The sequence below is a fragment of the Cygnus atratus genome, chromosome 20 (assembly GCF_013377495.2).
Source record: "Cygnus atratus isolate AKBS03 ecotype Queensland, Australia chromosome 20, CAtr_DNAZoo_HiC_assembly, whole genome shotgun sequence".
Classification (NCBI taxonomy): domain Eukaryota; kingdom Metazoa; phylum Chordata; class Aves; order Anseriformes; family Anatidae; genus Cygnus; species Cygnus atratus.
In genome coordinates, this window is record NC_066381.1 from 9,483,009 (window position 1) to 9,554,395 (window position 71,387).

Sequence of the window (71,387 nt, forward strand, 5' to 3'; positions counted from 1 at the left end):
TGAGCAAAAAAAAAAAGCAAAAAAATCAACACAAAGCAGTATAATAAAATAGAAAGTTTTCTTTGAACTGTACATTAAAGACAATGGTACAGAAATACAGGTGTTATCAGCATTATGTAAGACCGCTATTTATTAATAAGGCACGGTCTTAGAAAATCATGTGTATAAACACATACAGTCATAACTGCTGCGTAATGCGCTTATAAAATCTGTAGTGGGTTACAGTGCAGGTAACATAAAAAGTGTGATGAAACACATTTTACTTTCTTATGTCAGTTTTTCGTACCCCCTCAAGTTTGTCTCCACGCTTGCAGCGTTTCGCATGTGAATTCACAACACCTTCGCTGAAGACAAAAGAGACACCTGAGAGGCACCAGAGGTGCCAAGAACCCGCCCAGCCACTGTGCCCCCCTCACCCCCACCCCAAACCAAAAACTGAAGGGACGCCAAAGGCCAAACCCCCACATGGCACCGACTGTCAGCAGGGCTCCATCCCTGCGGTCTTAGCCCCTGGAACTCGGGGCGTTCCGCAGCCTGACCGCAGCGCGACGCCCGTCCCACCCTGACAGAAACACCGGGCCGGGACGCGCCGAGCCCCCCTCAGACCCCGCCTGCTCGCGGCGCCGGCCCCGCACCGAGCGGCCGAGGCGGAGTCGCCCCGCAGAAACCCTCCCGCGGGCCCCGGAGCCGCTAGCAGCAACTCTTAGGCAAAAAATAAATGAAAATGCAAAAATAAACCAGGACAGACCGCCCGGAGCCCGGCGGCGCCCCCCGCGCTGCCGCCCGGCTGCGCTGTCCGTCAGGCCGCAGCCGGCCGGGGAGCGCCGGGACCCCGCCGGGCGCCCCCCGCGGCCTCCCCACACCCGCTCCGCGGGGCCCCGGCCGCCGCCCGCCCGGCCCCGGCCACCACCCCCCGGCTGCCACCCGCCCCCTCAGAGCTGCCCCCTCCCGCCCGGCCCCGCGCCCCTCACCTGCCGCCGCCTCACTGACACTATTTGGGACCCCCACGGGGAATGACACCCAGCGCACCTCAGGCGCCCAGCCAATCACGCGCCGCCGAGGGCGGGCCGCTCCCTGCCGCCATCCAATCCCCGCCTTGGTTTCCAGAACGGGGCGGGGCGCGGAGAGAGCTGGAGAGCGGCTGCGCCCTGCCCCGCCCCGCCCCGCCCCCAAGCTTGGTTGAGGCAGCAAAACACGGCCCGCGCTGCCCCCTCCGCCCCCCCCCGCAGCTTTGTTTACATCGAGATCTCGCGAGAGCCGCCGCGCCAGTCCCGCGCACGTGGGCGGGGGCGGGGCCGGCGGGAATGGGCGGGAAGGCGGCGGCCGGGGTGGGCGCGGGCAGCGCTGAGGGGGCGCGTGGCGGAGGGCGCCATTTTGAGGCGCCATGTCTGCCCCTGAGGCGCAATGATCGCCTAATAAATTGTTTGTTTCCCGATAATTTACGTGTAACCTGCCGTGTTTCTGTGCGAAATAGCTAATGTCAGGGCACTGGAGCAGGCTCCCTGGGGAAGGGGGCACAGCTCCGAGCATGACAGAGCCCAAAAAGTGTTTGGACAATGCTCAGACACCCTGTCTGAGTATTTGGGAGGTGCTGTGCACGGCCAGCAGTCGGACTCTGTGCTCCCCCAGGGCCTATTCTAGGATTCCTTCCCTGCTCCTCTCAGCATGAGGGAAGTTTTAAATTGTGGCTTCTCATCTCAGCAAGTTAGTATCATCAAATTGTTAAGGTTGGAAAATACCTCAATGTACCTGGTCCAACCATCACCCGACCACCAATGTCACCCGCTAAACCATGTCCCTAAGTGCCTCATCCAACCTTTAAACAAGTTGTCCCATCATAGGGTGAAAAAGTGTCAGGCTTTTCTTGAACCACCACAGGCGTTCAGCTGTTTTTTGATGACGGGGAACTGTTTCCTTGCACATGCTGGAGCTCTGTTTCACAAACAGCTTGTGTGACTCGGACCTGATTTATGAAACAGGGACTGCATTAACACCTCAGCTACACATTGCCACACTGCCCGTCTCAGCTCCAGTAATTAATTTCAGGGCAGTCAAATGATAACATAGGTGGGGAAAATAAACTACAGCCAATCCACATCAGCAAGGGAGTTTCTCTACTGCTGAGGAGCTTTGCGTGTTTAACCCTTACTATTACTCAACAGCTCTCCCAGGAAGAAGAAAAAAAAAGGAAAAGAAAAGCCTGTTTTTTGTCTAGTTTGTTAAAAGTGAAAAAAGCAGGTGTCTGTCTCTCCATCTGGAGAAGCCCAAGACCAGAACCGTCAAGCGGAAACAGAAGGAGGCACCACAGTTGAATGCAACCAAGTTTAGTGAAAAAATAAATTTTGCATCTATGTAATCAGTCTTTTCTCTCTTTTTTTTTTTTACATCATAAGCAGCAGCATTAGTCAAGCATGGGAACTGACTCCCAGGGAAGTGGTCACAGCCTGAGCCTGCCAGAGTTCAAGAAGCATTTGGACAACACTCTCAGACTCAGGTCTGAGGTTTTGTGTTGTCCTTTGGGGACTCAGGAGTTGGATGTGATGATCCTTGTGGGTCCCTTCCAACTCGGATATTATGATTCTATAATACAGCTACATAACTGTTATACTTGCATTTTTTGTGACTTTTTTAGTTGAATGTCACGAGGTAAAATTGAAAATAGACAATTACCATCATAGTTTGTTGCAAGGAGTGTTGCTAGATAAGTGTGTGTATATAGCTACAGCTAGCTTTTATGTTCTTCCCCCCCCGCCCAATGTAGCACACAATTTTCAACACTGGTTATAATAAAACTTTGTTAACCATAGGTTACAACCATATACACAAATAAATTCTTGAATCCAATTTGGACAGAGCTCATTACTTTTATCTTGTAAGATTGGGCTGCATTCACTGGCTGGATGAAAGAGAATTATACATTTTCAGAAAGTGTGCAATTCCTCTAGGATTTCTGTAACCATGGTAACATATATAGATAGCAGGCCTAATTCCAGCCCATGTTTTATTGTGCCAGCAGTGAAGAATTAGATTCTAAAAATACCACCCTAGCCCTTGGAATGAAGTATTGGCATTTTACTTCCCCGTTAAAAAAAATGCAGGTTATATATTGCTACACTTTAACAAACACATTAAGTATAAAATGCCAAGAATTGTTCCCTGGTACAGCTATGCAGGATGTCCCGTTTCATTAAACAGCCACAGTGAAGGAGAGAGTATTAGACTTTAATGAATACAAAATGAGTGTACTTAAGCTTGAAATTATAAAAAAAAAAAAAGGCACCCCATCAAATTTCCACGTTTTATTTAAGTGAACATACACATGATCCACGTACTCAATGAAATTGTCATAAAATAACTTAAGAACTTATGTTGAAAGATATTAGCAGCACCATCAGTATTGGAATAGCAGAAAATTCGTGCTTCCATAGGACATACGTTTATGCCTGGATAGAAATGCCACCGTTTGTAACAGGGATGGGGAATGGCTTTATAGGATGCTTTTGGGAGTGGGAATTTTTAAAACACAGGTTTTTTTGCTAAATACTTTGCCTATTAATGTTACAAAAATGCAACTAGATAAGATACTGCATAGTATTTTAATTAACAAAGATGTTGACATTGAGCCCCGTAAAGCAAGACTCAACATCTCTGCTTCCACATACATTTCTGAGTAGAGAAATCTAAAATTTAAAAACAAAATATAGACCTAGTGTATTCTCTAAAAGACACACTTTAGGTGGAACATATAGTACTACGAAAATACATATCTTCCATTCTGTTTAATAATTTACTTTAGTGAAAAAGTTGTGAAATTCTCATCACAAGAAGCGTATACAAATTCAAGACCTTAGTAAATTAACAAAAAAGACTTTCTTTTAAACAAGGTTTAGCCCCGCTGTAACAATTATACAAGGAAGAAAAGAGACTACATTTATATGAAGGGAAAACAAATTTACACACATTTTACAGTGACTTATACCCTACACATCTACAAAATTCACAGTTATAATACAAGCAAGTACAAGGCTGGGATAAAGCTGTTTGATACCAAAAAAAGTTTCTACTTTAAAAAAGGATAAACGGGAAGAGTTTCAAACTTCTGCACCAACTTTAAAATTCTAATCAGGACAAAATACACTTCCTTACACAAATGCCCTTCAGCAAACACAGGCTGCTTTCCTGGGTGGATGGAAGAGTGAATTGCCGAGCTTCTTCTGGCCCCGCAGGCTGCGCCGCATGGTCAGCTTGTTTGAGTTTTTGCGCTGTGGCGTTGTGGACATGCCTTCTGGTTGGACAGTAATGTTTCTACTCAGGCCACGTCTCGGCTTCTTCATAGCTGGGCCAGAGTTGGATTCTTCTAATGTCCTTTTAAAGTTTGCTGTGGGTGTCCTCTCTGCATCTTGGGCTTTTGTTTGGCCACTAGGAGACACCTTGAAGCCTTTTTGGTCCGTGCCTGAATTTGTGGAGTTGGAAGGGGAGAGACCTACTGACAAACCATTACTGTAGGATTCATGTATCCTCAAAGCCAATGCTTTGCCGCATTTCTCTTCCTGCGGGCCTGAATCCTTCAGGGTTGCTCCTGATGAAGGTGAATTGCTTTTGGCAATCTCATTTGGCAGCTCTATGTATTTCTCCGAGATCATGTTGCTATGCACAAGGGAAGGAACAGGCTCAGAAGCATTCAGTCGTGGCCACGGATCATCTTCTGAAAGCTGAAAGGAAAGAAAAAAATACTTAGGCATAAATAAAATCACTTTACTCCTATTATCCTTTGAGGGCGGAGACTGCATGACAAAACATTTCTAAACCTTATCAGAGACAGAAAAACTCCACTCTAGAACAGGATCATTTCCGCCCCCCCCCCCCCACACACACACATTGAGAGGCAGGGATGGAGAGGCAGAAACAGATGCATACTGTGCATCTGAGCTTGGTACTTTGTGCGCACCAACTTTCTAAATGCTTTTATTTCCATTGTTCAATTTGCAAGCATCTCATAATGGCAGACAATCTTTTCATTCAGAGGGCTGTTCAGACACCTCCATCCCGTGCATCTTCCTTTTTGCTGCTATAAAGCAAGTTATGTAAGGAATAAACATGTTATCTTTGTTAATTTAGGAAGCCATGTAGAACACAGTGCCTGCAGTCTGTCCTGGGAATTTTCATCGGTAGCATGTTCCAAAATGCAGACACGAGTTCCCTCATTCTGTGATGTGCGCACCCATACTGCCTCTGAAGATTTTATACCTCAGATGGCCAAGCACTATTAAGGCAAACAGCAGAACTCTGACCTGTCACATTTAGAACTCTCAGTTAGGGAACAACTAGATTATCAGCAACAAGGACAAACTCTTCATACCCTAGGTGTTCTGATCATATACAGAAGGTGGAGCAAAAGTTCATTGGACAAACATTCTAAAAATAGAATTACTATTTGCTGTTTCCAATTCCTCACAGCTAAGTAACGCGTTTTATTGCCTAGCTGTATGCTCTACAACTTGGAAAGGAACTAATTCAATTCACCACACTACACCCAGCCACTCTCTATGAAGCACAGTTATTGGGTACTCTGAAGAGAGGCTGCTTAGTGTGATGTCCTGAGAACCAGGGACTTGCTAATCCTACCTTCAGCTATTCATCCCTTCTGCAGCCTTTGATAAGTGCTTTTGCCTCAATCTCAGTTTTACCAACAGGAAAACGGGGACAATGCTTACTTTCCCTATCCACAGGGGGATTATGAAAATTAGTATTTATGCAGTGCCCTGAAGATATGAATTATAACCTTATTAAAGATTTAATTGTGAAGAAATCCCTAGCTACTCAGCAAGTCCTTCAGAAGTAAATTTCAAGGCCACATTACATACCATAAATGTAAGGCAAATGGCAATGACAGTCTTAAGAAATCTGAAAACTCAAACGTGCACACAAATTAGACCAAGTAAATACACCATCTGAGCAAGATCTAAATGCTTTAAGCTACAACAGAGCAACTTCAGTTCACCTTCAAAAAGAAATCCATGAGTGCTCAGCACTTTTGAAAAATAGTAAGGTTTGATAAAATGCACTCCAAAAGAAAAGATTATCAGAATTGTTTCTAGCATCTAGATTTCGTTTTCCACTTCCTCTAACTCCTCGGTTGTTCCACATGTGTAGATTAATAAAGCCATTTAGTTTTTTTTTCTTCTTCTCCATTTAGCAACACAAGAGAGAAGACCTTTACGGATGGTTATTCAACTCATTTCATAAGAAAGCTAAGATGACGCATTCAGAACAGCCCTGGCAACGTTATTTAATCTGCTCAATTTCATTTCTGACATTGTGTCTCTAGCCAATACTTAGGTTTTATGTTTCACATTGTGCAAGGCACTTAACACTGTGGCTCTTATTGCCAAGATCTTTTGCTTAAGATGAATAGCTTAGATCGGGTAAGGCTTTGGGAAGCCAAATGAAGTCAGAGGATGGACTGCAGGAAGTCTGCTGAAGAGTGATGTAACAAAACAAGAAAAATAAAACATGAATCACCAGCTTAATTTCTCAATCTAGTCAATCAAATTCTGTCACTGGCCTCAGGAACAATAGAATTAATTTGGTATTAGTAATTGATGCCAGAAGGATATGTAATTAAGAAATACATCAATTTAATTGAGAAACTTTGATTTACTCTATCTCCAAAAATTAATTGTTTTTGGAAGGTAGCAGTTGTTACGAATCAAGGATATCCAATGCTTTTTTCCCCCCATTCTCTGACAAAAGATACAACTTCATTTCATTGCTACCTCTTGTTTTTCCTGACCTATCCACTCTTGCCCATAATCACGCCACAATGACTTCTAGGAGTTCAGACTGATCTGACAAATCACCTCTTGTTTCTTTGCAGAGATTTTGGAAAACTTAAGTAATTAAAAAAAAATCCTACTGATCTAATTTAGATCAGCTATTTACCTGCGGCTTTATGTATCAATGTATTTAAATACTATTTTGCTAATGGATATTCTCATCAATTCTTTTAATTGATTTTCTGCAATCAATAACACGATTGATTGCACAAAAAGAAGAGCTTTTCCCTCCTATGAGGTTGACAGTCCAGCCATTACAGAAACCAGAGTTTTTGAAAATACATCTTTCCTTCCATTGTGGTTTCTTATCTAACTGGTGAGGTTCTTCATACTACAAAAAACCTGATATTACTCAATGATAGACTTAACTGAATATACTTACAGATAACTGCACAAGGCTCTTTTTTTTTTTTTTGCACAAAAGCATACATGGGGATACCACTGCCGAGACATTTTACTTGTTCTGATCTTCCTGGAGGCATTTGTCCCCCAGCCCCCCAAAATGTTTCATTATTCAGACAGTACAGGGGCCTTTTTCTGTCTTTTTTCTCCTCAACTTCCTCCTTATATTTTTCCTCCCATACTTACAGGTACTCTGAGAGGACAGTTGTATATTGCCTTTCAAGCAGAAACTCATATTACATTAATACTTTGAATAAAAAATAGGGAGAAAATAGGATTTATTTTTTTTTTTTAATTGGCAACACCATACAAAGGCCAAGAGGAGAAAAACAAAGTAGAACGAATTTATACATGATACCAACGCGCACCTGTAGCCAGTTTTCTTTTGGGTTTTGTACATTAAGTAAAAAAAGTAAATTAAAGCCTTGTCTACAAGGAAAACACCAAAAATATTAGTTGTCTAGAGTTTTAATCTCTCCACTACTTATGACCACCTGCTGCAATTCATATAGGTTCAAACATCACAGCTCCCTGAATTTACTTATACAGGGAGGGGGAATCTTCAGAAGGTATCTTCACTACGTCTTTATTAAGAAATGCTACTTCCTGGTTATTTTGCAATCAACGTAGCTCAAGGCTTACTCAATAAGTACTGATAATAGCTAGAGCACAAAACAAGTAGTACAATTTAGAAGTTCAGGAGTATTTACAATTCAAAAAAATTTTCACACAATTTTGAGCTCTTTTGCTACACTGGATGGAACAGAAGGAGAGAGAAAGGTTGAGCCTGCCATTTTACTAGCAGCTTGTCTCTGCAAAGGGAACATTAAGGACTGCCCTTCTTATTTTTGTCCTTTTTTTTTTTTTTTAAACTTTGCCCAAAGGACAGTTATCCAAAGATGCGTCAAAACATCAAAGGACAGTTACTTAAATCAGGAGCAGCTGGTAATTACTGAAGCAAATATCCACTCATAACTCCACTCTAGTTTTCAGAGGGAAAAAAAGCTTCCAAACAGCTCTGCTTTATATTAATGGGTAAAGCTTCTAATCCCAATAAAGATCTTGTATTACATCTTTTCCTCTAACAAAGAATGTTAAACCAACTAGATGACCATAGTACAATCTCCCAATCCGAGCAGAAATCATTCTCTACTATGTGTATCTGAATCTGTTAATCCATCTTTACCTTAGAAAACAATCCACATAGTTATGAACACCTCCAGAGGCAGTCTGCAATTTACCAGCTGTTGAGGTTGGTTGGGGATTTTGAACCTCTGATCCCTTTTTCAATAGTCTACTTCTGATTTTGTTCGAGAACTCAGATTTTTACAAAATACTGTATTTATAATTGTGTGAATTACATGCATAAACTTACAGTAATTATTTACATTGAAGAAGACATACAAATCAAGAACTACTACTAAGTTATTAGGATTTTAAGAATTACAAAAACACTGTATCCTGAAATTCAGCAATTCTGAGACACTCCTACTTTAATACTCTCTTTGGTGCTCCAAAATCTTTTAAGAAATGTTATTAAAAGTTTTTTCTCTAAAGCATTGCACGCTGACTTACAAGAAGTACTGAGGATATGGCCAGGTAATTGCTGTCAAGTTACTGTCCTACAACTGAAATATTTTATTTAGCCATACACACTACCTAGTCCACTGAAGTTAAAAAAAAAAAAAAGTAACACTAAATGGTGGTTTAAGTTGAGAGGCCAGTAAGTTCAATGTGGAACATTTAGAACACTGAAAAGAAGCGTTACCTTGACAGGTGGGGTACAGCAGCGGGAGGGTGTCATGACATTCATGTCAGGGCTGCTATAGCAGGGACTCTCTGCCAAGTTGAGATACAATTCTTCATTTTCCAAGTTGCTTTTGCTATCCTGCAATGGTGAGATGCAGATTACGATGGCACTGGTGTTATCTGCACGAAGCATGCGCTGCCTCCACCGACCCAGGGCTCTGTTCACCAGCATTTTGGCACAAGACTGTCGGTGCTCTCCCTTTATGTTAGAAGAAAGACAGAGAAAGCGATTAAGTCCACTTTACTTTATAAATTGAAGACAGTTTATGTGGCAGAAGCTGAGATAATCTACTCCTATGTCATGTGCTAAAGTAGCTTGATCCAGAAACATGAGGAAATACTAATTGAAGCTTTAAAGTCAGTTTATGGTAGAATCCATATACACACACTAAGTGCTTTAAACTTTACAACCGATGCAAATGAATTCTATAAATAGGCTGGCCATAACACATCCTGCAGTCTTTCCAGAACTCTTTCAAGGGGCTTACAGACTATTTACTAACTGATGCTCAAATGCTCCACTGATTAAATTCTCTCAACTGTTTTGTATAATAAACCCGGTAAGAATGTAATTCAAACTTTTTTCAAAAAAATCACAAAAAACAATTGACAATTGTCTGCATTGTAACATGCATTTTAATGTGAAAAAAAAATTTGATTTCAGACAGTATTGTGTATAATTTCCTTACAGGAAGGATTTTCTATCTTCTTAATCACAGATCCCTTCCTGGTAGTCAAATTTCCCCAAAATGGGGATTAAAGAACATTATTAACATGAATTGTATTTGACAGTACATGCAAGCACAATATCAGCTGTGCTGTAACAACCTCTATGTTATGGCAAAGCTATTGAATATGCCTGAACAACAATGCTGTTCGGTACATTACACACATACCAGACTCAGCAATTTTTAAGAGGAAAGCAGCATTAAATTTCCCCAATGACTGATACCAACTGTGCTCACCATGAAGTATTTTTTCTCCTCATGATCCTGGCACATGGAGATAGCATCTTGAGGCGGGATCATGTTCCACAATCCATCACTGCCAAGGATAATGTATTTGTGCTTCTGGGGGTCAATTGTGTGCACACTAGTGTCAGGTTCAGGCGACACAACGAATTCACCACTGTAGAAGTCATAGCTCCACAGATCACCTAGCAAAGGAGAAAATGTTTCAGAATTGTTATATTACAAGCGATATTATTCTTGGAAACTACTGAAAATGGTTCCCATGAAAACAATTACCACCAGTCTCAAGTCACCGATAGTAACGCAATGTAATTACAATGCAATTACTGTTCTGCTGCTGTCACTTTCTGATCGCATTTATTAATATGTAGCTATTTAAATAAAAATGCATTCAAACCAACCTATATTTACAAGAGGCCTTTACTCTCAAAACTAAGATTTTCAGAAAAAGAAGGAAATAACAGGTTAATACGTAAAAATCAGTGGAACCTCAATATCCAAACTAAAACTTATTTGAACAACAAGAGTTATCCTGAAACAGAAGCAAAGCCTTATTTTAAGGCTCTGTCGAACCCAAACCAAGCTTGCAAAAGTCTGCCTTTCCAGTTATGGGCACAGTTTAAAGCTTTACAGCTGGACAAACTCTTCACTGCTTGTACAGAGAATCACGATACAGTTTGTAAAATTAGGTTGGGAGAAGATCATGCAGCATGAGACTTTAGCCTGAATGACAATGATGTGCTGCTCCGCACACCCTAGAAAGAAATGCTCGGAGAAAGAAAAATAAAAAAACAACCAGAAAACTTGCTCTTTTTATTCTCTCAACCTGAAATTCTCCACAGCTATCCAACCAATACAGAAACACACATCTTACTGTACGTGTATTTGTCCATGCGGGTGCCATGAAGAAGGAACAAAGACAGCAAAGGAGGAGATTGAAACCTTTCCCTTATTAACTTTTTTCCTCTCCTTTCTCCTCCTTCCATAACATTATCACTCTCAAAGCCATGCAGCGCTCAGAGTGCCTTTCCAGCTGAACACCATGTGCCAAATCGTGGACTTGGAAAGAAGCCACAGGAGCACAAGTAGCACCTGGGCTCCAGCAGGAAAGCAGAAAATGAGAGCTAAAGCCTCTCCCCTGGAAGGCCTCATGCAGTGAACCTTTCTATTTTTAAATCTTCCTTGCTGTGTGAATGAGTTTGGGGTCACCTCACCGGTGAAGATGGCCTGAACTGAATGTAAAACTTAAGTCACATTTCAATCAAAACATCAGCTGGTTCAAGTGCTTCCTCCAAACCATCCTCAAGGAAAAATTTTTTCTGCTGGAGTGGTTTATTTTCCATATTAACTTATTTCAAATCTTATTTATCAGATATACACAAAAAATACGTCTTTCTAATGTTGGACTTCTAAATCAAGAATAGTATTCTGTTGCACTAACACTTTGTCTTCCTTTTTACACAATTAATGCTGCAATGGGGTTTTTTCTATGTTTTCTGGTTTTGGTAACATACTATATAGTACTAAAATTTCCACTAAATAGTTCATAAACAGCTTCCTGTAACGATAAGCAACAAGAAATAACATTATTTGCAAGCACTGGCTATATTTTTCTGTACAGAACACATGGCTTTAGAAGTAGAAATTAATAAAAACGTCAAAGAACTTCAATTTAAAAAGTAAGGCTCAGGTTTTTTTTTCCTTTGCTTTTTGCTTTCTTCAGATAACATGTTCATAGCTGCCTTCTACATCCTTCACCACCCTTTTAAAGATAATAAATAAGCTTTTTGTCTTCCTATTTCTTTCCATTAGCTTTGCCTTAAGCTATCAACCAGCTGAAAAGACTTCTTCAGAATCAGGAATACTTCAACTCAATTATGCCACTTCACAGCAGCAAGCACGGATGGTCCATCCTCATTAAAGCGCCAATTCACCTCCATTGCATCAGCCGTAGACAAACACATGCTTCTAATAAATACTAATTAAAAGCTGAGCCTGCTCATATAGAGGTACATTCTCCCTCCACAGACTTGCAACAAAGCCAGCCAGCTGGCAACAAGATCAAAATAAATACTGTAACAGAAAAGCTGAGCTCCAGTGCAGCAATTATTGTATATTAATTGCCAAAAAATTCTTCATACACTGAGAGTTCTTCACATTGTGCCTGTCACTGACACAACAGGTAAAACAAACAAGAGCTTGGAATCTTATGACAATCAGATCTCAGAATCAGTTCCCAACATGGGAATTTTCTTTTGCTTTTATTTGCTAGTATGCCCATTTATGAAAAATCAATGTTTTCAGCTGAATCATTCTTTGATTAAAAATACTTTGCTGTAATACAAAAATAATCTGATGCTATTTAGTTTTGGTTCATCCACATACATGTCATCATAACCATCTGCTGCTCTCCCTGAGAAACAGCCAAGTTAAAGTCACAGTGATTTCAGAGAGCCTTCCTCCAAGAGGCAGAAGGCTCCTCACAGTGATAACCCGGAATGTCAGACTCGTTATAACGGACTCCACCAACAAGAAACTTGCTGAAGGGCATAGTTTTTAGGAAGACAAAAGGAACCCGCACCTCACAAATCAAAGGCCAATCTCCTAACCAGGGGCTCAACCTTCCTAGTTGCCTCTGAAAGCCTTCCAACCTCAACAGCATCTCTCCTCTGCGAAGAGCTGCCCCTTTGAAGGTCACGGTGTAACTCCAAACGAGGTGGAGGCCTGACACAGGAATCAATAGCTAGCACATCGTGAATGCATTAGAGCAGCTGCCACACTACCTGATTATACAGTAGTAACCATCTTTGGCCAAATCCACGTGCAAATCTGTAACTGAGCCAGGTTATCTGCAGTGCTGTCATTGCTCTCAAATGGAGACGGGTGTGGGTCTAGCAGATACCACAGGAGGAAAGAAATTTTTCATGAAAGGAAAGAGAATAGGAGCTAGACTAGTTCGAGCTTCTAAATATATTAAACATGCATTTTTGAAAAAAAACATGACATGCATTCTTTCAAACAATTTCCTGTGGCATCACCTCTGTCAAAGTGGCTTTCTATGTTTGCTGTACATGCACAGTGAGAACCACATCTCGGTGAGTTTTAAATTCAGCTGTACTCATCACTTACCGAGGTCCAAAACCATCTAGGAAATGACACAATAACTGATGTATACAAGCTGTACGATTACAGACTAATCAAGCAGGCAAATGATCCTAGGCAGAAGAGTGCTGCATAGAGTACTTCACACTAAGGATTTGTAAGAATTACTCTCTAACTCCAAGCTAGCAAAGGCCAAGCCATGTTACTAGGGCAAGGCACTTTTTTCCTCTTCTTTCTTTTTTATAAATACAGGGCCGAGCACCACAGACTAAGTAAATGCTTTTTAGAGCTGCTGTATAGATGGAATACTAATGTCAGCTGTGTCTCTTCCTCTGGCCAGCTGGAGAACACAGCATCCACAGCGGCTGAGAGGTATGTGGCAAACCTACAATGAAGTCACTTTACGTGGGACCCTCTCTTTTACAATTCTGGGAGGAAATGAGGGAGAGGAAGGTAAACCACAAGGCAGAACATATTTTTCACTAGACATTTCAAAACACTAAAATCTTTAATTCTGTCCCAAAGCAAGCAGACAGACAAGTGACTCTTTACCAGACTGGAAAGCCAAGATAGCAAGATGATGTGACATGCCAAAGGCTAGTATTACAGAACTGGAATTCCAGGTTCTCAGACTTCACTTTGAGCTACGCTATTTTTGTTCTTAACTGAAACTCACACATTTACAAAACTTAACAGCCTTTTTATCCAAAAAACTTACAGCCAGGAATATTTCTTTTGCTGGAAGGTTTGCATGTTCCTTTTCCAAACAAAAAAAAGGGGGGGGGATTAAAATAGTTCCTTCTAATCTTCCAGAAAAATCACACCTGTTTCTTGGTCATGACTAGAACCAGATTAATACATGAAGACCTACACAAAAATTGCATTGCATCTTGCAAACAAAAAATATATACTTGAAGTCGTATGATAAAGGTGCAGAAAACTAATACAGCTATCTATAAAAATATGAAAATATGTAGTCTACCTTATCTGCTTACTATTAGCTTTTGAAATACAGTGAAAAAAACACTTGCAACTCAGCTGATGCCAGGAAAGTAACTGGTTATAAACAAAACAACCCATCATATAAGTAGACTGGATTGGATTAAGTCCAAAGCCTTCTTATAGCAAAAATATGTCCTAAAGTCATAAATCAAATTGTTCATTTATGTTTCAGGAGAATGCTGTTTTGAATACAAATATATCTTTTAATAGGGGAAATAAAGGTTTACTTTAAGTCACAGTCAAAAAGTGACCCAATTTGATTAATTCCAAATCTTTTAAAATTGAAACGTGTCTAAAAGGTCTGTTAGTACAAAGAGAAGACTTACAGAACTTTTTTCCACTCCTGATGAGGCAATGCTGCTAGGAAGCTAGGCAAGTCTCAACATGAATACAGACAGTAACCACTTAGGGCCGTTCAGGCTGAGCTGGGGAGGAGAACATTTTCACCAAAACTCATGACAACCTGATCCTATAGCCACAAGAGGGCATCTTCACAGCAGTGTAATGACAAATGCAGTATAATGTCCCTGCTACAGAACCTAACAATGATTAAAAAGTTCAGTCTGAGGAACAGGGACAAAATTGAAGATAGTAGCAAGCAGAAAAGCTACCCAGAAGTACTCAGGGCTTTAAAATCTACACCCTTCCTTTAGGAGCTTCATTTAAATATTCTTTAAGTCAAACCTGCTGCAAGAATTCTACCCGCAACACTATGTCAAAAATGAAAGCACAGACGAGAGGCCCATATTTCAAATGCAATTGTTTCAATTGCTGTTAAAACAAATGGTGATTTAAAAACTGCCCATAAGACAGTCTCACCAAGACTGCTCATCCCTGCACGCATGTTAGCGAAACAGGCAAGAGTAGAAAGGCGTTTGAGTCCAGGGCTGTGCCAGAGCATATAGGATGCAAAAGCAAAGATGAGAAACTAAAATGACATGCAGAAAGCTACTCACGATTTCTGGCATTCAATTAAATCCTTCAACACTAAGGTGGCGTTGCAAGCTCTAAAAGACACCCAATCCTAGACGGCATTTGTTAGCTAAAGACAAAGGATAAAACCTAAGAACACTTTGGTGAGCAAACCTGGATGAAGTACCACCTCCAGGATAAATATTCGTTACTGCTTTTCTACTGTAAAAGAAAAGAGAGCTAAAGAGGCAAACAGAGAGAGCTACAGCCAGCCAAAAGCAGGAAAAAAGCCCCAAACTTTCTCTTTTGAGCTAAACAGATCCACATGTGCCTTCACGTGATCTGTATAGCCAACAGAGATCTGCACAGTTAAGTACACACTCTGCATTTTGTACAGGCATACATATATATCTTGTCTTGGGGCTGGAGAAAACTGTAGAAGCTGCAGTAAGACATCTCCAGAACAAGTCTAGAAACCCAAATACACTGCATACATATATATAAAGCAGTATGAGTAAAGTCTGTAAAATGCCGTGCAGCGTTTAAATATAACTTACTGGCTTACATGATCCATTACAATTAATCTTCATGGTGTGGCCTACACGCAAGCAGGAAAGACAACCCAAGAAGCACATACTGTCTAGCAACTCTGCCCATTCAGATTTAAAATGCGTGTGCTTGTGTACACACACACACCAAAAATTAAACCCTTATACAACAATCTACTTAGATCGTTTGAGGTCAACCACTCCCTCCTCCCTAGGGTTTCATGGTATGCACGCTCAGAGAGCTTTACAAAACAATTCTGGCATCCAGTAGGGTGCTCTGGAAGACAGCTTCCATATCACTGTCAGAGCTAACGTTCTTATAGCAGCTGTACATTCAGAGTTCACTGTTCTGGTACATAGCTGCTTTTAGGGGTCAGCAGGAAATTAGTGTTTGTATGAAGAAAATCAGTCCTGTATTGTGGAAGCCACTCCACCAAAAATATGGGAATGGGTCTGTTAGATATCTACATAAGAACCAGGGAAAAGAAATTTCATGTGGCCACATGAATGCGTGGTTCAGCTAATGGGTTCTTGGCTCCGGTTTCATCACTCAAAGGAAAAAAAAAGTTACACAACAGCTACAATGCCATTCTACTTTTGTATACTTGTTCTACTGCCGTATACTTCTGTATACCCTCTTTGAAAGTATTGCTGATGCTAGGCCAGACTTCACTTCAAAACTGGTTTCCAAAGATCGAAATTCTTCATTTCATTTTTCCACAAAGGGTTCTGTAGATGGGAACGTAAGACATATCGCCTTGTACAGTCACAGCCTTGTATTTATCATCCTGCATTTTGTCCCAGAATCCAAAGGTCTACATTAATATATTTAGACAGCCAGCATGTGCTAAAAATGTAACCTTTCTGCTAGCACGAATCTGGCTACTATGCTACACATTCAAAGTTATTTCCTCTCTCAGTTCGTTCCCTACCAGATGCACCTGTAAGCACGCTCACTGGAGTCCATCCACAACGCCTTCCTGGGTGCCACATGGAAAAATCCAACTTGTAAATCTACAGCAGAGAGACAGTAACTAACGCACGATGCAACGGCACGCGCTGTTCAAATCACACAAGCAAGTTACATGTAGGCTTGCTGCCCCCGAGCAATTGGTATCTGGTATTGGTATCATACTGCCCCGAGCTGTATGGTATCCAGCCACTTGCACTCATATCCTTGCCTTACACAAGGGGATTCAAGTATTTTGAGTTGCCTCACCCCTGTTATAGGGACAGGCAAATAAAATGGTCAGTTACCATGGAACTCTGGATGCCAGAAAACTTACACAAAGAATTGCACTCGAAGGAAACAAAACACTCTTCTGCTCAGAATGGGTAGCAAGTCCAGAGGTGAACAATTCTCTGAGACTGTGAGGGATTAAGTATCTATTACAAGGGAAACTGCTATAAATACATTTTTATTTCACAGAAAAGGTTAGCAGAAATAGCTGTGCTCGGAATGCAGAACACTGCTACAGTTTAAGATATTTCATTAGAAGACACAAAACTTGTATACAGTAAAAGCAGCATACAGGTACTTCACAAAGACAGTATAAAACCTAAACACTTCTGATTTGTTATGGGACTATAAATAAATAAAACATCACTTAATCGCAGTTACTGGTGCCACGAGAAGCAGCAGTAATAAGAAGTACATACCACAAATGCTTATTTTAGGGCAGAAAGACACTAAACAAATCAAAATAGTAAAGGGAATGTCAACAGAATTAAGCTGGCTAAAAAGACTTCTAACACACCAGTATCCTTTCTGCTGTCCAAATACTTGACCAACTTGTTTTTCCCCAGTGTTTTATTCCTGCTATTCCTAAAACTTCTGCTGTATTCCTGACAATGAGCACTAAACAACTGGAGGGATGAGACTACATCAACATACTGTAAAGTATTCTATGAGAAAAAAATAGAACACAGATGTTTAATCAGATACCTGCCCACTTTAAAGACAGTAAATTCACAAGTATCCGTTTATCTCAGAAGTGTGGGGCAGTGTCAAGAGACTCCTGCTGTCCTACTAAAAATTCTCGTCCAAATAGTAAGTATGGGGCCTGTATTTTGCTGTATGGGATTTCTATCGAGAACAGCCACCAAATTTGGACTTAGCAAAAAAGAATCACTGTGCAAGATCTTAGCGGGCTTGACTAGAGTATTGGTAACCACTGTATGCCAGCACTGATGGTTACTGCTCCGCTTGGAGAGGCTCCAGAGTAGCAGTGCTGTGCCAAGCAGGGTAGCAATCTGGGAGCCAGCCAAGAGGTCGAGCAGGCTTCCATAGCTTGAATGCAAATGGTTTTAGTTGTGGTAGGTCTTTTGTAAGCAGTGGAAGGGGCATGCTGGCCTCAGAAAGAAGTTAAATCCTGTTTCCAAACTGTGAGCGTCTGTGCACCATCTGGGTCCCACAGAGCAAAGCAGCTGCGTTCCTTTTTGCAGGAGGTTTGTCATACCTCCTCAGAAGGGGATGTGAAAAGGCTTACAGAGACTCGTTGAGCAGGCAAACGCCAAAACACCGCCACATTGTAAACCCCTTTCTCCTACATGATTGCAAGTTGCCAATGTCCCCTTTTAAGCGTTCAAATCTAACTACTGACACCAAGAATTGTGAAGTGTTCCCATTTCTTGGGCCTAAAACTCCACAGTAATCCTCTTCATCCACATAACTGGAAAGAATGCAATAGGGGGCTAACAGATGCATCATTCCTTGAATTCCCATCTGCACACAGAACCCAGCCAAATCCTTTTGTTCAACTTGCTGCAAGCAATCAGATCAAAAGTCATGGAGCTATTTAGACAAAAAAAATCAAAATTGTAGGAATGAAAGACTTATCAAAACGTAACCTGTGACGAACACAGATACTTTGCAGAAAAGGGGAAAAGAAGGATATGTTGCTTGGTGATGACAATCTTTGCTAGTCATCTGTTAACTCCAAAGAACTTACTCAAACTCTCAAGTCAGTTTTACTAACTATAAAATAAGCAGCTAAATATGACACACAATGAGGTTTTTAAGATATGCAGAAAAAAAGTTAGTAAACTTAAATTTTTAATTTTATGGAAAGATAACTTCAGCCACCTGTGGCCTCCTCCTTGACACATAGCTATCTTTTACAATGTTAATTATCGCTGCAAAATGCTTGACACTAGACAAATCCATGCAAAACATGTATCACTGCCTCTGAAATAAGACGCAGTAATGTTATGCACTTATCACAAGAAGACAGTCCCAGGAACAGACTGTCCCCGTGACACACTGCCAACTGATCTAGGAACACTGACAACACTATCACATAACTGCCGTGCTTGCCAAGAAGAAATTAAGTCACAGGACAGTTTTCACAGGTAAAAACGTGGTACATTTCCATAAAACCTAACCTATACTGGCTGTATCTGGATAGAGAACTCCTCACTGGGGCAGAGGGAAGTTGGAAGGAAAGAAAATGAACAGAAGATTGGAATTCTGCAGTGAAACTTAAGGAAAACAACTGACTAGAAAACACTAACATATGGGCAAGAGGGGGCAAACTTCAAGTTATGAAGTACTTCCCAAAAAAGCATTCATAACAAGTTTTCTCGGTATTGTAATATGCCTTTCTGTCCTCTGAATAAAGTGTTCCTCAAAAAAAAGTTTCCCATTACCACTACTTTTGCAAAGGCAAATTACAGATAACACGAACACAGGCTGACTTCTATCCTTTTGTTAATTCTACATTGTCTTGAAAGAAAACAGATTCACCATGAAAAGGAAGACCAAAGTAATACATATCCTATGCAGCAAAACTTAATCTTACCACCAAGTCAAGAATGACTGTCCTCCCCTCTCAGCAAGACAGCGTGCTCCACATCTCGGAGGCACAAACTGCTTTGTACATTTCCATGTGCACCAAAGTACCATCCTTCTAAGAGTGACACTGAAAATCCTGCATGTTGTACAACTAGGCCTTTATTCACCAGTGACACCTTCTACAGCTCTATTTGAAAAATGAAATCCATAATATATTAAAAAGCTTTTATAAGGCCTTTACTTTTAGAAGGCCTTATAAACCAGGCAAGCAACTGAATTCCTTTTAACCAAGTGTTTTGGCAAAACAGGGCGTCGTTCAGTTCTGGTGGCCTGCATGTAGTGGTGTCTCACTTCCCCAACACAGGCATCACTTACCAAGTGCTCTGGCAACTGCTAGGAACGGAATCTGGTCAATGACAGTGCTGCGGCGCACGGGGCCATTGTGAGTCAGCCGAGGTCTCTTCCAAACGACGCGATTCACGCCAGACTTGTTGATCACACTAAAAGCATCAGAAAGCAGCAGGGGTTATAAAAAGGAATGGAAACGAAAGCATGAAAAATAGTTTCAATGACATTAGAACAGTTAAGTCTGTAAATATGGAGTCAATAACGACGGCACCCTCAGTGAGGTCTGCCACACAATTAAGTATTTCAAAACACCTGGTATCACTTGTACAGTCTCATTCCATATTAAGCCAAAGGGAAAAGTGAGAGATGAAGGGAGAGGAAAAGAAAAAAGTAGAGGAATGAAGACTTGGAAGAAATTCTGGCTAGTTGCAACAACCAGATGTAAAAATATCTTTTTAATCTGTCAGCAAAAAAGCAAAACACAATTTGCTTTTCTCAGATGAAGACCATCAACATCAACTCACTTGGGTGGAAATATCATGTAGTTCTTCCCTCAGTGTTCACCATCTGCCCAAGTTTGGCAGTAAAGTACAGCACAGTACAGTTGGGAAAAAAGAAATGAGCAGCCTTCTGTAGGAATTTCCTTACTGGTGCACCAACATGAGGGAGAAATAAACAAGGGATTATTCATAGTTATCTGCCAAAAGCAGGACACAGGAAGAAACAGCTCTGCCTTTAAATGGTAACACCTGCTCTAAGGCACTGAGCACAATGGTTTTAGTTCTCACAGATGACTTTAGAAGGGTCAAAAGAGAAGCTACTGTGCAAGTGAACCAACTATTACGGGGCAGAAAGAAAGGGAGAGCACGAGGTACCAAGAAAGAAGAGGTAATGGAGCAAGGAACAAGCAAAGCTTCGTCCCAATCAAGTCAAGAACTAGACACTTAAAAGCTAGCTTTTATCCAAGAAACAGCCAATGGTAATTAGAAGCTGAGGCGCTCTGGAACAGCCTCAAGATTCCTCATACTGAAGCTATTCAAGATGCGCTTCCTGAGACTTCAAAGGCCTTAACAACAAGAGCATGTTTAGCTCCATCCTTTCGCATGCACAGTGCAGCAAACACCACATCCTAAAATCCATCTCACCCATTTGTACCACTAATGCCCACACAAAGCTAAGTCTTTATCTAAAAGACTTCATTCCACACTCAGAGACTGTTACTAGGAATATACTACTTCCAGTGAACAGTCCAATCATGCTCTCACATTAACTTTTCCCAATTCGCTCTCATGACAGAGAGGACATTAATAAGCGTAACTGAAGTTTCACCTCACTCCTACCATTTGCCTCACAACAGCCTGTACAGCTTTATCACCCACCCTGGAAAACATGGAAGGAGCATTTGTAGAGAGCAATTTTAAAAACATACTTTTTTTTTTTTTTAACCATTTCCACTGATGCAAAGTTCTAGGGAATGTTTCTTCAAAGCTTCGGAGACTTTCAATCACTGAGATACGTGATTTGGAAACCCATACATTAACAAATTTAGGCTAATTTAATGTAGCTTGCAGTTTTGCTTTCTGAAAAGCTACCATCCCAAACACAGCTAACTGACCAGCTTCCACCTGCTAGTGATACAAATATCTGAAAGCTAATGAGCTGACAGGGTTCTTGTATGAATGATGTCAACAGGAAAACCTTCAGTGATCTCTGCCTCTGAACTGCTAAGAGAAGGAAACTGTGCCCATCCATCTGGTGCAGTACTGTAGAACGAAAGAACAGAGAGCTCCTGTGAAGCTATGCCAAATCCGAGCCCTGAGGTTTGTCTCAAAACATTAGTGCCATCTGACGAGGCTGCCTGCTTTCACCCTCAGTCACAGGGAACATGCATCAACCACAACTTGGAGATGTTCTAACATCTGCCAGCTCCTGACAGTGAAAAAAGTACTAACATTAAGATATATGTTAAAACGTCACATTTTAAGCATATATTTAAACACAGCAAACTCAGTATCTTGTTTCAAATTAATATCTTTTATGTTCCTTAAACAGAAGCTTTGAAGAGCCTACTGAACAGCTGTCTGTATCACCTCAGGAACAATGAAGACATTTTTCTCCCCCAAAAAATTCCATAGAATTTAATGAAAATAGATCAAACCTCAGCTTTCAAAGTTTTCAATGACCACTTAGAACTGTAACCATCTCAGCCACAGCAGAATCCACCAGGAAATTAAAGTTTTGTTTATACCATAAACCACTAGCAAAAAGCACAACAGTGTAACACTGGAACACTAACTTACTCCCTAACAAGCTAGGAATAAAAAAAAAAAAAAAACAACAATAAAAACAGAGCATAGAGAGTGAAGGAATATAAACAGGCTGTGAGACTAACCAACCTGCTCGCCACCCCTTAAAACAAGCAAGCTTAAGCCCAGTTGAGAGAGAAAGACATGGATAGTGCTCAGATCAAACCTGAAGTGAAAAGCACAGACAGTTACCTGCCCCCGAGGCCTTCAATTCTCTCCCTTTCTTTGGGAAGTTCAGGCTTGTGGTCCTGTGTCACCTCCACAGCTCTCACAAAGTCATCTTTGGGGTCGTCCTGGACTCCCAGCACCACTCCTGAATCACCAACATGAGCAACGTACATCTTCGACCCGCGGATAATTACCACGCTGGCAGTAGTTCCTGATGTGCTTGGGAGACCTGTCATGGTCTTCGGCCACTCTGCTGCAGTGAGGAAAAAAAAAATACCTTTGTTTTCAATTCTCCAGAACCAGTAACATTTTGAAGATCAAGGCTGCATCACAGAGGTTTGCATAATGTTACAACAGGGTGTGCACACAACTATGGCACGGCCAGGCAAACCGGTGCCCGGAGGTCCCCCCGACTTTCACAACATCACTCCCCCAGCTACAGCTTAAATTGAAACAAAGCCAATACGAAAGCACGGAGATCGGATTCCAAAAACTGTCTCCTCAGGTTTAATTTTTCCAAGCATTGCTAGAAGAACAAGAGTATGTGGGAAGCATTACTTGAGTGCTGACCAGATCAATCGAGCTTTTTGTTAGGATCTACTGTTCACTTCCCTGCCTGAAGAGGTAGAAACATAAATCAGGTCATTTTGCCTGGACATCAAGTTGTCTGGACACTCCTGATTCTCTCGAAAGGAAAGAAAAATGTTATTTTACTTTTATATTTCAAGTTGAACCTCAACTGTTTTATTCGTGTTTCCTTTTAAAAGATTGAATAATGAAGATTACTTCAGTATGCTATCCAACATCAAAGTTTTCACAGAGAAGATATTCCTTGAATTCAGAACAATAAAATACCTTTATTAGTATGAACTGTGTATGGTTAGGTTAAACTCCTCCTTTCTCAAATTGTTTGCCCTTAGAACTAATTTCTTATTACACTCCTCTCACAATTTACGTACAATCAAAATTTCTTTCATGCCTTTTCGTGTCTATTTCCGTGTCTACACACACCAGTTGTTCTTCCAAAACGCCACTAAATGACTGGGACAACATCCTAATTAAGAGAGATTAGGCATACCAGTCCTCCTCCCTACTTCAGTACCCTCAGATAGCAGACTTCAAGTTCTCAGTTATCAGTTGACTTCAACTGTCAACAGCAACCTCATGTTTCTTCTTCACTGCACCCACTCATGTCTTCAGACAAACTAAGAAGGGGGACTCTTCTCCTTGTCACATTTTATCTTCTGTGCTTTGCAATCCGTGCTTACACAGTACAATACAAGAATTCCACTGCGATGCATTCTGTTTGCAGGAAATACTCAGGCCAGATAGCCAAAGCACTGTTTTGGTTTTTCCCTACAGCATAACAACACACAAGAAAAAAAAATCAATTAGGCCTTCCTCCCCGTGAAAATATTTTAAGCTGCAGACATGTAAAACAGAAGCAAAAGATTAGGAACTTATTACATTCCAGTGCCACTGAACAATGTTCAGATGCCCAGGGCAAGAAAGAGAAAACAGGGATGATGTGCTGAAGGGGACGGACGTGTATAATATAGACGGCCTGCTGATAAAAGCTGCATTTCCTCATTGTTAGCTACCAAGATATCCAGCACCATTTAAACATTTAAGTCCTGACAGAAGCTTCTAGCTGTGTGTTCTAAATACTAAAATACACTTTCTCCCTAAGAGTAGAATTATTTCAAGAGCACAAACATTCAATCAGCTTATTGGAAGTACTTTGTCTGGCAATTTTAACTGTGGATATTAAATTTAACACATTCCAAATGGAAAGCAAACAAGGGAGGAAGCCAAGTGGTAATGACGACTTCAACTATGCACTTAACAGAAAACAAGCTGCAACTAATGAGTTTCTGTCAGTGTAACAACCCCTCAATAGCAATAAAATATATTAGAGAGTCAAATCAGTCTTTATGGGAAATGAAGAGCACAAAGTGAAATCGCCCACTTACGAAAAAAAGAATGATAGAGCAGCCTCAGTTTTTAGGCTCCGATAGAACTAGAAATTACATCTGCCCATCATCAAGGCATTTCAGTTTATGTCTTGCTCTTGGTTAGAAATGAGTATTACACATAGCACAGCACACTTTTCTTTAGAGATTGTCTCATCATAAATTAACAGAAGTGTCAAAACTCCTGAGTTCTCTTCCAAGCTCAAATACTACAATCAAAGTCACTTACCCAACTCCTCCACACATCAGGACTACGTTTTTAATCAATCTTATAAATTAAGCAATAGGACATCTTTCTGCAACAATTTTCCCTCTACTTGAAAAACACCACCCTTCACGCAGTTAATTCCAACTGGTGTTATAGCTGGCACGTCAGCCAGCAAATTGAAATCATCACCTGCTACCTAGGACAGTAAGTACAAATTGTTTTGCCTTATGAAATTTGACTTGGTTACATCCTTTCCTTCAATTTGATGATTTGTCAAAAAAAACTTTAGTGCAAACTATATAAAAGCCCTTAAAAAAAACAGGTTGCTATCAAGAAAGTTTCCTCCTTGCTAAATTTTTCCTGCCTACTACCACAACCCAGCGAAATTCAAATGCTATTTTCAATGCCTATTCTTGCTACTTTGTTCTTTTTTTCTAGTATTTAGATGCAAGACAAAATAGTTTTAACTTAAACAAACAGAAAGCCCTACATTTCTTTTGTGAGATACCCCAGTAGTCCAAGTGATCCACTTACAATCAAAAGGCATCTTCTCTAAATAATTAACAGAATATACAGTAACGCACTGTTATGAGCATTAAACTCCTCCACTGGTAGAAGCCTCAGCTTCAGCTGCCTTTTTTATTCAAATATACACACACCATTTATTTTTCCCTACCTGGCCACACCAGCCCTAACAAAAACACAGGTTTTTCTTAGCACACACCCTTTCAAGGCAACCAGATGAAAAGCCATCCACTTTCGAGTTTAGAACTTTACTCTGGTAAGTTCAGAGCAGACTGTTACCAACTTTAATACCACACCAAGTTAACAAATTAAAAGAAATCCTGACACTACAAAGCTCTCAAAACAAAATTCACGCTTCAATATTACACCTGAAATGTCCATGAATTTCATACCACTTCCACACCTTTAGGAAGGGACAAATTTATCTAGCTAGCATGCCGGGATTTCTAAGTTAGGAAAAGTTTCTTTGTGGGGCCCACATCCCCAGTTCTGTATTTAATGTCATATAATTATTAACCTACATACTAGAAACATGACTGCATCCCAGAATGGACACAACTTCTCTACAGCCAGGGGGGTTTAGAACTGAAAAACACTTTGCTTATGAAACAGTGCGATGCACAAAGCCAACCAGCTGATGCTAATGGCAAGTAGGAGGTAAACCCACATCTGCGTCTAGCAGGGCACTAACAACATCACCCGACTGTTAGAGACTCACAATACATGCCCACAAAATACCACATTTTCCAGTTTAACAGATGCACTTCCCACTCTTCCAAGAAAAAAATAGAAAAAAGAAAAGAATGCATGTTAAGTGCTTAAGCTATATGAAGCTATCAAATTTATAATCTAGTTTGTTCCTTAGAACATTAGATGGTTTCAAGAGACAAATCCATGCAGTGTTTTAAAACACTTCAAACTACAATACCTCATTTCAATTTGGTTTGATTCTAAAAATCTTGATAACTTCCAAAAAGTAAATGCTATATGAACTTTTAATGCAGCTGTAGACTAAAAAAATGTACATTATCCTGAAAATCTGCATTGCCTCAAGTAGTCTAGCTCCTTTTCAGATAAGGACACATCCATAAACTCAAACATTACTAAGAACAACCCTGACATTATGACTTCATACGGAAAATTACAAAAATTCTAATTGTTACAGAAAAAATGAAAATATTTTATTTTTATACTTCAAATTAAATTTAATGGAAGAATTAAAAGCAATGCAGGAGCATGTAACTTCCTAAGTTTTAACTAGTAGTACTAGTAACTTGTATTTCTTTTTTCAACTAAAAAATTGCTTAAATAGTATCAAGATAAATTTAACACTTACAAACAAGCTTTTGACTAGGCAAATGATGAGTTACAAAAGGAACAACACAATGCAATCCCCAACGAAGTCCTGTCAAAATCCAGGACCTGCAGAGCCCGCTTCTTGCAGAAACCTTTCCCACCACTGCCAGTTGTAGATACAGGCTTCAAATACAATTTTTACTTTGGGAGTTCTAACACACAGAGAATCGTGAATTTTATTAATGTAATTAACCTCACAAATCACCAGCAATGACAAAAGGGTGTTTTTCTGTTTTATTTTTTCTGCTGTAGTCATCACCAATACATTTCATGTTAATCACAGGAGACAGCTGCTGGGGTGACCCCCTGCTTCCAAGAGCAGCTGAGTACAAGCTTCCCTTCCAATGGCCATCAACTGAGAGCAATGAAGACTCCCCATGCTTCACACCAAAAATCCAAACCAGCCTCCTGCTCCCATTCCACAGTACTAAAATACCCCGTCTCACCAATACAGAGTTAAAGATCCAGTCTGCATAAGATGATGTGGAAAAATTATTACAAGCAAAATTTGCACTGGGATTTCGTAACCCAGCATGAGAAGTTATAAACCAGATTAGTAATTGTTTTATCCCATTACACTCTAGCTATTAGACACATGCAGAAGAAATCAGCAAGACCAAACATGTTACGTAGAAGAAAAGTTTCCCATATACCCTACCTGAAACTGCCATCAAATACAGCCAGAGCTAGGCTGTTTTTAACAACAGCTTAAATTAGTTCCACAACCAAAGTATTATTTACTAAACACATTGTATTAAAGTAGTATTTCCTGCATTCTGTCACTTCACCTCTCTCCATTTTGTAGCTGCACGTAGTTACAGTGACAAAGAACAGACGAAGGATACTACAACCAGACAACTGAACTCCTTCCTTATCTTTCTCCCCACACCACCTCTCCCTGTGTTCACACATCCTTCTCCTTATCGTGCAAGTCTGCAGCCCAGGAGGCCGTGTGCCCATTCACCACTCGTTCCTCAGCATCAAGGTTATGGTCAAGTTCTGGCGCTTCTAAAATTCACACCCTTTCCTTTCTGCCCAATATCAGCGTGCCCTGACCTTGCCATTCCTCCTCTCACATCTTGTCAAGCATCTGACACTTGCGCAACTTCTCTATTTCGATATTCAAGGAAAAAAAAACGAAACCGTTTTGACAATATAATACTCTCGCACCTCCCTCCTCCCCAGCTCCGAATCACTCCACCGAAACCCCGCTGTGCTGTAAATGCAATTCTTGCTTTTTATGTTTGCCTCCCAGGCCCAACTGTCAGTATTCTTTGTCTACATTTTTGTTCCGATTTTATTGCACTCCCCTCCTGCCTGCCTGTTTTTATATGCTTGCTATTTATATATTTTCTCTTTCTAGTGCTTTCAAATGCTTGAAAGAATACATATTACATCACACACACATATCTACTTATGTTGTACATTAGCATACACATAAAAACGACCAGACCCTAAACTATAACCTTTACCCTTTCAGGAAACTCGATTCTGCAGTATCACCAGATCTCAGGGAGAAGGAAGAGGACAAGAATAATTACTGACACCCGTCTCGACACTCTTCTTCGCCTTACCTGTTTAGGACCCCAACTGTCGTGCTGCACTTAAGTAACTGAAACTACGTATAACCTTCAGGATACTGAGTGTGTTTTCTGTTTTGGCAGGTACCCTGCATATTCCCTGATGCTCAAACAGTAAAGTGAGCGAACTATAGCCCTGTATGAAACAGCCACATTTCTCAGCATTCCATCAGAACTCAAGAGAAACAGCTGGGATCAAGAGACAGGGAATCAAACATTTTTGGCTGCTAAAACAACTTCTCATGATACTCTCTCTGGTCGAGGGAAACTTAAGGGGGGGTTTCCTAACAATTCCCCAAGACAAGACAGAACCTCCTCTGATAAAGGTACCAGGGACATCCAACTTGCAATACCTTCAGCACAAACTACGGCTCTACAATCTTTAGCTACACAGCACAATTGCCCTACAGTTTGTCCTCAGCCCCCGATTCTCTCTCCCCCTCTCCCTCTGCTCTCTAGTTTCCCTCGGTTTTCCAAACCGCTCGCTTCACCGCCGCGGGTCCCAGCCCGCTCGGTGCCCAGCGCCCCGCGGGGCTGGAGGGGGCTCGGGGCGGGCCGTCCCACGCCCGGGAGAAGAAAAAACCCGGGGAAAGGCAGCGGCGGCGCCTGCTGGAAGGGAAGGGGACGGAGGGGGGGGTCCCCGGCCCCTCCGCTCTCGCCGCTGGGCCCCGCGGAGGGGCTGCGGGGGGGGCCCGGCGGGCCGGGACCGCCGCCTGCGGGAGGGGACGGGGCACAGCGGCGGCTGGAGGGCGCCTGGAACTTACGCAGCTTTTTCCACATGGCCCGGTGGCAGGCGATGAAACCCTTGCGCAGGGCGGCGCACACGGCGGCCGGCTCGGCGGAGCCGAAGCCCTTCTGCTTCTTGATGAAGCCCCAGAGGTTCTCCCAGGCGAACTGGGCCGCCTCCCGGCCGCCGTGCCCGTCGCACACGGCGAAGAAGGCCACGGAGCGGCTCGGGGGCCGGCCGGGGGGCAGCGTCCCCTCCTCGGCCGCCCGCGGGCCGGCCCCGCTCCGCCGCCCGCTCTCGCCGGGGGGGCCCCCGGCCGCCGCCGCTCCTTTGTGCGGGGGGCCCCGGCGCGCCTCGGCCGGCGGCTCGGGCTCCACCACGATCTGGGTCACGTCCTCCATGTATTTCCTGCCGCCCTGGTCGGAGAACACGCTCACCCCCAGCGAGTACGGCCCCTCCATGGGGCGGAGAGGTGGGGGGGGGGGGGGGGGGGGGAAGGAAGGCTCGGCCCGGCGCCGCCCGCCCGCAGCCCGCCGCGCTACTGCTGGGGGCGGCGGCGCCGCTGCTCGGCCATGGCCGCGGCCCCGCTCCGCGCCTCCGCCGCTCCCCGATCCCCGGCGGGGCCGCGGGCGCGCCCCGCTCCGCCCCGCGCTCGCCCGGAGCCCGCCGCAGCGCCCCCGCCTGGCCCGGCCCCGCCGCGGCGGAAGGGGCGGCCGGGAGCGGAGCCGCCCGCAGCGCGCCCCCTGCTGCCCGCCGGGGAGCCCGGCCCCCGCCCCGGGGTCGGGGGGCGCCTTCAGCTCGGGGCCGTGCAACTCGAAGCAGGACGCTTGCAGCCCTGCGTGCTTCCAGCGGCGTTCCGAACGGTATCGTCACGGCCGCCTTCAGCTCCCGGAGACGCTTCTAAGGCGGCTGAACGCAACGCTGAGCCTCGCAAGTCACTAAAACGGAGACAACTGCTCGGCCCAAGTGCTGCAAGTACTTTCTTGGCCCAAGCAGTTTGGATTTCCTTCCATTAACCACATCGGAGTCAAGAGTATTTGAAAATAGGAGACGGGTCGGCAAAGCTTTGGATTTCTAGAGCGCCTAGGGATTTGAAAACCTGTTACAAACATTAATGAATTAATCCGTGCTAATCCAGTGAGATAACTATCCCTCCCCTATTTTACAGGTCTTCACGCCATCAGATCAATCGTCAGATCAACAGCCAAATATAGAAACGAGAAATCCTGCTTTAAAAAAGTCTGCCCATTACATTTCAGAACAGAGTATTTTATAGAGGCACACTTGCGATGAAATATGTTAAAGATGAGTAAAGTAGGCAAAGACTAATTTGAGCTTGATGCAAACCAACCACTGCAACATAGCCTTATTTCCCTTCTAATTAAGAGGCAAAGCATGGTACATTGATTGCCAGGCCCGAGGCAGATCCTCTGCCACCCACAGCACAGCACACATACTGGGGTGAATAGATTTTCTTCCTACTCTGAAACAGGGAACGAGGAAACTGACTCGAAACTATTAACAAGAAACTAACAGAATAGCACCGTCCGATCTATTTCGTCACAGGGACAACTAGAGTCTCACCATTGCTCCTGAAAAAATACAATATTCCTATTTCATAATTGAATAAATGTAGCCACTCTAAGGATTACAATGTAATGTAGGTAATAATTTCCTACCCAATTTAGAGAGGAAAATCATAGGCTACTCCGACAGCAGAACCAAACAGACTGACTCCTACCCCATGCCCTATGTGTCTATGTATATCCTAGATAGTCTGATATTTGTGAAGTTAAGGGAAAAAAAGTAGTTCTGACAGAGGACTTTCCTATTCAAACTCCCAGGTATTTCTCTCTCCTATGTCCCGTGATGGTTTTGCATTTTCAGGTGGACTAAAACACCTAATTTCTGTTGATACTAACTTTTACAATCAAGACAATTAACACCACATAAATACCTACATTCATAGATTTTGATCAAATTACAATACGATTTTTTTTTTTTTGCTTGTAACATTCCCAAGGCTGCCATTGGAAAACAACAGAACCACCATTTACAGGGCACACAACCAGCTGATTCTCTAGCCACAAAAACCTTTTTTTCCCCCTTATTTCCTCTTGAAGTTCTTTAGCTCACAAGAAAGATTCAACTAAACCAGACATGGGTAGAAATAGGAACACGCATACAAAAGTTGAAGTTTCAGGGAGAAAAACATTTAATAAACACAAAGTTTGATGACACGTACTGCTGCAGTTTCCCTACGCCAAAACCCAAGCAACAAGAAATAATTGAAGGGCAAAATTTTTTCATGAACATCTCGCTCAGACACAAATATTGGGAATGCTTTTTTATGGTTATTACTTTAATACTTAAAGGAACCAAATGCTAAGCAGAAATCACCCCAGTCCGAGAGCTATTTCAAAGACAGAATATTCTAAAGTGAGGTTAAGTGGCTCGTCAATAATAAAAACTCATACATAAAGAATTGCAATTGTTTAATGGAAAATGGTTCTAAAATCAGATACTTGATCTTGACAATGGCTTATTCTCATTTTGGCTAACAAAAAATGAGATAAATTTATTTCAGAGTGGCTGTACAAGCAATTATTATTGCTTGGTCTGGCCCAACTAATTTAAGTCACTTCTCAAGATCAAACAGCCACAATTTCTTTTGTGGATGCAAAGTTGTTAGCTTTTTTTTCTTTTTTAAAAAAAATGTAGTTTAAAAGAATCTCAGGCAGGCTTCAATTAAATTATTTGCATTCTGAAAAAAGAATGACACCATCTTTAGCCAAAAGCTGTTAAAATAGTAAAACAGATAAGCACCTGTAGTTTTAACCCAACGAGTCTGTCAGGTTAGCTGACATCACAAGAAGAGGGTCATAACTTCCATTAATTACTTTCTGATGTTCACTAATTCATTGTGTAGTTCTCTAGACAAAACATCACTGATCTCATTAGGGTATCTATTGAGGATTACCTATTAACAGGCTCAAAGCCTGCAAAAACAAAAAGGAAATAAAGACGCAAAGGAGAAAAAGATGCACAAGCTGACGTGCCTGGAGCTCAAATACCAGAGAAAAGAGAAGCACGCTGAGACAGAAAATCCTAGACAGAGCACTGTGCACCAAAACACTGTATTACTCCTCACACGACACTTCCCGTGAAATTAAACATTTTACAGTTCTACACTCAACCAAGTGAATAAATGAGTTTACCTTCCCTGTAGGAGGAGCAGGGAAGAAAGTTCACACAGGTACTAACGTCTTTCACAGCAGTATGCCTTTCCCTCAGCTGAATCAGACAATAAAAAGAATTCACAAAGCTACGTTTAAATTCATCGTAACTACACATAAGACAGCGCTGGGTGGCCAGCATCCTGCCTTTTCTTCTAGCAGCATGCTTTAGAGTTGCATAACGTATTTTGTAAAAGCCATGACTAATTTTGACTGACGTGAAAAATACAGAAGTATAATAGATCAGATGCTTAAAAACTCAGAACCAGGGCACAATCTTAATAATCACAAGACACCAGAAATCAGCACTGCCCATCTGACTTCAGCAAACACAAGTTCTTGAAGTCTCTTAATTTGTAAAGCATCTCAGTTAACTTTGGCGACTAACCTTCAAGTCTTTGTGCCCACAGACACACAATAACCTCTCCTTCCTCCTGCTCCTAAGTAAGCTTTGACAACCTTTGGTTGCTATCAGCTTGGTTTCTCTTCTCTTGCAGCTCTTCCATAGCCTACATGGAATGTGTTTGACCAGAAAAGCAAAAGAAAAAGATCAAACCGAACAGTATCCGCATTCCTAAAGCTTTTCCCTAGCCAATGAAAGAGTGCGGGACCTGACCATGCAAGGAGTTAACCTCTGAAGCTGATGGAGTACAATCTCAGTTTCTTCACATTCACCATGCCATAATGGCATTGCTGTAACATTTCTTCTGAAATGTGACTACTGAACTGATCTAGATAAGGAATGCAAAAACAAAAGTATTTATCTGGGTTGCAGTAAACATGAAAGCAAAAAAAATGCCAGCATTAAAAAAGATCTGACAAGTTCACGTGCATGCTCTGCATTTAGCTCTTGTTTTAGAGCAACAGTCTGTTATGCTGGCTCCTCTACAGTTTAATGATTTCCTGTTAGGAATTTAAAATTAGAAGCCTCCAACAACTTCCCCATAAACTATTTTCAAGGTTCCTTTAATATCCACATCAAGGAGATATAGAAGGTTCATATGTTATCCATGTCAGCTCACTTCCTTCCCACTTCAAAATAAGCACATTGCAAGAAAATTCAGCAGGTTTTTGTATTGTTTTCCTAGAACTTTTTCCCCTAATATGTCCAGCCATAGTAATTGAAAAAATAAAGGCTGTTCATTTACACAACCTCGTATTTAAACTGAGACAAAATGAGGACCACAACCAATTCTGAAAATCCTAGTCTATGATAGGTGATTGCTTAAGTCTTGTAAGAAATCTAAGTTCTCCATCAATGAGCTAGCTTCAATCTTCAACTACACCCATACTGAACTTCATCTATGTGAACACAGCAATTTCACAAACCGATTTTTGCACTTTGACAAGTACCTTACCTTTAATGAAAACAGGCAAACGCTCTTGCAGTGGCAGCACGTGAAACAGATTGGATCTTTATCATCCACGCTTTCTAGAATTACATTCCTGCAAAACAGACGTGGTATTTATTTAGTACTTCTCACCTATAGATCATAAACCATACATCACTGTTTATTCTTTTGACTCTGAAATGATATAGTATAACTACCGCAGTTACTGTTACACCCCACTCACAAAACCATTTGAACATCTGCAGGCAGATATCCCATCTCAGTTCCTCACTGGGTCGATGAAAGGACTCTCAAACTCTAATCACCACCTTTCCAACAAAAATCAGCATCTATACCTAACCAGCAAAAACACTTGTTATATGAATGCTTTCTAACTAATTGCAGATCAAAGCAAGTCAGGTGAACCTACAGTTGACTTAATCTGACTTCAGAACACCTGTGAAAAAAGCAGTAGCAAAAGAGGCAATCCTGCTGCTTCTCACCTAAGCTCTAACAAACAAAGGTCCTACTTTGGCTGAAATAAAAATCTGCATACACAACTGAAGTAAAATATACCACCACTTTCCAATTTCCAACTCAGCCACAGAGTCAGAGAGAGAGAGAGAATACTTCTACTTTTTGTAGTGGTTTGCAGATTGAATGACTTGTTAGTCATGAAAGCATGGTTTCAGACACCAATTTGGAAATGTTCATGTGAACAACCACCTCTGGCAAGGCAAACTTCAGCAATTCACCATTGTACCAAGACAGTAACTCTGGTAGCTCTGTACCTATAACTTGTTAGGATTATTTTTTTTTTTTTTTTAAGGTTTTGAGGACTGTTTTTGTAACATGGTGTAGCACAACATCAAGCTCCAACCACAATCTATCAAAATTATACAGCCATCTTTCTCTGCAGATGTAAAATCTCTTCTGCATGAACTTCTACAGACAGAATTTTGATAACCAAGGGGTTGTTTGATCTCCAGGGACAGCTTTTATAATAGCAGACTATGATTAGATTTTCTTTATACGTTTACCCATTACATAGGCTCATCTGTATCCCTATTCACTGCGATGATACACAGATGTACAGAGCCCTTGCTCTCCATACGCGTTACATGTGAGTTGTTCAGATACCCAGATGCATCTTCAAAAGCTGAGATTATAGAAGACAGACTGACTGAATGCTTTTGCCTAAGCAACGTACATTACCATTTTGCTTTCAGACGCAGACAGTATTTGTAAGCGTCCTTTAAATGTTTCCCTACATAAAAAAGACAGAAGAATAGAGAAAGATATCAACAAAGATAAGAATATCCATCAGAACCTTTGCCAGCAAGTACTGAAGTCAGAAAGATTTTTTAACATCTGCAACTACTAATAAGCAATCACATTAAAATAATTTACATATGTGAAGAGCACATCACTGAATGAAGCCAGTTTGCTAATAGGCTCACAGTACAGTTTAAGCAAATAAATCCATACAATGAACAAGATACCTCATAAGTTTAAAGACATCTGGAGAACTAAATAACGATTTAAGAAAACAGATTTTTTTTAAGTAGCATGCTACTGTATGTTACTCAGAATGGTTATCTACTATCTCAACATTAAACACACACTGAATTGACAACTCCACCAATGCTCTATCCATGCTTTTAAGACTCAAATATGTATCTACAATAGAAGATAACCAAGTTGCTCACTAGATAAATATACTAAAACACACAGTACTAATAAATAACAAGAGCTACCACATCCAAGTTGTATTCCTACCTAAAGATTAAAATACTTCAGCCATAAAGATTAATCCTTGGCCTCTATCAAAGTTAATTACAGACCAAATATATAACAACACACTCCAGAGAAAGTCTCTACCACATCTTTTCACAAAGATGTTTACTTCTTCCCCTTGAACAGCACATAATACACCTATCTACGTAAAATTACACAATAACAGGTGTATCCTGGCTAGTTATTTTTTAAGGCATAATTACTTAAAAAGATAAAGCCTGTTGCTACAATGCTCTCTTAGAAATTATATTTACTTTAAATACAGATGTTACTTATCAGATTTTTTTACTCTATTTTAAAGCACAATAAAGAGCATTATAACTTCAAAAATTACCCTTTTCTAGGCACAATCAATACTTTTCTTCCAGAAAGCTGCCTTATCTGCACCCTCCCAATATGCCTCTACCTCCACATTCTCTGAACTAGCTCTCTAGAAGGTAACTGAGGTAAATAGCCTCTGCCTCTTGGGGGACTAATTGCCAATAGAAACCATCTGTCTTTCTTCAATTGAAATAAAAACCACATGATCTCAGAAAATAATTAAAAGACACCTGAAAACACCAACAGGCAAAGGAGGATAAAGCAATCTTCTGTAGTCTGCTTGTACCATGCTCTTTTCTTTTTACCCTATAACACTTCTTTCTGTAAGTAAGTGACGAAGAATAATGCTCTCATAAAACCGGGGGGTGAGAGAGAGGGCAGCACTAGCAACACCTCTAGGATTATTAGAAACAGTCCCCAAAGTGGAGTGATAGATGCTCTACAACCAATAACTTCTAAAATAATAAAAGAATAAGCAGTAAGTCACAGTAGCCACCCTATATTAGCTAAGCAAACCAAAATAAAAGTTCATAGGAAGAGAAATATTTCCCAGTCTAGTTAGTGCGTCTGGGATTTGGGGATTTTCTGACCATGGTTGTGATTAGTTTTAAAAGTTTTAAAACTGCAGAATATTAACTGTGAATAGATGGGACCACTGTGGTTCAGGACCACATTACAGCAGTCAAATCTGAGCATTAACTTAAGTGTGGTATCAAAATCTACACCAAGTAGTAATCTCTTAGGTCTTGCCTGTATTTCACAGCGGTGGCTACATCACTGGCTACACACAGTGCAAGGCTGTTTTAGACCAAGTAATCTCAATTGCCTGTCCTGAAAACACAGCATCTGTGGCCAAGAACTATCCAATATGTTCTTAGTGGCGTGCGCAAGCCCCACACAGAAAGAAATTAAAAAGAAAAATATGCCTCAAACAGCATGATAAAGATAAGGAGATATTCACAAACTATGGTGGGGGCCATAGGGTTCATTTACACAGGGAAAAGGGCGTTTTTACCACATGGTAGCCCACGAGGAACACCGGGCAAGCAGGTGCACTTGGGGTATATTAAAAAACCCATGGCTTCCAAATAATGCTCACCTTGAGCTGCCCACACACCTGAAAGCCCCAGAAGGCCCAGCAGCAGCAGCACATCACCGCGGGTTAAGCTGTAAATACAAATATGAGTCCCTTCCAACTCGGGATATTCTATGAAACACCTCCGCTCAAGGGAGGGCAGGCCGCGGAGCCCGGCGCGTGAGGGGGGCGCCCGGGGCCTCCCCCGAGGCCAGGTACGGTGGGTGCCGGGCCCGCTGCCCCCTCACAAGTAATTCTCTCTCACGAATAACTTCCTCACATAAATAACTCTCCCTCACAAACAACGCCCCTGCATCAATAACGCTTCCAGACCCCGAGCGGACCCCGGCAGCCGGGCCGCGGGTCATGGCGCTGCCCCTTCACCTCGCGCTCCCCCCAGCGCCTCACGCCCGCGTTTCCCCTCACCCCCGCCATAAATCCCGTAACCCTTCAGCCCTTGACTTCCCCTGGCCTTTTTCTTCTTCTTCTTCTTCTTCTTCTTTTTTTTTTTTTTTTTTTCAATCCTCCTCCACTCTCCGCCCCACATTCGTTCCCTCGCGCCTCCCCAGCGCAGGCGGATCAACCCCTCTCTCCTCACCCCCCCCCCCCCACCCCACCCTTCCCTCTCCCCCTCCGCCATCCCTTCGCCCTGCGCACCCTAGCAGCCTCCGTCCTCCCCTTCCCTCCCTCTTTCCCTCCTTCCTTCCTCCTTTCCCTCCCTCCCGGGGCCGGGCGGCCGCGCAGGGCTGCGGGAGCGGCGGGGCGTGAGGCGGAGCGGGGCCGGGCTGGGCTGGGGGAAGGCGGCTCCGCACACGCAAGATGGCGGCGGTGGAGCTGGAGTGGGTGCCCGAGACGCTGTACAACACGGCCATCTCGGCCGTGGTGGACAGCTACGGGCGGGCCCGGCGCCGAGACATCCGCTCGCTGCCCGAGAACATCCAGTTCGACGTGTACTACAAGGTGCGGGGGGGGGGGAGCGCCGGGAGAGGTCTGGGCCCGGCTGGGCCTGGGGGAGATGGAAGGAGGTGGAAGGAGAAGCGGCCCCGGGGGGGAGGGGGGGAGGAGGAAGGGGACGGGGGGGCCGCAGCCGGCCTGCCCCACGCAGGGGGGCTCTGAGGGGAAGGGGCGCGGGGCCTCGGCCCCCCGATGCTGCTGGGCCGCTGGGCAGGGCCCGAAGGACGTGGAGGGGGACGGAGTTGAGGGCCTGTGAGGGGGTGAGGCTCCGGGGGGAGGCTCCGGGGGAGGCTCGGGCAGGGCCGTGCCTGTGGAGGTCGCGGGGGCTCCTGTGGAGGGCTCGGGAAGGGCCCGGCCCGGCCCTGCCCTGGGGGGCTGCGGGGTGAGGCCCCCGGGGCGGGGGACGTGGAGAAGGGGTAGGGGCGGGTTGGGACCGAGCGGTTTGGGTCGGGGGGTGTTTTCGGTCCACTTTCGCCCCCCTCTCCCCCTTTATTTTTGCTCTCTTGGAGAAGGTGATATCTGGTAGAAGGCACTGAGTTTGCCATGCTCTCGTACCTTTAATGATCTGGTGGGAACCAGAACTGAGACTCTTTAAACGGTAGAGCTTGTTAGCCTTAAATCTTTCTTTCACGCGGTGGCTATTTCTCATTCAGCTGCCTCCTCTAAAATATCCAGAGTTAGAGGAAAAGGTGTGCTAAGATGGTCCATTAATTTCTATTGTCCACTAAATAGGTGCTTCATCCGTCTACAGGAGCTGCTGGAAAAGAGCATTTGTCAGGAGAGAAACAGTGTGTAAGAGCTATGGAGGCGGATAACCTTTCTTTCCTCTGCCAGTAAATTTCTAAAAACCTAGGATGTGCTAAATGAAGTAGTTCTTCAGATGAGTCCTTATGAACCAGGAGTAGTGGCCCATCCCATACGTATGGAGTAACGGTATTTAGAAGGATGTCTAATCTTCACTAGACAGAGAAACTGTTTCTGTGAAGTTGAAATACACGTTTTCTCTATATTAGGCATTACTTGCCTTCTGTAAGTGTTGAGAAGCATGGGAAATCGTCAAATGAACATGCTTACAGAAAGTGGTGGGGTTGAGATACAGCAAGTGTTAGATAAACACTAAAAGTACGGAACTAATAATGTGGAAAAACATTTTGAGGTTTATTTTTAGCTGTTCATAGGTATGGCTATTGACAAGTAAGCTTCCTTGACACTGTCTTGACATTCATACAGAAAAAGGGATGGTTCTCTGGGGCTTTAAAAGCACAGAAAAAGAACTCCTTCAAATGATAGAAATGTCTAAGTATATGTTATTCCCAGATTGTTTAAAAACTCATTCACAGGTGAGCTAAATAGATCAGCGACTTCCTATACTTTTATTAGCACTCTTCAGTGGTTCCATCAGTTCATATTCATTTGAAGTTATTTCATAATGAAAAATAAACCAGCACTACCTTTGACTTCTAAAGAGACTTTAATCTGTTCTGATCATATACCAGTGGTACATCATCTTGTTCAGGAGATGGTAACAAACATGCTAAGTACCTGTCCTCAAAAATACTGGTTCTGTTGTACTAACCACACAGTCATATGACTTTGGTGGTAATTTGCTTTTTTTTTTTCCTTTTATTTATGAGTTTTACAACAGTTTGATCTGAAATGTATAAGGTACACCTCTATTTCTCATACAAGTATATATCTATGAGATGTCCAAATACAGAATAGCTGAAAGCAGGTTACACAGTCTAGCGAGTGTCTTGCCAGTGCTGCCGATGGCAAGATGGTCTTCCATGTCTTCACTTCTTGTATTTTGTACCTTTTCTATGTAGCAGAATCTATCCTCTTTAATAGTCACATTTAAATTAGCTTATGCATAAATGTGACTAAATCTTGACTGGGATGCTGAAAGCAAGTCTGCAGCCCTGACTAAATGGTGCTCCATATGCAGAGATGTCTGCCTTCAGTGAGCATCTCAAAGCACAGCCCAGATGAATCTTTTGGAACAGTGCTTGCATTTTTCTATGCAACACTGAGTACTGGTTCTTGATGGCTGCAGCAATACAAAGGACATCAGTGAACCAGGTTAGAATGAGCACTCCCATCCATCCCACCTTTGAACAATCCCCTTCCCTGTTTCATATGGTGCTTGTTTTGCTTTTTTGTTTCAGAGCATAGTTACCAGGCTTTCCGAGTTGATATTGATATTAAACGCCATTATAGGTTGGGGAGGTATGTTCAGTGCATCCTGACAATGAGTTCTTTAAAGGAGAATTTCCAAAATCACTAGTAGTCTTTAAAAGAAGACAAACTAGAAGCCTTCTCAGTCTTTGTTCTGACTACGTGTTGGTGGCTACTCTGTTGAAAGGGCGTCAATTTGCTGTTAGTATAGTACAGAATTGTATTTTTTAAATACAGCTGAGGAAAATCAGTGGGTAATGTAGAACTTGTGAAAATAGCTGCATTCAGACCGTGAAAAAGATGGAGAATCTTTCTGTGATTATTGATAGGAAGTTTTTTTCAGTCTCACGTCTAACTTGCAAAAAATGCTTTGTTATCTAGGTGTTATTTGCAACTTGTGATATCGGAGAAACTGCCACCCGCTTTGTAAAGCTAAAAGGTAGCAGCACCAGTCAGACTTTATTTTGATGCGCACTGTGGATGTTAATTGGCTGTGGCCATATAGAACTATTTTTAACATGTTCATTAGTATGGACACTTGAAATTAGCATTTGCCAGTCTTGATTGCACAGTTTGCTAGCTTGGTTACATTGGTTACAGGATATCCTGGAAATTTTCAAGTCTGCGTTGGTGCTAAGAAAAATATAAATGTCTTATCACATCTGTATTTTGAAGAGTTTAATAACCAGTATTGTCGCAAGTAACACCTGCATCTGGAAAAAAAATGTGCAAACATAGTGTATTTTGTTTCCTTAGGATCTTTGCCAGGCTTATGTATATCCTGGTGGTGTTGTTTCCTAGTAAAAGTAGTTCGTTCTTTTTTTTTTTAATTAAACTGGAGGGGAGGTCCAACTTTCAGAAACCAAAGGAAGAAATACGCTGAATCTCAGTTAAAATGTGAGAACCATGCCTGGCAGCTGGGCAGCATTTGCAAATGTCAAACTTTTTAATAAAAAGTGACAACTGGAATAAACAGAAAGTCCTCAAAAAAAAAAAAAAGATTTTCTTTTGTGGCTTGTCAGGGAAAGGATGGTCTTTTGAGGGAGGGAGTTCTTCCAAATAACCGAGTTTTTGACAGAAATAAGACATTGAACTATGTAGTCCAAAGACTGTTCACTTAATGCCGTATGCAGAAGTTAGTTTTTTTCCGCCATGCCTCAGCTTTATATTCTGTTACATGTAATTATCTTTTTTTTTTGTTGATTCTCCTGGTATATTTGAAGGCATACTGCCTCACTAGTCTTAGCGTTCTCTTTCGTAGGTACTTGTTGCAGTTACATGCTAGCAAGCTAATCTTGGATTTACACAGGATAACAGGAGTTTGATCCAGTGTCTAATTTCCTTTTGAAATGTCTGTTCTGGATTGTGCTGTTATTTTTTTTTTTCCACATTGATTTTTCTTGAAAATCATTTGGGTCCAATGTTCTTTGGATGTTTTCTGATGATATCATTAACCACAGGAACAATTGGAGATGACAAATTGTCTCAGTCAGTGCGGACCCGTAACCTTTAGAAATTGCACTGTGCTAACTTGTTTTGTATTAAAATTTTTAGGCAAAATCCAGAAGGCTGTCATCATGCTTTTTCTGTATTTTCAGTGGTCAATAAAACTTCTGGAGTGCTCCCACCTTGATGTGGGTCAAAATACCGATTTTGAATTTACATCCCGATAGCTCCAACTTCTGGTAATGTGTAGCCAGAGCATTGTCTCTTCCCTGTATTCCGGTAATCCGAACAAGAGCAAGTACGGCTAATAAAAGCTCTTGTATTGCATCTAGTTATTCTTTGAATGAAACAAAATGAATAAACAGGAATTTGCTGACACTTTGCAACGCACAATAGAGCGTCCGTTCTCTGCATTGCAGTAGAGACTGCTTTTACTGATGAAGAATGATTATAAGCATCTTTTCCGTAAGGTCAGAGTAAATCTGGTTTGTCCCTCGTATTCCTGGGGATGTGATGAGGGAGGAAGGGACAAGCTACCTATGAAATGAAGTGTAGCTGTACTTCTTTAGTTTGAACATCTTTGTGACCAGAGGAGTACAAACAAGGTCATAAGCAAGCAATGTATCTTACGAGGCAGGCCAGAAATCCAGAGCAAGTGGGTCATATTTTGTAGGGCTCCTGGCTGTGACTGACCAGTGTGACTTCACCAGGCTTAATTAAATTAATGCTGCTGTACTTCTAGGGGTCAGAAATAAATATGTGTGTGAGAACCAAACATGGTTTCCACATGTGTGCATGCATACAGGCGTTCTGATCACCTGCTTAGACTTCCAGGCTGGTGCATGCAATAGGACTTCCCTGAATACTGTTTGGATTAAATCATGTCTATCACCCCCTCTTTAAATTAAGACCTCCCACTGAAGGAGAAGCACCATGTCATGAGCTTTTTTGCCAATGATTATTGCTCTTTTATTTAATATGTCCCTTGTCTGTAGTCTAAATTTGACTGGAACTGAACCATCCTACCTTACGTCGTTGTTGGTTTGAAACTCCTAGCCTTTGCTTACCCTTTTTCTAATTCTTATTATTTAGTTTGCTCTTTATTTTTTTTCTTTTTGGACCTCCATGTGGCATGTTTTCTGATCCTAATGTGGATTCTGGCTTCCCTATTTTTTTCAGTATCCTTGTTAAATCTCATACACTAGAACTCAGCATAATTCTGGTAATGAGGTCACATGAACAAAGGTGTTCAGCCGCTGCTGAAGCAATAATTGCTGTTTCTACTTCATTTCATTCGTACTGATTTAACTTTAAATCAAAGCAAACTGGATAGAAAAAATAGGGTTTCCCTGCTGTGGAGAGTCACATGAATGTGTGACTCTAAGGTTTGTACTTCACACAAAGTGTATGAGTTCCGTGTAGATGTAAAAGAAAAAAAATTGCTGATGTGATACAGGAAGAAGAGTGAGTTAGAAGAAGTGAAGTGCGCTCTGTGTGTAAGGCTATAAGCTCAAAAATTATCTGTTAATTTAGGCTTATTCAATAATGGTCTTTTGTTAGTTGTTTATTTTGCTTGAGGTTCATAAAGATCAGATTCTAATTAGAAATATGTTTTCAAATACATGAAGTTTGCCTTTTTATGCCCTGAACAATATCACATTGAACTAGCCTTGTCCAGACGCTTTGAAGATGGTTTTGAAATTGATTTAAGAGTTCATGTACCTAAATTTCCAACTGATTATTTTCTAAGCCTGTCTGCCACCTGTCCCCTTGGCCTTTAATGAGTCATTTGTCAACAGATTGATTCAGTGCACTAATGATTCCTAAAAATCTTTCTTCCTTCTGTGTTAAGTAGGGGAGAAAGAGAGAGAGGGGGATTACAGCCAAACTTGTTTCCTAAATACTGATTTTGTTGTTTAGGTATGCAATCCTTCCTACATTTAGCATGGTATTCTACAGTACGTTATTGAACATTGCTAAACTTGCTGGGGAGCTCCTTGCAATTCTTTGCGTCTTTAATTCTTACCAAAATGTCCGTATTTATTTTTCAGACCTCTTCCAAACTGGAGCAATAGGAGCATATTTTTCAAATTGCATGTACTACAGTTCTTCTGGAGGGTCCTTTTACAACTGGTTAGAATTAATCTCCATCTGCTTTTAAAATGTGATTAATTTTAAAAAGTTAAATGTATTTTTAGGTTTAGATCAATTGTTTTCTCTTGTACCCAGTGAAACAGCCAAGAATGCTGGTGATACTAATATTGTATCACTTTCTCTGTTATGTTATGGCGTTGCTTTTACTGGTAGTTTAACATCTTTGTCTTTATTTTTAGGGGTTTGCTAGGAAGCAGTTAGAGCTCAGCTTAATCTATTGAGAGAGCACTCTGACAAGAACTTCAACAGAATTATATATGTTTGGTTGGGGACACCGCTGTATGCAGCTTTTGAATGCTTTGGAGAATGTGCTATGGGTTAAATGTAAGTCTTAGCTCCTGAAGGAAGATCATGGTGGTTTTCTCATAGCTGTGCAGAAGAGTTTGACTCTGCACATGTGTAATAACAAGGCAACACATTAAACTTAAACTTTGGTTCATGTCTTCAGTGCCAGAATTGATGTGTCAATTTGAGCTGTTCAAGTTGGAAGTCATACTGTAGGCTCTTGCTCAATTTTCTGTAGGTTTAAAAAAAAAAATCTCTGTTAAGCTCCAAATAGGTTAAGTTTGTGTCTAAAAAAACGTCTTCCTTCTTAAGAAATGAATAGTTTTTCAGAAGTCCAAACCTCTGCCGTTCTTGTCAGGGCATGTTTTTCTTGAATCACTATTTTGTTTTGTTTTTTCATGTTACGTAGCAAGGCTTGTGGTCAGGAATTCTGTCTCTCTGGAGCTTTAACAAGAGAATCATTTCTTCAGTACTTGCAACTGCTTCTCAATGAGCAAATGAGCATTACTGAATCTACTGGAATTGCTTCACAGTTTGCTGTATACTCACTATTTCCATGTCAAATTTTGTTTGAAAATATTGCTTTAACAGCTATAACAGTTTAAAGAGATTTCAAGCTGAGTTGGTTCCTCAAATGTGTGCCAGTGTGTCGAGGCAAGGGGTGAATAGTGTGGTAAATATTCCAAGGATACTGTATTTGTGGTTATACCAGGAAAAAACGTTGGTTGTTTTTCAGATCCAAAAATGGTGCCTTAAGCACTCAGTGCTCATCTCAGAGTTGGGAATAGCAACGTGCAGATCGCAGGCTTGGACCTTTGGGCCTGAAATAATAAATGTATCAAAAATGAGGATGTGGTTCGGGGCTCCCCCCACGACCAGGGTGTTTTTTCATTGGGAATTTAAGAATCCCATGTAACAGTGGGCACATTACGACAAATGTTTATAGAACTTCATAAATATATTAATTTTAAAAGGTCGTATTAGAGTTAACGTTTGGTAAAGCAGTGTCAGAGTAATCACTGGGATTTTTAGTTAGCACTGCAAAGTGATAAGGGGAAATGACGATGTACTTGGTTGAAAACCTAAATATTGAACATACACTAGTCCTTCTGACCGAGTCTTGGTAAAATAACTTGGTGTTAAGTCTTAGTTTCTTCCACAAATGATCTCATTAATTGTTGATAAGATGTCTACCTTCAGTACTGGAATACTAGACAAGATACAATCTGTTTCGATAGTGAAAAATGTTTTAGGAATTATGTGTAATAGTTACCTTTAGAGGGTTGTGTGGAGAAAATGAGACTGCTTACCGTAACAGTAGTTTTCTAATACACAGGTCTGGGTGGTCTTTTGCTACCAGAGAGAATATAGCTTCAGAAGAAACTGATTTGTTTGAAGTACAGGGACATGGCACTGTTTTATCTGAGGAGTAACTTTGCACGCAGACTTGTTCTGTTTTTTAAAGGACTTCCTTTTTTTCCAGTGAAATGGATGACTAAAAGGAAAACATTCATTTCTGGCAATTGACATTATTAGGTCAAAGTATTTTTGAAGGTTTTTTTGTAGGTTCTGTTGGTAAAATAACAAACTTACTGTGCTGTAAAATCAATGTCATGTGCTTTTATAAGGAGAGTTAACTAAAACTAAGTTTCTGGCTGGGGGAGATGTTCTCGCATGCTTTGTTTGAACACAAATTCATCTGTTTCCTGTCTTTGTGGTTAAAAAGGCAAGCAGATATAAGATGCCTATAAAGGTTTTTTAAGAAATTATTAAAACTCAAAGGGGAATGTTAAAGTTTTCATTAAATTTGTGCTTGTACTTGACCATCTCTAGCATGTTCCCTCAGCTTTTGCGCACAGAGTGAGGGTGCTGCTCACTCACACGGCACACGGAGTCTTGCTGCCGACACGCGTGTGTCAGCCTTGGGCAGTGTGTGTTCAAATGCCTTAGCGTGTAGATTGAAAAGTGGGGTTTGCTGAATAACCGTTAAGAGTGCAACGTAGTAGTGCTTTACCTGCATGCTCCTGATGGCATGAAACATTACTGCATAATCTGTTTGGTGTCAGATCGTAAACTGTAGTGTCCTGGTCCTGCCTCACGTAGTGCACACGTGAAACAGGACAGAAATGGACCTCAAATGGCCTCTGTTGAAAGATGCAGCATCTAGAGAGGAGTACTTGTGAGGCATGAGCTACTGGTTTCTCCTTTTTCCCATGGAGCTACTGCCTTGCAAAAAAAATAATTAATATTAAGGACCAAGGGCTGTCCTAGAACACCTAAAACAAATAACAAATGGTTGTACTGGAGCAGTCCTGTGTAATCCGGTGATGTGCTTCTGACAGGAGCTGGGGATGGATATATGAGTATGGCAAGTGTATAGTAGTGCTTTCTTTGATTACGTACCCAGCTTTCAGTCATTTGTGGTTCAGGGACTTTGATATCAGGATTTAATAGCCTGCAATGGATTTTTCTGCTGTATATTTGTACAGACACTTTCATACCTACGTAAATTCTTAGTATTTACAGCATAATGTTGCAGAAAGTTCTGCAGCTTAACTATGCGTTGCATAAAGAACTGTCTCCATGGCTTGTTTTTTTGTGAGCAAGCCAACTGATATATTTCCTTATCTGCAGGTAAAAATCAGTCTGTACATAAAATCAGCTGTTGCTTTTAATAAATTTACAAACAGATTCGCATGAATATTCCCATTTACTCAAACAGGAATTACTCGTGTAAGCTCAGGTATTAATGGGGTCAGGGCTCATGCCTGTGTTTTGCTCTGGGTATTGGTGAGTCATCCGTTGCAGAACTTGTGTTTTTTTTGTTGTTGTTGTTTGTATATATAATTTTATTGCTGCATCCTTTGTTCTAGGGGCCTGCTCAAGTTTTCTAGGATCACAATAGATTATTTGAATATATGCTTTATGCTTTGGCTTTGGATTTCCACTTACAAATATTCTAAAATAATGCTGGTTGCTAGATTCTGTGTAATTTTTAAAATGTTTTCAAAGCATCTGGTATCAAAGAAGCTATTCATTGTAATTCTTGATAACATGGGGAGTTTTTTGGCTTTGTTTTCCAGCTGAGGTGTTGCGGTGTTTTGATGATGCAAGTGAATATAGTGGATATTTGGAGAAAGGAAGAAAAAAGTGGACAAAAACAACTTGAAACCACATACGGAGCTCTCATAGCTTGTGTTTGTTCAGCTTTTAACACTAAAGTTGTGCTCCTGTGTGGAGATCGTGGAACTGTTACTTTTTAATATTTACTCTGCTCTGTTTCAATACTTTGAAGTCTAGGTTTCATCATAAGTCATCCTTGTGTTAAATTTCCCAGGAGAGTGCACGGTCTTAAATTTTCAAATATATTTGTGTCCTTCTTTCAGCTTTACCAACAGGGCCGATTATGCCAGCTGGGTAGTGAATTTTGTGAACTAGAAGTTTTTGCGAAGGTGCTACGAGCTTTAGATAAAAGGTAAGTATCTTAATATTTTGTTAGTTCTCATTTCAGCTCTTAGCCCTTGATCTGGGTTTTAAATTTGGAAAAGGTCTCTAATTTTCTTGGGTTTAATAGCCCATGTGATAACCATAGGTATACCCCTTCAGATTTGCAGAAAGGCTTCTAAAGTACAGTGTCTCTTTCTCTGTCATAAAATAAATAAAACAGTTGTAACTTCCATGCAAATACACCAAGTCGTCTGTGGTGCTTGGTGCTCAGATTGCTTTCTTTTTCTACTATGCAGTTTGTGCGAGCCATAAGTCTTGTGATTGGTTTCACTACTCACCAATACCATGCCCTAAAAGTTTTTAGACCTGCGGGTGTTCACTTCTATTACCACATGCAGTGTATGCTGTGTGTGTAGATTATACGTGTGTTTATCTCCATTGTTGTGACTGTTCTTAATCAGATGAGCGAGACGTACGGGCCAGTCAAAATATCTGTTTCTTTAGGTTGCAGCTAATCCTAGGGGAAGGGCTATCAAACTGATAGGATTGCCCCAGTTTAAAGAGTTCTCCTGTCTTTAAATATTACCACTCTGTATTGTTACGATCAGAACTTGACTTTTTTAGATCAAATTATTTATAACCAAAATAAGCTTTGTGTCTTCAGACATATCTCCCGTGCCTTGTTGCGTGTGTGATGTTAATGGGTTCGTCACTGCTTATTTATCTGCAATTTCTGTGGGAGATGTGGGGCAAGGGTGGACTTTGAGGCTTCCCCCACTCTGAGATTTAGCTGAAAGTGTTTTCCAATTCTAACAATGTGTGGGTAGTTTATATATCGCTTACACTGGAGGGTGTCCTTGTAAAGAACTTTGTGTACACTCGTTCTATTTGTTGGCTAATCCAACAACTGTAATCCATTAGCCTTGAGATTGACAATTATTCTGTATTCATCTGGTTTTGGTTTGAGCGAAGATCGGAGTTATTTCTTTGAATCACTACTCATTTGAATTCGTGGCACTCAAGAGACAACTGACTGCAATGTTTTAAAAACTTTATGTATAACTAAATTATGTTTTCTTTTGTTTCAGACATCTGCTTCATCACTGTTTTCAAGCTCTGATGGACCACGGAGTAAAAGTTGCTTCTGTACTGGCCTATTCTTTCAGTAGACGGTGCTCCTACATAGCAGAATCAGATTCTGCTGTAAAAGAAAAAGCAATCCAGATTGGTTTTGTTTTAGGTAACTGATGATAGGCTGTTAAGTATGATACTCTTTTCATTCAAGCTTCAGTTAAGCTAATGCTATTTTTTTCTTTTTAATATCTGTAACTTTTTAAAATAATGCGTATGTGTTTGGAATATAAGTTTTAGAAAGCTACTTGGTGTCTTAAATATATTGGATTTAAATGTCTGAGAATTTCAAGCTGCTCTCTGCTTTTTGAATGTTTGAGATTTAAAATTTGCAGGCATGATGCTTAATACTAAGATTTTTTTTTTCTCCAGGGGGATTCCTATCAGATGCAGGCTGGTATAGTGACGCTGAGAAGGTATTTCTTTCCTGCCTTCAGCTGTGCACCCTTCATGATGAAATACTTCATTGGTTTCGTGCAGTAGAATGCTGTGTAAGGTGAGCTCACCTTTTTTGCATGAGAAGGAGTTTTGCATTGGTGTTTGCTGAAATTACATTTAGTACAAGAAGAATTCACCAAATATGAATGATAAAAATACAGTTGAGCAGAAATAAAAACAAAACATACCTTTCCTGATAATAGATTCAATGTGTTCTTGAGCTATTTAATTATTTAGTAAGGTAAATTCAGGTGTCTAGTTCTTGTAGATGCCTTCAGCCACAACTTAAGCATTTGGAAAATAATTTATTTTTAGGAGTCATTTAGTTTTTGCACCTGGCTGGTTTCACAAGACCTGTAGTGGGGTCTGTTCAGGTAAGATCCCCTGCTCTTACATTCATGTACCTAGATGTGTGATGCTGATACAATCTGCAGCAAGTAGCCAGGTTGTTTTCATTGGTGATGCTGTGACTGACCTCTTCTGTGTGTTACAGCTATGGGCTTGAATACCTATGTAAGCATAGTTAAATTTGAGATTTATATTTTTTTAGCTGCTGTAATGAACAACAAGGTATCCTGTTTATCTGAATATAGACAAAAATATTGTTTTGGAAAACTGCTCCAAAACAGAACTGCACCTTGTTTGTAGTTGGGTAAATGAGAAATAAATAGGTTTGCCAGTAGTTGCTTATTTTATGTATTTTTTTTTGGTGTTGGAGAACGATATACAGTCCACACAGTTGTGGATAAAATATTTTCATTTTGTGCTAGAAAAAACATCCATCATTAGAATGATTTCTTCTGAACTGGAGCTGTTAATTTTGTTTGGGCAGAGACAGCCATTGTTCTTGTAATGGAAGCTGATGGCCTGCATATAACATTAAGTCACTCTGGGCAACAGCGTGAATGGAGAGATACTGCTTTATGTGCTGGCATCTCCCGAACAATTAAATGACAGCACAGTTAAGTTGGAAATGTATCAAATAAAAAGAATTTGAAACAATTTCAGAAGTGCTAAGTACATAAATGCTAAAAACCCTTTTGTGGGAGAGAGCAGTAACTGTACTCAGCTTCAAAGTCACGAGGTAGTAAGATAAACTTTTTGTTGTTACTATCTAATCCCCAATGTAGAATAACTTGTTTGAACCACTTGAATAACTTGTTTAAGTCCAGCACTTAAAAATACAATGCTCTAAGAAGTGGCTCTTTTTATTCTGAAACCTAAAAAGTCCAGTCTCCAGGGGTTTAATTAATGCACTGTATTATTAATAGAATGCAATTTAAAAATGTAAGCCTTTGTTGTCTAGACATGATTTGGTGTTTCTTCGTTGTACTAGCACTAGTAAATTATATGAGAAAACTCAAAAATGTGGTTTGGGATCTCTTATACAAACTTTTATACTACTTCCTTGCAGGTGTAGTACTCTTATTGGCTTGATTTCTTTCATTTTTCTATCTTAAACAATAAGGCACAAATATGTAATACATGGTTCTCCCACATCATTGTTTCACATTTTGCTAATTCTTTTTTGGTGTTTTTAGCCTTACCAACATGTTGTGTAACCCTGTGGTTGCTGTTTATTATGCTATTAGAGAATGATTTTACTCGAAAGGCCAGCATTGCAGACATTAAAGAAGATTTGAAATTTTTAGCTTACAGGTTATAAAGTGTTTATTCTATGTCTTGTCTTTATCTTCTAAAATTCCTTTGGATTAATAATGGCATTTTTGTTACTCAAAACTAGATCATATTTAAAAAAACAGAAAAGCAAAAACCCCCACAACCCTTTCAGTTTATCTGAAGGATTGGGTTAGGATTAGCTTGGTTTCTGTTGGTTGTTTTTAGACGCTGCCGCTGAAGCACCAAGGTACTGGATATTGTCTTTCCCATGTGCATATGTAAACTGCAGTACTATCCCCACTCACATACGTCATTACATGAGATGTGGGCTTCGTGTTTTTGATGTTAGATGGCAGCTCCTCAGCAGCTCAGTAGTTGGAATAGTTTCCACTCTTTCTGAAAACTACAATTGCTTTGGTTTTTCTCTCCAGTTTATTTAAAATTCCTGCCTTTATTGCATCTAGATAGTTTTCTGCTGCCTGTGACCAAGAACACAATGCATTTCTGCATCATGTTTAGTTCTTAGAACTTATTTAAGGAAAAATAATTGTCCTTTTTTTTTTTCCTCTGGGTCTTTGTCACAGTGTTTCTCCTTGGAAAGCTGATGTTTGTTTACTTAGCATGTTTCAGGGGGTTTCTGAAGGTCTTTTCTTTTGATCATCTCTCTGCATGGCTAATATACATCTGCTCTGTGCTTGCCTGCCAGTCCCTGCTTGTGAAAATGTCAGCTTTATTTCCTTTCTTGTTGATGTTTGATTTCATGATACATTTCAATCAGAAAGTATAGGAAGAGTATTATGGGTAGGCTGAATTTATAGAGCAAATTTAAATGTATTACCTTGCTGTTGCAGGAGGCATAGCTACAGTAACTTAGAAATTTCTACTCAGAGTAAATGCTTACAGGAAACAAGTATAAAGAAGAGAAACATTTGGTCTAAAACATAATTGATCTTGTCTTCCTCTGTAACAGTTTATCAGAAGATCTAGCATAATGTATCATAAAGGTATAAAATATTGCACTATGCATTAGCTCCTGTTTCCTGAATTTAGCCCATCTTTGCAGTACGGAATGAAGTTTATGAAAAATAAAACATAAAGCCACACCAAAGTGGTTTGAGCACTGGATATACAGTGATTCATCAACATGGAAAAAATCATTTGACATTTCCAACAGTAAAAATTCTTGCTGTGCAAGATGCAAAGCATGGAGTACTGAAGCAATATTCTGTAAACAGTTCTTCTGTATTACTGAATTCAAACAGTGATAGCCCAGTTCTGTTGTGAGTATAATGCCAAATTATAGATCAGTGATACTACTGTATAATGAAATGGTTTATTCAGGCTGTGTTTAGATGATCTCTTTACATCTTCCTAAGGTTGCTGCATGTTCGAAATGGTAACTGTAAATATCACTTGGGAGAAGAAACGTTCAAACTAGCTCAGTCTTACATGGACAAACTTGCAAAACATGGTCAGCAAGCAAACAAAGCAGCACTCTATGGGGAGTTGTGTGCACTGCTTTTTGCCAAGAGCCACTATGATGAGGTGAGTGGGATTAGTTTGTTTTTGTTTTACTTCAGGAAACTGATTATGAAATCTGCTAGGACTTCCCATGACTGGCTCGCTATTCCTATTGTATTCCTCCTGATCGTTTCTGGTTCTTGTGTGGCAGTGCCAGAGGAATACTTGATTTGCCAGCTGATTTCTGTGTGTTCTTAGTTAGTCTACAAGCTCTTCATTGTACTTTAACCAACATTAATAATCTATCACATGTAATTTCTGAGTATATTTTGGTTACCAGGAAATGACATTACAGAAAGCTTATTTTAATAGGTAAAAATGAATTGGAAAGCACAGATAGCACTTCTTTGCAGCTAGTTTAGAAAAACTGCAACTTCAGTGTAACTGCTGCATAAACTGCAATTTTCTTTTAGCTTCTAAATACACTGACTAGGAAGCTGTTGTTTACAGTAAGAATTGTAAGGATTACTTAAAGACTATTGAATACTTTTTTGTCTCTAGAATATATTGCATTCATTGTAATTATACGGAACTTAGACTAGTGTAAAATACTTACAAGTTCAATTACTAAGCTTAAGAGGAATCTTTAAGTTGGCCTTCTCAGATTTAGCTGAAAAAGCTTTATCAAACATAAGCAACTAAACAGCATTTTTTAAATTTTGTAGTGTAAATGATCAGTGTATGTTTTTAGAGCCAAGTAATGAAATTCCAGATTAAATATGTCGGTAACTTTGTTCAACAGGCTTATAAATGGTGTATAGAAGCTATGAAGGAGATCACAGTTGGCCTGCCTGTAAAAGTAGTAGTGGATGTTTTGCGACAAGCTTCAAAGGTGAATTCAAAATCTTCTACATGCCTTTTGTAAGTTACTACTGAGAATGGGTGAGGATGGGTAGTACCTCCAGAATACTCAGGTAACCTGGTCTGTATCGTGAGCGTTATGGTTTGTTGTTTGTCTAATTGGTCTATCTCAGTCTCAGCCCTGTGGATTTTTTTTCCTTCTCCCTGAAACTGACTTACAGCTGTTCAAAGGAACCTCATGACAGAGTTAACCTGAGAGCATTCCATGAAAAGGTGGTCTGTTTCCATCTTTGTAGACTTGGTGCAGTACTAGCACTCTATTTAGTCATTTATGCCAGAATAAAATGTTTATTAATGTTATCTGTAAATTTTTCTTAAATAAGTTGAAAATTACTTTAGTAACAATGACAATACTTTGAAATTAGAAGTAATAGTGAGCGATTAGGCCAATATCTGGAGGAGGTGGATTCTGAGGGTACACCTCTTCATGTGCTTCATTTCTATGTGTTTAGGCTTGTGTTGTAAAACGTGAATTTAAGAAGGCTGAACAGCTGATAAAACATGCAGTATACCTTGCTCGGTGAGTAGCATTCCGAAAAATACCTTTTAAAATTGATGCTTAACTTGCCTCGGTTTGTAAAATAAGCGTGTTTCTACAGGGAGCATTTTGGAGCCAAGCACCCCAAATATTCTGATACGCTACTAGACTATGGATTTTACTTGCTCAACGTAGATAATATATGCCAATCTGTTGCGATCTATCAGGTATGCAGCAAAGTTAAATGTCTGTCTTTGGTTTCTATTAGTGAAAAGCTCTCAAAGTTTGTGTTTTTTTTTGTTTTTTTTGTTTTTTGTTTGTTTGTTTTTGTTTTTTTTTTTTTTACTGAAACTCATGTGCAATTAATTCAGGGAAAGAGACAAAAGTTGATTTAATTCCGGGCAAACTTTTTCAAAAAACAATGAAAACAACCATCAGTTTTTGCTTTTGTTTTGCCCTGAATCCTGAATGGATTTTATATATTTACTGCATCAAGTGTGTACATATAGGCCTATAGAATTTCAGAACCATCCAACATTTTTTTTCCTTTTTTTACAGTGACAGAAATTCATAAGTAGTTGAAGTAGTTGTTCTTTTGTGTTTTTTTTTTTTCTTCTCCTGTATTGACTGATGAAATGGTGTTCTTTTAACTCTTTCAGACAGCTCTTGATATTCGGCAGTCAGTATTTGGAGGTAAAAACATACATGTAGCTACAGCTCATGAAGACTTGGCTTACTCTTCTTATGTTCACCAGTACAGCTCTGGAAAATTTGACAATGCACTGTGAGTACATAGGTTTGAGGTAATGGCAGTAAATCTAGCACTGTAAATGGGGGAAAAATGTTTTTAAATGGTATGGATTTTCTGATCAGAACTTAAATGTATCTGTTCGTTTTATTAGTGTTTCTAATACTTTACCAGTTAGCTGCTAATTTAAATAAAAATCTGGCTGCATCTATTTAAACTTTTTCAGATTCCATGCTGAACGTGCTATTGGCATTATAACTCACATTCTCCCAGAAGACCATCTTCTCTTGGCATCTTCAAAGAGAGTTAAAGGTAGCACACTTAATTGCGTTACTTGGAACAGTTTAATACTATGTCAGTGGAGATCAGTCATTCAGATATGTTTATCCTGTTCCCCAACAGAGGCATTGTAACTTGAGCTTTTTCCCAAATGGAGGTCACTCTAGAAGACTCTCAGCAGTCCTCGGTGCTCTTTGTCAACACACTTGTAAAATACAAATAACTTCTTTAAAACTTAGTGGAAGACTCATTGAATAAAAATAGTAAAAGTATAGATTATTTAAAAAAAACAGGTTGGTAACTCTGGTCATACCATTTGAAAGAAGTTTGTAATAATCATAAAGCCTGATTTAGATGTCTCCCGAGGTCTCTTGGGTAGATGACTTTCTGCTACCTACAGTTAGCATATATGTGTTCAGAACACAGTAACTTGTTTTTTTCCCCCCTGCTATACTCAGCACTTATCCTGGAGGAGATTGCAATAGACTGTCATAACAAGGAAACTGAGCAGAGGTTACTTCAAGAAGCTCATGACTTGCATCTGTCCTCGCTTCAGTTAGCTAAAAAAGCTTTTGGGGAGTTTAATGTACAGACAGCAAAACACTATGGCAACCTTGGAAGACTGTATCAGTCCATGAGAAAGTTTAAGGTAAGATTATACTAATGTAAATGTCTTAAGATCTACAAGACCCCTATAATTCTGTCACTGTAAATAATTTTATTCTATATCTATAATTCATAACCTCAGTTGATATTTTTATGGCTGGAGAACTTGTACTTTAATATCTCACTTTGCTTTGTGCAACGATAATTAAGACGTCTTCAGAGACAGTGTGATGTCAATTTTGAAGACAGAAGTGATACTATTTGATCATCTAAAACAGTATTTTGGTTTACCTAGTTCTTTTATGCCTTTTATGAAATAGTACCGTCTATTTAGCCACTAAATAGTTATGTTTATTTGTCTCCCCTTTTTATTTTTATTTATTTATTTATTATAGTATGGTGAGTAGTCTGACCTATATGAATTTGTTCCTCACAGGAAGCAGAGGAAATGCACATCAAGGCAATTCAGATTAAGGAGCAGCTTCTGGGTCAGGAAGATTATGAAGTTGCCCTGTCAGTAGGACATCTAGCTTCTCTCTATAACTATGATATGAATCAATATGAAAATGCTGAAAAGCTTTATTTGAGATCCATAGCAATTGGTAGGTGATTCTTGCAATGTTTGTCTACATAGCACTTTTAATAGCACAGAAAAGCTTATTACTAAAACCTTTAAAACACAGTCTAGTACTTCTTCTTAAATCTTCTCCTGGGGACTGAATTCCAGAATTTTATCACTCCCAGGTTTGCATCAGAACTCACTCTTGAAAATGTCTAGAAACATGACTAATTACAAGCTTTGGTGTTAGTCTTCAGACTACATTTTGGAGTTGTAGCTACAACTTAAATACAGAATGTGGTTAAATTTTGGAAGAAATGGAAAGCCGTTGTGCCTGTCAGCCTTCCTTGTGTATTCATTAATTTTTTTCCCCATTATCACTTGCTGTGAACTTACAAATAAGTGTATCTTTGGGCCTTGCTCTAGCTCAATTTTGAAAAAGGCAATCTTATTTCATATTGTTAAAATGTAGAGTGAGTTACCAAAAAAAAAAAAAAAAAGATTTTAAGGTAGAAGACTGAAAAACAATTTTTTTAATTGAACTTGGATTGAAATTGTGACACAAAATGATTGCCTTCTGTATGAGGCTGCTGGATTCTATGCATGTAAAGCTATGACTTGATAAATGATGTGGTAGTATAGTCCTTGAGGACAAGTTACAGTTCCATTTAAAGGAAAAGTTTGATATCAGTGTCAAGCATTTTCCAGGAAGCTTGCATGTTGTAACAAAAAGGTTCATGTTGCTGGTAAAAATGACATGAGAAGTAAGGTACAATGTATGGGTGGATTGCCTTTTAATTTTGTTATCTTCTGGGTTTCTTCAGGAAAGAAGCTTTTTGGTGAAGGATACAGTGGACTTGAATACGATTACAGAGGTCTCATTAAACTGTACAATTCCATTGGCAATTATGAGAAAGTTTTTGAGTACCACAATATTTTGGCCAATTGGAACCGGTTGCGAGATCGGCAGTTCTCTGTTACAGATGCTCTGGAGGACGTAAGCACCAGCCCTCAATCCACTGAAGAAGTGGTCCAGTCTTTTCTGATGTCTCAGAACATTGATGGACAGAGTAGCTAAGAACTTGGTCAATTAACCAGTTAAGGTTTTTTCCCCAGATTACAGGGGAAAAGTCATACTGTGAAATCTAAACCATGTAGTTCTCTGGGGGCTGGAATTTGCATTGAAACACTGGTCCAGTCTACTGAAGAGTGCCCATACGGATGAATGTGTGTTAAATTCTTATCAGCATGTGTATGGCATGTTTAGTTCGGCTCACATTTTTAACTGGGTATTCCAGAAAGCCCCTACTTTCTCTCTTCTTTCGAAAGAACCTACTTTACAGAAAGTCTGCAAGAGAACATTAAATAAAACTGTTTGAGTTCAAAAGAGTTGCATTCTTGTTATGAATGGAAGGTTTCATCAAGAGCTTTCTTCTGATATACAGAAAGAATAAATGCTATGCTATAAGAAATTATACAAGAGAGGTCTTTCTACTGTATGCATTGTAGCAAAGTTAATCACAAACATTAAGAAAAGGGAGAATGCCTTGGCTGCCACCTTATGAAGAGAAGTGGCAACGAACCACTTGGGAGAGAGCAACGTACTCTTTGTGAACCACGATAAGTTGATAAGCAAATAACCACCGTATGTTGTTTTTAATATCCTGAACTGGACCAGTGTTCATCTGTAAGTGATAGAAGATCCAGTAGACCAGCAATCTTAGTTTTCTTTGGTACCAACCAAGAGTGCTAACTTTCATAACAGGACCAGGAAAATCAAAAGTGGACCAGCCTGCTAGAAACAGTTTTTGGACCAGTGGCTTTAATTTAATATTTCTGCCCCTGCATTCACTTTTACAGTAGAGTTATTTCATTTAGATGTATGATCAGTGCAAAATTATATTCATGTAATAGATACAAAACTAGGAAGTGAACGTTCTTTAGCAGTTGCGATGGCATGTCTTTACTTAGTAAGCGTATACAGATATTAATGTCAATGCCACACACAAGAACTAGAAATGCTTAACTATTTGCTGCAGCCGTTTTTTATTTTTATTTTTGAATGGGCTTACTCTAATAATTGAGGCAGTAATTTGTTTATACCAGTTAATAGTTTTGTATTACAATCCAGTTCAATTTTATGTTTCTGGAGAACACAGCTTATTGTACAGTTTGCAGGGGTCAGTGGAAAATGCCAAAAAGCACAACAGGTCTTTTTTGTGATGCTTCATTTCTACATTAAATGATAGTACAACCAGAAACTGATTCCTTTATGTTAATTTAAAAAGTAGAAGTCAGCTGTAAAGATCCTTTAATAATGCCTATCTCACTAGCCTGTCTTAATTTTTCTTCTGTTGGGGCAGGGGGGCTGCTTTGCTGTGGTTTGTTTTTTTTTTTTTTTTTTTTTGAGTGTGTGGGTTTTGTTTTGTTTTGTTCTTAATTGTTGAGGTAATATTCATTTGAAAGTCTGTGTAACATAGCAAACTAGAAACAACTCACTGCTGTTACCTCAGTTCTTATTATAGTGGCACAAACAGTGCTCCTATAGTTAGGATTCTGTCAGTTTGGGTTCCCTTCCCCCCCTATTTTCAGGGGTTTGTAACTTGGCCATGAAAGTTCAGTCCAAGCTGAGGCTCTGCAAGCAACGTTCCTACAGGACTTGGACTGGATGTTTTGTTTGGGGTTTGTTTTTTATTTGTTTATAAAGCTTGGGACAGGGAAAGCTGCTTGATGGTCTTCAAAAAAAGAGTGCAGAGAAGAAACAAATGTCAGACACTACTTTGGGCTTAACGGCTCTTTTAAGAACTGAAATTGTACAGGCCAATAGTTCATGTACTGGTGCCTTCAAGTATAATTTTGGGGGAAAGGCTGAATAACACCAACTTGAAAATGCAGTTATATAATTAGTGCAGCTTTAATGATTGCACACTTGGAATACTTTTACTGACGTAACAAGTAGTATTTGCATTTTTTTTAAAAAAAAAAGCTGGTATTAAGACTTACATTGCAGTGTATCCTCAAAGGCTGTTCAATGAAAAGCCAACTTAAAATTATGCATGGATTTTAAATCTAATTTCTTCATAGTAATTTTTCTTGTTTACGAGTGCTTTAGGTACTACAAGCAAATTTGGCTGTCTACCAGGCAAAATATTTTCATCCTCGAATGTTCATACGTTAGGGCACTGGTGAACTAGTTGTTAAGAATTCTTTTCTTTAATCCTGTTAAAACTACGTAAATGAAACTTGTAATATTAGTATCAGAACTTGGGCAGGGGAGGCGTGCTTAAAATTCTCCTAAACAAGCTGTGTAGCTTCTGTACAGCAGAAAGGTTTAACGGCCTCAAACCAGGTACGTGGATTTACATCTACAGCGCCTGGAGCCCCTTGCCTGGGGTTCCCAGTCAGGTCTCCGCTTCCAGCTTTTGACTGGCAAAACTCAAAGGTCTCAAGGTTTTGTGTTTGGGGTGGGGAGCATTGTTTGACTGATCCCGGTGCAAGTAGTCTCCATGAACCATTGCTGTTATTTCAGCTCTCGGATTTGTGTGTTTGTTTTCGTGGGTTGCCTTCAAGTTGTGGCAAACAGGAGGGCTCCCGGCATGGGACAGGTTAGGGAGGCGTTACGCTGCTGTCTGAGAACCAAATGTGTTTGTTCAATTCCTTCAGTGAGTAGCTTTATTCTGTTTTCTCAGACCTTCTGAGTGGATGTACATTTCTCTTTCCTCAAGCTACTTCACCAGCATGTTGTATACCTCGGTGCGTTGGCTTGTCTGGAAGGAATTGATGTCCTATAAATCACCCAGGGTTCTCTTTGATGGTGGACTTTGGCCAAGAAACATGACTTGGAGAAGACCACTTGCAGTGATCCTTGTAGGACTACTAGCGTGCTTTTCATGTGATTAAATTAAATCCTGACTTGACTGTTGGGTTGAACTTCTCATTGTAGCACTTCAGCAACTCCAGTTGTGCCAAGGCACGTACATTTTGGAGAAAGGTAGCTGGGGCTGATTACTGAAGTTGTCAAAGCGCTGGAGCTTTGCACAACAACTTTGCAGCTGCCTACAAAACGCTTTGTCACCTGCTCTGCATGCCATAGCTTGGAGCCTTCACCTAATGCTGTCCTTGCTGCAGATGCACTCTCCATGCAATAACCAAACTGACCTTTCTAGTTTTGGGTTCTGTCTCTCTGGTGTTGTTCTCAGAAGAACTTAGCTGTCCGTACTGGCATGTGGAGACGATATTTAAAACGTGCTGTTTGTTGTCACTCTGTCACTGTCTCTGCTGTTACAGCTTGCTGTTTGATATCCCTGAGAAAATAGGAGTAAATTGGGTGACTTCAGAGGAGGGTAAATGACGTCCTTCCATCAGGGCAAGAGCAGCTCCAGTGTGATTGGAGTGGGTTTCTTGGTATTGCTTCACTGTTATGTCATGACTTCTTCTGTGCTAGGTAGAGCTAAAGGAGCAGAGCATTATCCACTGTGTTCTCCGTACTGCGCAGCTTGTTAGTACAGAACTTGCCAACACAGACCCTGCACCTCCCTCCCATTAGAGGTAGAAATGAGGAATTCCTGTCCTATGTTTAGCCCTAACACAAGTTTTCAATACGCATCTGATTGTAAGTATTGGAGAAGGGGGCTATGTGGTTAGTCTTGCATGGTGGGAGATCTTGTGCCTGCTGAGGTTCAGTTAGCCAGCCATGAAACAATAGATAGTTGATTAATCATTGGCATTTTATACGTGTACAATGCACGTACCACTAGCTGAGAGTGCGCTATTTGGTGCTGGTGCTAAGGGGGAGAAGCAGGTCTTGCACCTCCAATGAAATGCATCTTCAGAATTGTCTTGATGGTAAGTAATTGAATCACTCGAGTAACTGGAAACAAGTGGTGAGGACAGGTGTCACCTTACGGAAAATTAACTATTGTTTAAGTCCTTCATTTATTTTCAGTATAAAGCTTTTGAATCGGTTATTTGTATGTCTTGTTTGAACCAAACACTGCAATTTGTAGAGGGAAGAATGAGATGTTAGGATTCCCGCGCTGGGACTTGGGCTATTCTGGGTGACTTCTCTGTGGAAAGGGAAAAGCGTGCAAAGACTTAAAGAACTGACAAAAGGGGAAGGGGAAATTTGCAGAAAGATGTTTGAAAATAAGCATATCCCTCAGTTACTTGAAGTACAACACCTAGCAACTATTTGGCCCCAAACGGTTGTTTGGTCACTTCTGTAGCACGATATTAACTCTGACCAGCCAGTGTCTGCCTCTGCATCCTGGTCTTCATGTGCACACTTGTATACCTGTTGTTTAATTTTTTTTTTCACACAGGGTTTTTGTTAAAGAATTTTGAAGGTCTTTTTGTTGTTGAAATCTAACTTATTAGGACAACAGTGTTCTTTTTTGTTTTTTACCTTTAAAAATGAAGTTTTTCTCTAAATGTGCTGCAGTCTGAAACTTGCTAAAGGTGCCGTTGCGCTGCTTCTCATGGTACAGAAAATGCACATTTAACTTGATTTCCTTTTTAGAGTCAGATGTATTTTGGCAGAGTACAAGAAGGAAAACGCATCGTGCCTAAAACATGATTGGAGCTATTGACAAAAACTTTACTTAATTTATATGGATCAGATGCAACTTCGCAGGCTAGCAGCAAGTAGTGTGGGAGAGGCGTTGCTGTTGGCAGTCTCTAAACAAAACTCCTTCCCTCTGCTGCCTGTGCAGAGACTTTATTTTATCTGAAGCTCATTGTATTCCCTTTTTTCCTTATGGTTTCTATAATAAGAAAATTACTGGCCAAATGTTAATTGCAAATCTGACTGTTGTGGGTGTTTTCATGTTTGACACGTACGGCCTGTTGCACGTTTCGTTTCTTGGCCTTTTGAGGATTTCTGTGAGAAGAAGGGAAGAAATTTCCTTTACCTAGAGATAAACTAAACTGCGTACAGAAAATTGACAGCACTGGTAATGCTTTTGTCCCTAAATCTCAGGAATGTTTTAGGCAGTGAAACAGGTTTCCCTTTGATGATATAAAGGTGCGTGCTCTAGGGTCTTGTTTAACAATATTTCATTGCAATCCTAGGTATCTATAGCATGAGTCGCCTTAGTGAGTTTGTTGAAGTGCACATTTTTTTTTTCAAAAGTAAATTTTAAGATGAAAAAGATATATACTATATAAATATATAGAGATATTTAGAAACTTGGTTTGTGGTGCACAAGTTCAGTGTTGGATCACTAAATAATTGTCGCAGGTACCATATGTGTAACTTTTTTCTTTTATGTATATTCCTTTATGGGAAGCAATGTTGCCATGGTAACTAGAACTTTACAATTTCTTTACTACTTAATGATGTGAATGAACTCTACATTTTATTGAATATTACCAGGTTCAGTACTATTTTTATACTTTATTGAACTACAGGGGATTTTAATTTAATAGCATTCTAAAAAAGATGTTGCTTGAACTGTATAACTGTATAAATCGAACTACTTATACAAAAACACCTCTAAACCAGAATCTTTACCTGTAGTGCCACAGTTGTTTATATGAAAATATCTTGATCATTACTAGATTTGGAAGACCACCCTACTTGTGTCAAGACTAACGTTTCGTATCCTACTTCTCACAGACTGCAGTGCCCGACATTATTTGTAACCATCAAACCATACTATGTTTGTAACCAGCATTGTGATATTCTGTAATTGTATTGCTGAAATGAAATATTGACCCAATAAATATAGTGTTCCTGCATTTTGAAGTATCTGAATTGAATTTGGTTCAGACTTTGCTTTTGATAAATACCTGTCCCTTTCTTTATCACAACCTGTGTAAAAGTGGGTATCGAGCTGTTGCTGTACCTGTCTTTGAACAAGGGAGCACAGGGTTAGGAGGTGACTTGGTCTGAGTGCAGCTTTGGGGATGCTATGGCTGGCTTGCAGAGGGCTCAGCCAGCAGCGGGTCTGAGCTTTCTGTTTCCTTTGAGCTGTTTTGCCACTGGCACCTTTATTCTGGTGCTTCAGCCCCAGCGTGCAGCTGAGCCGGCTGCTTTGGGATGGGAGGAAACCACAGACCTTGCTGGGGTCAGGTCCTCTCGCTGTCACCTTGCACTTCTCCTCTCCCTGTTGTGTGTGGGATGCGAGTTGGTTGCAGTCCAGTAACGGCAGGGAGAGCAGGTCACTGAGTGGGCAATTCTGTTCTAGTCTGTTTGAAAAACAGTCTAAACATTGCTTGGATAACTTCTGATACCATCACTGCCTTTATTACTAGAAGGTGCCGTAGAAGGCTGATTTAATTTGCCTGGAGCAAGATGATAGATGATTGGTATTTTATGGAAAATTTAACTTGGGGTGCTTTCATCATAGCTGGCCCATTTGACTTTGTGTTTTGATATTCTTTACTGCATATTTGGTTGTAAGCGTGGTTGCCTTTGCACCCGGATCTTCAAATACCGTAGCAGTTCTATTAGAAAAGAGAAGCACTGAATGAAACTATTTATATGGGCTGTAAGTTTTGGTAGCTTTAGCTTTTCTATCGTTTTTAAACGGAAATCTTCAGACAGTACACTCCCCAAATAGATTAAAAAGCTGCATTTATAGTTCAGTAATTCAGACCACGCTGTGCCAGCATGGTAATATCGGTGTGTGACAGCACCTTCAGCTCTTGGTAGAAACAAGAGGGAGAAAGTTCTCCCCTTTCCATCTGAGGGGAGGTCGTGCTCAGCTGTGTTGTGAGCCTGCCACCAGGTTTAATCTGAAATGTCTTCAGACACAGGGAAAAGGCAGGCCTGGCTGCTTCCCTGGGCTGTTTCCAGGCCTGTGCTCACAAACAAGAGTGTTTGCACATGGGGAGGTGCTGCTGTTCGTTCTGGTTTGGTTTTTTCCCCTCTCACCTTGTCTCGTTGATTACTCAGTTGACCATTTATGCAGACTTACCTGCAAAATCCCCTAAAAGCTTGTTGCTGATGGACAGCTGTGCAACTCCTTATGCTCTCTGGCTACATAAAGGCTCCTGGACAGTGGCTGTGGCCTGGCGAGGCCTCCTGAGGAGGCGCAGGCCCGTGGCCCTGCTCTGTGCCCATGTCTCTGGTGCTTGGGAGTACCCTGCAGGCCCGGCCTCATGCTCTGAGGGCCTGTGCAGCACGTCTGTGACGAGCATTCAGGCGGGGGCCTTGTTCCTGCTCCTCACAGGGGTGTCTGTGTCCCTGTTTTGCTGGAATGAGGCCCTCTGGGAGCCTTTTCCAAGAGACAGCAAGTGGCACTACAGAGCTGTTTCTGGTCCTTGTTCGTGCTTCTGGTAGTTTTTACCCTGGATTTGCTACATGTGCCAGCCACTTTGTGTTCATTCGGCCACTTGCCCATAACACTCAGACCTTGGCACAGGTATGAAGGATTTGTGGGTGGGGAGGGTGGTGCCGCGGGTGTCACCGTGAGCTGTGGCAGTGGCTGTGCCTGTGGGGCACCTCTGAAGCAGGAGCCCCCGGCAGCTGTTGGGAATGGGGCCTGCCGGCTGGTTTCTTCCCCCCTTAAGGCTTACCTCATCCTAAATGAGGATGACTCCTGAGGCTGAAGTCAGGGCTGTGGCCCCGCCCTTTGTGGTTGTATAGCCTGGTATGTCCTATTTGTGCCAATTAAATGGGTGAAAGATGCAAGCCACTGGGCACCCACGCAACTTTCTCAATTCTTTCCCTTTTCCTCAGGGAAACGTTGATATTTTGGGCATGTTGAAGCCAAGCTACCAAGCACAAACCAACAACTGGAGGCTTGGTAAAAAGTCTAAAAGCTCAAGATGGTGTGAAGGAAGGACCACCACCTGCAAAATAAAACTGTTCCTAGCAAGGTAAGGGTACAGTGCTGTTGGAAGCTGAGGCGTGAGGCCTTCACGCTGATTTTTGGGGAGTTAATGAGTCAAACTGGAAAAAAGCTGCTGTCCAGTGATGACTTTCTTCCCTGGTTAGTCTGAGCAAAGCCCCGACAACTGACATCAGCAAGTTAGTGCTGTGACAGCAAGTAGAGCGCAGCTTCTCAGGCTGATGAAATTTAACCACAGTTCCCTTAAACATGGCTTGAGGTGAGCTGCTGGGGGGGAGGTGGTGGTGTTTTGTTGTGGTGGTGGTGGGTTGTTGTTGTTGTTGTTCTTTTAAGTATTAAAAGAAACGTTGCCTTGGGCTGTTTGAGGTGCTGGGTGTTCTTCCTGGCTGGCTGCAGTTCTGGAGCATCGGGGTCGGGGATGTCACCTGCTGCGGCAGCACCAGTTCTGCTTATTCCTTACAAAAGTTAAATTTTTAAATTGATTGCTGCTTTCTGTGGCACAAAGTATGAGCTTTATTGCCCTGAGCTTAGCTGTCAACGTGGGGCCTCTGCATCTCTTCAGGTTTATGGTTTTAGTGGGGGGGGAATTTTTTGCGTTGTTATTTTCTTTGCTGGTTCTGTGTCACACATTGACACTTCACAAAATGCATGAAAATCTTGCTTTTCTTAAGAGCCAAACCCAAGGTTGTGCAAGACTTCCATGAATTCCCGGATGCTGCATTTAAACGGAAAAGAGCAACCGGCCCAAGTTAGGACAGGCGCGTGGAGCGCTGCGAGTCTTGCAGTTGTGCAAGATGGCTTTGGTAGCACTGCTGCCTGCCAGCCCTCAGCATTGCACAGCTGGAGAAAGCAATCCCAGTGACACTGTATTAGAGGCACTGATGTGTTCTGTAGTTTGTGCCAAAGGTTTTCACGTAATACATTAAGTGCAGGAATGCTTCTTCTTGCCTTCCTTTGCCCATGTCATCTGGCAGGGGACTCAGTGGGGTGATTCGCACAGCTCAGTTTTCCTTGAGAGCTCTCCTGTCACTTCTAGGTTCCCTCACGTCCTACTGGAAAAATTGTGGAATAAACCAGACTTGAGCAGGCTTTAATCTTGCTCAGCTTTGTCTTAAGCAAGGGTGACATTTTGAGGGCATACAGTGTTTTTCTGATGCAGCCACATGTGTTGTTGGCTTATGCAGTGTGTGCTATGGGGGAAGCTTATAACCTTTAGCTGAAAGAAATATTGAAAATCAAGCCTAGTGAATCCTAAGACGCAAGCCAGCCAGGTTTGTTACTGTTTTCTCTTCAATTATTCCTGTCCTGAAGTGTTAGCTCCCTAATGAGTCTCTTCCTGCAGCAGCAGTCCAACAGGGCTACAGCCACCTCAGGCTGGATCAGTGGATAGCTGCTGCAGCGTCTGCCAGGCCCACCGATGTTTGTGCTGGCTCCTGGCCTTTATGTGCCTGGGGTAGTTCGAAATAGCACGTGTGTGTGTGTGGAAGTTAGGAAACTTCTTTTTTTTTTTTTTTTTTTTTTTTTTTTACCAGAGTATGTTCCATACACCAGACTCTTCTCTTCCTCTTTCGGTCTCTCCTCCCAGGTCAGTGTGGCTGCTGGCCACATGGAGGGTTTGTGTGTGTGTTTGCATGGGAACTAATGGGGAACAGATTTTGCCTTTGTCGGATGAGGTTTCCTTCCATAGCAAGGAAAGGTGGAGCGCTCTGCCTCTTCACACATGCTGCTCTTCCATTCTTAGGTTTTGTACAAAAGAAAAGATGTATTAAAGGCAGGTCTGTTACTCACACATCCCTAGTGGAGCCTTAATGCTGGTGCACAGCTGCTAGGAAACTCCAGCATAAGCATGAATAAGATCACATGATTTTTAAATAGCATCATTTTCATTTTGCTTGGGTCGAAGCTTGTTGCTATGACGCTGCAAGTAATATAGTATTGTCCAGTTTCAGGAAACCATGAGAACTTTTTATTGCATACTTTCTACACAGGGTGCTGGGTGATGATCCCAGATTAATTCCTTTCTGTTGGTCTCTGAGCTGTCCGTGAGAACCTTAAAAGCAAAGAACACGAAGTGAGTGGGAGGGCTGAGTCCCCTGAGGAGCTGCTGCCCCTCTGCATCCCCACCAGGCAGATGGGAGCACCGGTCTGCTCCGGACAGATCCTCACCCAGGCTCTCACGCAACCAGCAACCCCAAAACCTTGACACCTTCCTAACATTTCAGTTGCAGTAACTCCCAGTATTGCACGTGCTTTGTGATTCTGGTGTGTTTCTCGCTGTAGGAACTGGGCAGGAGCTGTTTGCTCCATTTCTGCAGTGGCGCAGACAGGGGGAGGAGGATTGCCTGGAGCTGTGGAGCCGTGGGTTAGCGTGGGACTCCTGCTCACCTCCCAGACTGTGCTGTCTAGCTAGTTCTTGGCTTTTGACTTTCAATTTTACCAGTTTGGATTTTTAATTGGTAAAATTTAGCTGTTACATATGTACCAGCTATGATATGTAACAATCTGATAGCAGGTTGGACTCTTTTAGAGGTAAATAGAGAGTCTTGGGAGAAAGGAAGTGAAAAGCAAGATGGTTTGTGAGCAGGAGCACTCCCATGGGACACGTGGCTGCATTTTAGCAGCTTGAAAACTGGCGTGTGTGGGACAAATCCTTCTGCAGGCGGACTGTAGCACCTGCCTGTGGCAGAGCCGATCTCACCAACAATTGCCCCAATGTCCCTTTTTCCTTCCTTCTCCGAGGTTTGCATATGCCAGGGTCTGGGCTGCAGCAACCAGGCTGCCAGGAGCTCTGGTTAGCAAGCACACCTGTGACAGGTTGGTCGGCGTTTCTGCTCCACGCCGCGAGCGTGCGTGGCTTTGTGGGGATGGGCCCAAAGGCAAACCACAAGCATGCTCTGAGCATCCCGACTGCTATGCAAAAACATGCTAATGAACCTCTGCTGATGTGGGCCACCAAAGGGATGTCTTCTGCTGCCTCACTGCCTTATGCTGGAGCAGCTTCCCCTGCTGCTGTTTTTCCTATTTGCATGTCTCCTCTGAGACAGCAGTTCAACCTGCCCGACTTCTCCAGCCCCACCACTGCTTGCATCTTCACCTGCTGATTGTTTTTGTGAAAACGCCAGGTGTGGGTGGCTCTGCCTGAACAGGGCAATGCTGTCCCTGGCCGTGCCCGTGGGCCCCGAGCTCCCAGCAGCAATACCTCAGCCGTCGTTCTCGCCGCTGGGCTGTGCCCCCGTGGGTGCGTTTGTGGTGACAGCCTCTGCGCCCTGGTTTGTGCCCTGGTTGTTCCTGGACACCTCTGGTACCTCCGCCAAGGTCCCAGCTGTTGTAGGGCCGCTCCTGCTTGTTTCCCTCAACTTTCTTCCTGGAACTGAATCTGTGCTTTCTGAATGACAGCATAACAGCTTAAAAAGAACAAGAACAGCTTTTAAGGATATTTACATGACCAGACACCGCACACTGACTCATGCTTGGGCAACAACTCTTGCTTCACTGCAGCCCTGTGGGGCAGCAGTGGGTGAGAAATGCCCGTGCCGCCCCACAAACCATCGCCCCGTGGTTGCACCATGAGCTCTGCTGGACGTGGGATCCCCGCTGACCTCCACAGAGCCACATGGGCTGGGAACCTCAGCATCTGGGCACCCAAACCCTGTGTTTTAAAGTGAGAATCCCTCTTGGCATGCTGTCCAGAGGACCAGCTTTTCCCAGGCCCTTTGGGAGGCGGTGGGCGGCTGGCAGGGCCGTTTGGTGGCCGTGTTTCGGACCAAGGCCCAGGTGTGTGGTGGGATGTGGGTGCTGAGCCCTGGTGCTGCAGGAGGTGCCTGCGTGGGGATGGGTGTGCGCTGCCACTGGATGTCACTGTCGCCTTGTGGTGCTTGGAGCACTGGGATGTCTGGGGGCAGCGGTCCCTGCAACAGCATGGCACTGCGGTGGGAGAGTGACAGCATCTCCATCCTCCTGGGTGGGAGATGCCAGGGGAAAAAGGTTGGGTTTGTGTTGCTAGGGTCATGCTGATCATCATTTTTTTTTTTTCCCCCTGATTTTCTAGGGCTTCAGATAGTCTATGGGAGTGAAGAAATAAGTTGGACTGAGGCATGGGGCTAATTCCTACAGTGAAAGAGCTTTTGGCAGCGTACGAGAGCCAGTGGATCACTCAGGGACGCGTGGCTCTGTTCTGCTCTGTGCCAAGAAGTGGGACTGGTCTGATGCTTTCAGTAAGTCTATAAACTGAGTTGGGACCAGTGTTCAAATTCAAATGTCGTGGCTCTTAAGTTTTCTTTTTTTTTTTTTTTTTGTTTTGTTTTGTTTTTAAAATAAAGGCCTAAAAGCTCCCATGTGAGGAAAGGGGATATAGATCTCCACCTTTAAGAAGACTGGTGAGTAAGGCTAATGGATGGCTGCTCTGCCAGCTTCTCTCTAATAAAACTCTCAAAATTATCAAATTACCACACTGCCAACCTCAATCACTTACTAATTGCATATTGATTCTGTATTTTTATGCCCACTCATCTAAACAACGAGGCGTTTCCAAACGGTCTATTTCTGTCCCCCCTGGACCCACAGCCTGCTGTTTGTGCTGGAGCAGGGAGCCGCTGCTGTTCCCTCCCCACAACGGGCAGAGATGTTGCTTTTCTCCCACTCGTCTTGCATAACAAAAGGCATTTGTCAGCCGTTACATAACGGCCGGGTTTGTTGCTGCTTTTTGGAGGAGGCCTCATCCGGAGCAGCAGTGTCAGGGCCTGGGGTGCTCGCGCCCTGCTCCCGTGCAGCTAAAGCTTGGCACCGCCACTTGCTTTTCTCTTCTCCAAGGAGATGCTGGTGTCCATTTTTAATTTTTTTTTTTTAACAAAGCAATGGGATGGGAAGGGGTTTTGGTTGGTTGGTTTTTGGGGTGCTTGCTGTTTGCTGCCTCCTGCTCGGGGTGGCTGCGTAGGCCGAGGCCAGGCCCTTTGGCAGCACGGCTGCTGCTGTGCAGAGGCCGTGTCCTGGGCCCGGCCGAGCCTCCGAGGGGCTGGGAGCCGGGCTCAGGTTGTTCTCCGAGGCTGTGGTGAGCCGAAGGCAGCACCAACACCCATCACCACCCGCCTGCCCTCATTTGCACTCGCTTTTTTCATATCCCAGTTAATCTTGGGAGTCTCCCACTAGCAATGTGATATTTTCTTTTTCCTTTACATTAATTTCCTCATCATTGGAGTGCCTTTTTTGAGTCCTAAAAACAAGTAGATGGTTTTATTTTGCCATAAACTAAAAGAAAAAGCTGCACGGCTGGTTGCCCCTTTGTGAAGGGAAAGGAGGCAGCTGCTCAATTGCAGCCGCTGCTTATTTACAGCCGCGACGCTGCCAGCAGTCAGACAACTGCGGCCCTTTTTAAAACGGAGCAGTGCCTGATACCTACACAGGATTGTGCCTTTTTGAACTTACTCAAAACATTTTCCCAGTTAACTCTTTTTTTTTTTTAAACTGTGAGTCTGTTTTTATTTTTTTTAAATAAACTTCTGTAAGTGTTTCTTCTGGACCTTTGAACTTCCTGGTGCGCTCAGCCTTTGCTCAGATGTTTATGGGTGGCTGTGAGTGTGCTTATGTGGCTTAACCCCTCAGGGCTGGGGTTCTCTGGAAACCCTTGGTTGCAGCTTCCTTGGGCGAGAGGAGCTGATGCTCAGGCACAGGAATAAACCTTAGCAAACACCGGCTTCACCTGAATGAGTTGCTTGTTTCAAAGTTTAACTCCTGTGTCACCGGATAAAACCAGGGATCACACTTGGTCTGCAAACGTGGCTGGGAACATGGGATCAGTGAACAGACCCAAAAATCATAAGCCGTGGTGCTGGGGCCATGAGCTCAGCTTCTCGTTGCTGGCACCGGCCACTGCGACGGCTCAGTGCACACTTCGTGGGGGGAACTGGCAATGCCCGCAGGATTCGTGCCCTTCTGGCAAGCAACTACTTGCACAGTGCAGGTTTCCCCTCTGGCATGGATCAAGCTCTTGCATGCTGCGGTCATCCCTTCAAGTGAGTGCAGCGGGGACACCTTGTGAGGCATTGACTATCCTGCTGGCTTACCTTAAACTTGTCCATTCTGTTGCTCTTGATGTACTTATACAGCTTCTGCAGCTGCCTTTCGTCCTTCTCTGAGAAGAGGGAGACGAACCTCCACATCACCCTGGGGAAAAGACACATGGATGGTGCACACGAGCATGGACTTCAGCCCTTCCTAGTGTTGGTTCTGTCTTGCGGAGGGGGACCACTGCTGTACCTTTGCATGACATTTTTTTTTTCTGAGGCTTATAAGCTCCTGAAGAACAGCCCTTCCCTAAGCGTGGGAAGCACCAGTCTCCAGCAGACACCCAACCTGCCCAGTGCCTGGAAATGCAGGGCCAAATTGCATCTGAATTCCCCATGGGAGCCCGTCTAGCCGGGAGCATCACCGGTGCAGGACCACCAGGCCAGTAAGAGGACAAAATCTTACGTCTTCCAGTGCTTGACCTCCGAAGCTTTGCAGTGCTGCTGAAGAAACATGTTGATGCGGTCCCCGATTATGGTCAGGCTTTCCTTTGTGTACTTCACTTTTTTCTTCTTGGGGAGGTGCTGGGGCAAACGCAGCTTCCTGAGAGACTTCTTAAAGGGTCTCAGGAACTCCTTGCACTGTAAGGGAAGTGTTGGAATAGGCACTTAGCACTCGATCGGGGGCTCGGGCACTGCCTTTTTTTAATGAGCTGATTAAATAGCTGGCTGGGATCATCAGGGGAGCGTTGTCTGAGCGCATTGTGTGGGGATGGGGGAGATGGGGTGCACCCCAGCAGGTCCCTTGCCAGAGGTTCCCATCACCCCGCAGGAGCCCGTCCTGCACCTCGCCAGGTTCACCATGCCCTGGGCACAGGCTGTGGAAGGGAATTGAGGGATTTCCACCTCTGGGAATTCCCTTCTGACATCACAGGGTGAAACATTAACTTCAGGCTACAAGACAGCTGTTCTGCAGGGAGGGGAAAGGGAACTGCTGCTCACAGGCTGCTGCTTCCTGTGGCCGTGCCTGGGATGGTGCAAACATCAGCTTGTGATGCAAGAGCTAATGCTGCGTCTGCACACACTCCCTTTTGCCCATCCTCATAGTTTTGTCTTTTTTTTTTTTTTTTGTCACTTCTGAGCTGTGACCAGGCTGTGTGTGGGTATGCCTCTGTGCACCGGGAATGCAGGATGTGGGAGTGGGTGGGCAGGATGCGTCCCTGTGCAGGGCAGAGGTGTGAGACAGAGTTTTGGGGTCATGCTGCCGGTAATATCGCTGAGCCACACCACCGAAGTGTCATGTGAAATGATAAAGCAGCAGTACATGTTTCCAAAAACTGAGTGGTGTATGTGAAGTGTGATTTTCGGTGGGGGTGGCTGTTTAACTCAGTGCGATGTCCAGTTGACTGGAAAACAACGATGAGGTTAACATGCAGGCATGGAGGAAGGCTGCAATGAGATGATTTATCCCACTTTTTGCTCTCTCTCAGCAACCTGAGTTACCACTGTTTTTTTTTTTCCTCTACCACTAAAGTCGATTTAGTATCTCACAATTTTGAAGGTGT

General features: G+C 41.8%; 3 protein-coding genes across 11 annotated transcripts in view; 1 reads left to right on the forward strand and 2 right to left on the reverse strand.

Moving 5' to 3' along the window:
- The window catches only part of BCAS3 (BCAS3 microtubule associated cell migration factor), a 358,287-nt gene extending 357,226 nt beyond the window's left edge, over positions 1–1,061 (reverse strand). For 4 of the 8 annotated variants that reach the window (XR_004780836.2, XM_035560852.2, XM_035560849.2 and 1 more), the window contains exon 1: positions 972–1,050. The gene's annotated coding sequence lies outside the window, so the exon portion shown is untranslated. Of the gene's footprint in view, positions 1–971 lie in introns of all 8 variants that reach the window. The other 4 variants (XM_035560848.2, XM_035560846.2, XM_035560847.2 and 1 more) reach the window with 2 other exon arrangements.
- A 2,234-nt stretch (positions 1,062–3,295) lies between these two features.
- Positions 3,296–29,027, reverse strand: PPM1D (protein phosphatase, Mg2+/Mn2+ dependent 1D). The gene is made up of 6 exons (XM_035560858.2): positions 28,604–29,027; positions 22,222–22,450; positions 19,751–19,875; positions 10,013–10,203; positions 9,007–9,246; positions 3,296–4,712 (listed from the first exon to the last, which is right to left on the reverse strand). The coding sequence occupies exons 1-6, from the start codon at positions 29,025–29,027 to the stop codon at positions 4,158–4,160; spliced, it is 1,764 nt and encodes a 587-aa protein (XP_035416751.1). The 3' UTR covers positions 3,296–4,157.
- Positions 29,028–37,050: 8,023 nt separating this feature from the next.
- Positions 37,051–56,500, forward strand: APPBP2 (amyloid beta precursor protein binding protein 2). 2 transcript variants are annotated; one of them, XM_035560857.2, is made up of 14 exons: positions 42,958–43,034; positions 43,235–43,379; positions 46,727–46,815; positions 47,876–48,027; positions 48,291–48,414; positions 51,353–51,521; positions 52,240–52,329; positions 52,811–52,878; positions 52,958–53,063; positions 53,496–53,620; positions 53,811–53,896; positions 54,322–54,512; positions 54,906–55,071; positions 55,853–56,500. In XM_035560857.2, exons 2-14 carry the CDS (start codon positions 43,350–43,352, stop codon positions 56,104–56,106), a joined length of 1,650 nt encoding a protein of 549 aa, XP_035416750.1. In that variant the 5' UTR covers positions 42,958–43,034; positions 43,235–43,349; the 3' UTR covers positions 56,107–56,500. The 2 variants fall into 2 exon arrangements, with proteins under 2 accessions (XP_035416748.1, XP_035416750.1); XM_035560855.2 differs by lacking the exons at positions 42,958–43,034; positions 43,235–43,379 and adding an exon at positions 37,051–37,286.
- Positions 56,501–71,387: the final 14,887 nt, after the last annotated feature.

What these genes read in the sequence shown, in the direction of transcription:
- APPBP2 (XM_035560855.2), top strand. Translation starts at nt 37,146, where the DNA reads ATGGCGGCGGTGGAGCTGGAGTGGGTGCCCGAGACGCTGTACAACACG. An exon ending in AGTTCGACGTGTACTACAAG is followed by an intron (nt 37,287 to 46,726) that starts GTGCGGGGGGGG and finishes TCCTTCTTTCAG; the next exon opens with CTTTACCAACAGGGCCGATT. An exon ending in GGAAAATTTGACAATGCACT is followed by an intron (nt 53,621 to 53,810) that starts GTGAGTACATAG and finishes AAACTTTTTCAG; the next exon opens with ATTCCATGCTGAACGTGCTA.
- PPM1D (XM_035560858.2), bottom strand. Translation starts at nt 29,027, where the DNA reads ATGGAGGGGCCGTACTCGCTGGGGGTGAGCGTGTTCTCCGACCAGGGC. An exon ending in GGCCATGTGGAAAAAGCTGC is followed by an intron (nt 22,451 to 28,603) that starts GTAAGTTCCAGG and finishes TCCTCACTGCAG; the next exon opens with CAGAGTGGCCGAAGACCATG. An exon ending in ATTGAAGGCCTCGGGGGCAG is followed by an intron (nt 19,876 to 22,221) that starts GTAACTGTCTGT and finishes TGATGCTTTTAG; the next exon opens with TGTGATCAACAAGTCTGGCG.